Source organism: Populus alba, chromosome 7 (genome assembly GCF_005239225.2).
Source record: "Populus alba chromosome 7, ASM523922v2, whole genome shotgun sequence".
Taxonomy (NCBI): domain Eukaryota; kingdom Viridiplantae; phylum Streptophyta; class Magnoliopsida; order Malpighiales; family Salicaceae; genus Populus; species Populus alba.
Genome location: NC_133290.1, coordinates 8,212,087 through 8,284,175, shown reverse-complemented (window position 1 = coordinate 8,284,175; position 72,089 = coordinate 8,212,087). Strand labels below are relative to the sequence as shown.

Genomic DNA, 72,089 nt, shown 5'->3' with positions numbered 1-72,089 from the left:
ACGTTAAAACTAAAAAATCCAGAAGTAATAATAATCAAAGCTGTCGAAATTTTGGTTACATGAGTTTAAATAGTTCTTGAAAAATTAACCCTAATGGACCCCTTATGTGGACTTATATGAGGTCTACTCAAAACTAAACCAAGTCTCTAATTTGAAAAGCCCATAACTTAATCCAAACAAGCCTTGGATCTTAACTGAAAATAAAGTATTAATTAAGCCCAAATAAGCCTTGGGCTGTAGCTAACAAAATAAAATAAAGCCCCTAATATTAAATCCATGTTCTATCATGAGAAGAAGAGAATGAAGTAAAATATTACAAAATTGATTCAAGGCTTATTTATAGCCTTCCATGCAGCCCCTTAATCCTAGAAACAAAAGGAAAATGGAGCCACCCATGTTGTTTCCAAATTGTAGTAGGATTCTTTTGTTTCCTTAGTTGTCCTCACTTCATGGCCCAAATAAGGTTGTATTGGACCCTTCTTGCACAATGAATAAGATGTACTAGGGTCTCTTCTTGATAATCTAATGGACCTTTCAATTCTGACTTGGTTGAAACCTTCAAAACCAATGTATTCAATGCCTCTTTCAATGTCTTTGTCTTGGATCGAGTCATTAGACCATTTACAACATGCAACGGATCCTTGCTAGTGTTTATGGGCTGGTTCTAATCATCCCCTCTCTCCTCGAAAGGATTTTACCTAGAATCAAAATACATGTCAAACAATGTAAGATCAACAACATTAAAGGTAGCACTAACACCATACTCACCTGGAAGATCGATTTTGTATGTGTTGCCATTGATTCTCTCTAAAACCTGAAATGGACCATCACCACGAGGCTATAATTTTGATTTCCTTTGGTTAGGAAATCGTTCCTTATGCATGTGCACCCAAACTCAATGACCAGGTTGGAAAACAACCAGTTTACGTCCCTTAATTGCTTTAGAAGCGTAAAGTTTGTTTTTTTTTTTTTTTCTATTTGCAGTCGAATCATGGAATTGTCTCACCATCTTTGCCTTTTTTTCACCATCTAAACTTACCCTTTCTTCAAAATATAAAGGAATTAAGTCCATAGGAGTTAGTGGATTGAAACCATAAACAATTTTAAAAGGAGAAAAACTAGTGGTTGAATGCACAGTTCTATTTATAAGCAAACTCAACAAAAGGCAAACATTCTTCATAAGTGCCCAGGCCACGGAAATTCACAACCTTCTATTCCTATTCGGTCCAGACCTGATTTCTTGGCCAGCAGATGCAAAATCATAGTCATCTTCACCCGCATCTGCGTTTTCATCAACAAACTCTTCAAAATCAGATCTGACAATCTCTACGGCCATACGAACGTATTCCTTGGCGATCAGCCCCACTATTCTGTTGGTTTATCGAATTCACCTCATCTTTTAGATCCTAGTAAATCCTAGACAACAGCTCAAGTTGCTGGTTAGCTCACAATTGGAAAGCTACGTCAGCGTTTTGTGTCGCTGATTTGTTGTTTTTAGAGATTCTTTGAATCTGAAAAATTTGGTTAATAGCACAAAATATATCCTCACACCTTTCGTGTATCCCACAAAAAAAATCAAGGTTTTTCTCTCTAATAAGCTCACTACACTTTGTACCTCACAATTTGCTTTCTTTTGGTTCTTTAGGAACTAAAATCAACAAATCAAAGTCAGGAGCCTTCGCAACGCACTCTAATTATAATTCACAGACTCAAGAATCAATAAATATACTGAAAACAAAGCAAAACAAAACTACGATTACAATTTTGCGAGCAGCAATGCAAATTTGTACGAATTGTGGACGAAACGAAGACACAAAACATAAGTGAATATTAGCGAAAACAGTTACTTGACTCCTAGATAACCAAATATAATAGAAACAAAAAAAGATTTGGACATAACTAAATAGTAAGGATCATGTTGTGAAACTTGACTCAAATCTAACCTGTTACGCAATTTATACGTATCAGAATTGAAACCAAGACCAAACGATCTCAAAATGACCTTAAATTCAATATTTTGTATGATAATACTAACCAAACAATAGAAGTCAATTTATAGGTCGTTCTCTTATGTCTAGGTACCCAAACCCCTTGTATGGTCAGTTTGCAACAAAATTGAATCTCTGATTAAAACCTCCAAAAGTTGATTTCAAAATAAGCCCAAATTTAATATATGGTGCGATATCATCTCCAATACTCAGAATATGAAGTTTCAATTGATTTTAAGGTTGTTTTCTTACGGTTCACTAAGAGTAGTGTTTCTGCGGTAGAATTGAACCTCGAATTAAAACAATATGATGAGATCTCATGCCCAATAGACCACATATGAAGTTTCAATTGATTCCGAGGTGGTTTGCGGCAAAAATTGAATGATCATTCAAATTTCAACTAATCCCTCTCCCTCCCTCCCTCCCTCTCATTCTTTTTTTTTCTTTTTAATATACTGATATGATTAGAGACAATAAAAAGATAAAATATAACCCTTTTTCTTTTTGGTTAGATGACGCAAACACGAAGAACAAGAAGGATGATTAGTACTTAAAAGTGAATTTTTATCAAGGTTTTATATCATCATTTTGCACTTGAAGTATCGACAACTCCTTAACTAAAACATGTTTTATAATAACATATCTAATAATATAAGATACCTTTAATTTATGGTAAATGTTCATCTTAAATGCAGGCCTATCACATAAATGAAATGATTGATTGATGAGTTTAAGTATTGAAATTGAAAGGACAAGGAGAGGGCCAAACTTAGAAAAGAGATGTTGTTGCAGTCCAAACTGGAACATTGTTCAGTAATTGGATCATATCTCGAGTTATAGATGTCCAAATGAAATCAATGTTTTGGACAAATTCGGTAAGACATAGTGCTACAACTTTCATGTGGAGTCCAAGATTTAAAAAGGTTGTTGATGTGAACCTCGTGATCACGTGGTCACGCAACCCACACGCAAAGACACCAATTCCCGGAAAGCCAAGTAAATCAGGTTTGATAGGAGTGTGACACAAGGATAACTTGTACCTAGGCACCAGCACTATTGGAAACATAAACCCCCACCCAACGAATATTGATTCGCGAACGAGAAGTATAAGGATGACGCCACGAAGCCAGTTGTTCTTCGATAAGTCGTTTTCAGTTCTTTAGAGAACCAAGGAAGGAAGATTATCCCACCAACACACAACAAGTGGAGCAAAGAAGTTTATTGATATGAAAATGGCGTAACCTTACATGTTTGGTTATGCCTCTATTTATACTAACTCTAGACTTAAAGAAACCCTAATGGACCCCCCTTAGGTGGACTTATATGAAGCCCACTTACAATTGACCCAAATAAGTAATAATAACCCAAAAACTAAGAAGAAAATAATAAAAATAATAAAAATCCGAAAATTACCATCCTAAATATGCTAGAATCAAATTTGTGTTGCTGCCCCCTTTCCTTTGATGTCCTTGATTAGCTTGGATAAATTTCCTTCTTTGTTGCTGATTTAATTACTTTCCTTCCTATGTTAGGAAAAGCATTAAATAGTCCTCCTCTCTTTAGGAATAAGATATGGCCAACTTCCTTACTTAATTAGGAGAATAAATTGCTGGCTTTTTATCCTTGTAGCATTAGGAAATAAAACAAGCCTAACAAGGCTGGTATTGGGCCGGACATTTCAACCCCTTGTTCCACATGAATTGGGCTCTTCTTGGACATGAACTAGATGAATTAAAGGTTGTTCTTCATGCTCCTTAAATGTCTCAAGCCCTTCTAGGTCCATCTTGCTCCATAAGTTCTGAACAAGCCCATTCAATGCTTCTTTAAGCTTCTTTGCCCTAGCTCTTGTGATTGGCCCAATTGGCATCTCCAATGGATCGTTGGCATGATTACGCTTGGTGTTGGGCTGATCCGCATCATCCCCTCTCTCTTCAAAAGGATTCAACCTCGAATCATCACCTACATCAAACAAAGTAAGATCAGAAACATTAAAGGTAGCACTAACACCATACTCACCTGGCAAATCAACTTTATAAGCATTGTCATTGATCCTCTCAAGGATCTGAAATGGCCCATCTCCTCGTGGTTGTAGCTTTGATTTCCTATGGGCCGGAAATCTCTCCTTGTGCATATGTACCCAAACCCAATCGCCGGGCTGAAAGACAACATGTTTGCGCCCCTTATTAGTTTTGGTCGCATACACAAGATTCCTCCTTTCAATCTGTTGTCGCACACTCTCATGGAGTGTCTTTACCACCTGTGCTTTACGATTACCATCCAAACTAACCCTTTCATCAATAGGCAAAGGAATCAAATCCATTGGAGTTAAAGGGTTAAACCCATACACAATTTCAAATGGTGAAAATTCAGTAGTAGAGTGCACACTACGATTATATGCAAACTCTATAAATGGCAAACAATCTTCCCAATTCTTTAAGTTCTTTTGAATGATAGCACGCAAAAGTTGTGTTAAGGTCCTATTAACTACTTCAGTTTGTCCATCTGTTTGGGGGTGACAAGTAGTTGAAAACAACAGTTTAGTACCCAATTTTCCCAATAACACCTTCCAAAAATAGCTAAGGAACTTAACATCTCTATCAGAAACAATGCTCTTAGGGACCCCGTGAAGTCGTATTATCTCCCTAAAGAACAAATCAGCAATGTTAGTGGCATCATCGGTTTTATGACATGGAATAAAGTGTGCCATCTTTGAAAACCTATCAACAACTACAAAGATTGAATCCCTACCCCGTTTTGACCTAGGTAACCCTAAGACGAAATCCATCGAAATGTCTACCCATGGCTCCTTAGGTACAGGTAAAGGGGTGTACAAGCCATGTGGTTGAGTCCTAGACTTTGCTTTCCTACAAGTTATGCATTTATCACATATGCGTTGCACATCCCTTTTCATTTTAGGCCAATAAAAATGCTCATGCAACACATCCAAAGTCTTAACAACACCAAAATGCCCCATCAAACCGCCCCCATGTGCTTCACGTACAAGCAATTCATGCATAGAACTTAATGGAACACACAATCAACTCTCTTTAAACAAATATCCATCAAGTCTATAAAACTTCCCAAAAGCCGAAGTTTCACAAGCATTGTAAACATTAGCAAAATCACTATCATCCTTGTACAATTCTTTTGTGTGTTCAAATCCTAGAAATCTAGCATCCAAAGTAGATAAAAGAACATACCTGCGCGAAAGTGCATCAGCCACAATGTTTTCTTTTCCTTGCTTATACTTGATCACATACAGAAATGTTTCAATAAATTTCACCCATTTGGCATGTCTCCTACTCAACTTACCTTGCCCTTTCAAGTGCTTCAATGATTCATGATCAGAATGTATCACAAACTCCTTGGGCCACAGGTAATGCTGCCACGTCTCTAGAGTTCTTACCAAGGCATAGAGCTCATTGTCATATGTAGGGTAATTCAAAGCTGCCCCATTAAGTTTTTCGCTGAAATACGCAATGTGCCTTTTATCCTGCATTAACACAGCTCCTATACCAATACCTGATGCATCACATTCAACTTCAAAAGCTCTCGTAAAGTCTGGCAAAGCTAAAACAGGTGCCGAACAAAGTTTATCTTTCAACAAATTAAAAGCCTTATCTTGTTCATCATTCCATTTGAATCCAACAAACTTTTTAACAATTTCAATTAAAGGTGCAGCAATAGTACTAAAATCCTTCACAAACCTTCTATAAAAACTCGCAAGTCCATGAAAACTCCTTACCTCACTTACCGATTTTGGTGTAGGCCAATCCTGGATGGCCTTAACTTTCTTCTTGTCCATCTCGATACCCTGCGCAGTTACGACATAGCCAAGAAACATAATTTTTCCCATACAAAAGGTACACTTCTTAAGATTAGCATATAATTGCTCACTACGCAACACACTAAGTACATTACGCAAATGATCAAGATGCTCATTTAAGTTTTTGTTATAGATCAAAATGTCATCAAAATACACAACAACAAACTTACCTATAAACGCACGCAATACATGATTCATTAAACGCATAAACGTGCTAGGCGCGTTCGTAAGTCCAAACGGCATGACTAACCATTCATACAACCCATGCTTAGTCTTAAATGCAGTTTTCCACTCATCACCCTCTTTCATCCTAATTTGATGGTACCCACTTTTTAGATCAATCTTAGAGAAAATACATGATCCATGTAACTCATCTAGCATGTCATCAAGCCTAGGAATAGGATGTCGATACTTTACCGTTATGTTATTGACGGCACGACAATCAACACACATCCTCCATGTTCCATCCTTTTTAGGCACAAGTAGCACTAGCACAACACAAGGACTCATACTCTCACGAATGTAACCCTTCATCATCAACTCATCTACTTGCCTTTGAAGCTCCTTTGTCTCCTCGGGGTTGCTTCTATAGGCTGGACGGTTAGGAATCGAAGCTCCAGGCACAAGGTCAATTTGATGTTCAATCCCCCTTAATGGTGGTAATCCATTAGGGATGTCTTCAGGAAATACATCATCAAACTCCTGCATCAAAGAAACAGCCACACTAGGAATAGCAGAATCAAGATCGTTAGTGTTAAAATAAGCCTCCTTATACACAAGTAAGATCATTGGCTTATTAGTGAAAAATACAGATCTGATTTGAGATCCTTTTGCATAAAAATTAGGTTGTTTCTTTAATTTTTCCACACTACTATCATCACACAAGCTTACTTTCTTCACTCCTCGGTTTTTACCTCCACTCTCAACCGGTTTTATTAATGATTTAGGTTTAGCCGAATCTGATGGTTTTCTCTCACCATTGTCCTCACGTGAATTTTCACTCTTCCCATCCTCACATTCTTTTTTTAATTTGATTTGATCATCATACACTTGTTTTGGAGAAAGAGGTACAAGAGTGATGGTTTTACCATCCTTTACAATAGTGAACCTATTTCTAAACCCATCATGAATCGCTTTCCGATCAAACTGTCATGGACGCCCCAAAAGTAAGTGACTAGCATGCATTGGGACTACATCACACAAAATCTCATCAGAATACTTCCCAATAGCAAACGCAATCAAAACCTTCTTAGTAACCCTCGCTTCACCACATTCATTCAACCATTGCAATCTATAAGGCCTCGTATGCTTACTACAACTCAGATTCAATTTCTTTGTTGCACGTGTGCGGCGGCGCGACGATCGTCCACCCTCAAGGAAAAAACGGAATATTTATTCCTGGCAAATAAGGAGAGACAAGGAATTCTTGTCTCTACAAGTGAAAACATGGACTGGGAGTCGCCACCTAGTATTCTGGTTACTAGGAACCTTAACTGGTCTTTAAAGATCGGGTACGGAGACTGGTTGCGTAAAGGGAAGGTATTAGCACCCCAACTACGCCCTACCTAAGGTAAGCTGCATTGTTTTGTCTGATAAAATCTAAAGTCGTGTTATGGTTTGTAATTGTTTGGAATACGCATTACATGTAAAGAGATACCCCAGGTTCGAGTGTTCGGAAAATAAGAAATTAAATATCCGGAATATGCATTACGTGTAATGTCATACCCCGGATACTAAGAGACCAACAAAATAAAATTTTTGTTGTTTTTGAAATTTTGGCCAATATTCTCTTGACTTTAATAAACTGGTTATTAAAGCCAAAATGCATGCTAAAACATTGTTTTTTTTGGTGTATGAAAAATACAATATGATTTTTTAGCTTTAAGACACTTGGTCGTATGCACAAAAACATTTTTTTCTCCTTTTTTTTAATTTTTTTGTATTTTTGGAAGTTTTTGATGAAAAACCGGGTAGTTTAATACCAGATTTGTATTTTTACGACATAAAAATACTACCCGATATTAATAAAAATAACATAAATCAAAAGTGGGAACATCATAAATATTTTTTTTTAAAACAATATATATTTTTCTTCTTTTTTTTAAATGGGCCGGATCAGGCCCAATTGCATGGGCTGGGCCAAACCTGGCCCATTTACATGGGCTGGCTGAAGTCCCAGCCCAGGCCCAAATGAGCTGGTTACTGTGCACATAGTAACTGGGTTACTGTGTGCACAGTAACCAGTGAATTAATTAGCCAGTTACTGTGCCCATGCACAGTAACCGGGTAATTAATTCATGGCTTGCAGAACGTGCACAATGCATGTTCTGCATGCAAGAAGATGAACAGTAAAACGAGATAAGGGGTTGAGGGCTGACCTGTGGTGGTTGTCGTCGATGGCGGAGCTGCTGGTGGCGACAGGAAGCGGCGCTGACAGTGGGGTGGCCGGCGGTGGCTCTGCGTTTTCCTTCTCTCTCTCCTTTGTTTTCTTCTCTGCTTCTTCCTTTCTCTTCTCTGCCTTCTCTCCTCTCTTCTCCCTCTTCTCCCTCTTCTCCCTCTCTTTGCTCTCCCTTCTCTTCTCTTCCCCCTCTCTTGGTCTTCTCTTTTTTTTTTTTTCCTCTTGGCCACCCTCCTGTATTTATAGGAAAACAGGGGAGGCCGACGTGGTGGGGCGGCCAACAGTGGTCGCCCCTCCACTATCCTTTAAAAGTATGCAAGTGGCTGAATTGTGGGCGTCTTATTGCGCCAAAGCCGGGAAAGAAATTAGGCAAAAAGTGGGGAAGAAAATCTTCTTCTTCCCCTGCCTCGTGTGTCCAGGGGAAGAAGAAGACCCACAGTGCTGTCAAAACGGCATTGTTTCGGGTTTTTTTTTTTTGTATTTATTATTTTTTGTGTGGGGGCCCAAAAATGGGTTACAACATTCTTCACAAGGGTATCACTAGCAACATTAGCACAACTACCTCCATCAATTATCATGCTACATACCTTGTTTTGGATATGACATCGAGTGTGAAATATATTTTCCCGTTGCTGATCTATATCATCTTCTTTGATTTGCATGTTCAGCGCACGCCTTATAACCAAGGCCTCTCCCTCAACAGGATATGCAATCTCCTCATCACTACAATCCACCAAAGGTGGCATCTCTTCACTTTCAGATTCAACCTCCCCATTGTCTCTTGTAAGCATAACTCTTCGGTTTGGACACTGAGATGCAATGTGCCCCTTCCCTAAACACTTAAAGCATTTAATATCTCTATCACGAGCAGGTTGATATTCAAATTTACCTTTCCCATCCGTATGAGTATCCTTTTTGGCCTTAGGTGGTTCGGCCCTTGTATAAGGCTTTGGTTGGGCATCCCCCTCTGTCTTAAAATTCGGCTTCCATATTGAGGAAGATGATGCCGAATTGGTCTGAAAACGTGTACTGCCCCTTCTCTTTATTTGCCTCTCCACCTTCGTTGCCATATGGACCATATCCTCCAATTCCACACAATGTTGTAATTCTACAACATTCGCAATGTCTCTATTCAGCCCATTTAGAAATCTAGCCATAGTAGCTTCCCGATCCTCAATCACATTGGCCCGAATCATGACGATCTCCATCTCCTTGAAATACTCATCCACGGACCTAGAACCCTGATTTAAACCCTGTAATTTCAGATACAAATCTCTATAATAGTGGTTAGGCACAAATCGCCTTCTCATCAACACTTTTATCTCCTCCCACGACACTACCGGCCTCTCTCCACTCCTCCTACTAATAACATTCTGATCCCACCAAATCAGTGCATAATCTGTGAATTCGATGACAACCAATTTCTGTTCTTTGCCTCCAAATAGTTATGGCAATCAAAAATCCAATCCACCTTTTTCTCCCACTCTAAATATGCCTCGGGATCGTTTTTACCTTGAAAAGCAGGTATTTTCAGTTTGATAGAATCCAAATCACCATCTAAATCAGCATGTCCCCCAACACTACGAAAATTTTCCCTTTGGCCGAATTGGCCCCTAGTTCTATTCCCAAAATCCCTTCGGTTTCTAGGTTGCCGATGCGAACCTCGTGATCACGTGGTCATGCAACCCACACGCAAAGACACCAATTCCTGGAAAGACAAGTAAATCAGGTTTGATAGGAGTGTGACACAAAGATAACTTGTACCTAGGCACCAGCACTATTGGAAACGAAGACCCCCACCCAACGAATATTGATTCGCGAACGAGAAGTATAAGGATGACGCCACGAAGACAGTTGTTCTTCGATAAGTCGTTTTCAATTCTTTAGAGAACCATGGAAGGGAGATTATCTCACCAACACACACACACAAAGTGCGGCAAATAAGAAGTTTTATTAATATGAATTGTCTTCTTACATGTCTGGTTATGCCCTTATTTATAGTGACTGCAAACTAAAATAAACCCTAATGGACCCCTTATGTGGACTTATATGATGCCCACTTACAATTAAACCCAAATAATATAAATATACCCTAAACTAAGAAGAAAATAAATCCGAATTTAATATCCTAAATATGATAGGATCAGATTTTTAGCCCTTTAGAAGTCCTATATAAGCTAGGAGAATCAAATCTGAAGGTAGAATTAGTTCTGAAATCTTCTTTCCTTTTTGTAGCTAGGATGAATAAGGAATCCTTGCAAGAAAAGGATTCTGAAACATTTATGAATCCTTGCCACACTTGGAAACTATGTTGCAGCCCATTAAAGATCTTTGTAGAATTAGGAGATTCCCAAAATAAGCTGCCGCATCCTTTTAGGAAAAGAATCCTAGCCAAATAGGAAGTCCACAAGTCAAAAGGAAGTAAATAACAAAACCCGTACAACCTTTGTTGACCCGTGTTTGGATTGCCTTGCCGAACTCCGATTGACCCGTGGGATTGAGAATTATGACTATTTTCATAAAACTGGATAGTTGCGCTTTTTACGTCAAAATCCGAATTTGACCTTGGCTGGATTGTATCATTCCCTCTCTCTTCAAGATGATTCGTCCTCGAATCACCAACAAGTTGAATGGACAATTCCTTAGCCTCATTTTGAATCCTTTGGAATTCTTTTCTTGCCAACAATCGTCGCCAACAACTTTGGATGAAAGTAGCACCCATTGTCTTTCGTATTTCATCATTGCAACATTTTTTCTCCTCTCTTTTTGAAGCTTGCTGCGCATTGACTGCTGCCGTTAACACATCAAGTTCTTGCTTCATCTCCCCGAGAATACGAGATAGACTCTTGGATTCTTTTTTTAGAACACCAATCTCTTTATTTATGTCCCTTTGATACCACCTCTCCTTTTGAATCCTCCTTCTCTTTTGCCATAACAACTCATCAAAATACATGAAATCCCTTTGGTTTCTAGGCTGCCGAAAAGCTTCCCGATAGCCTATGGTCTCATCCTTAAAACCACTATCACCATTATCATCAACGTCCTCCTCAAAATCCTCATAATCATCCCACTTTGGCCTTTCAGCCCCACTGCCATGGTTTGATTTCAATTCAGCACCACCCTTCCTCACATCTTGGGTACATGTTCCAGCCATGTTACCATGTATTGCCACCTTCTCAAGTCTGTCACACACGTTCCCCATCATGAAATTCATTCTTTCCATCATCTTCGTCATGGCTTGCATTTGGAATTTAAGCTCTACATCGGAAGGGCGCGGTGTGTTGTTTTGTTCTAACATGATATTTACCTGCAAAAATTGGTTAGTGAAAAAAAAAAATATATCCTCACGTCGCTCGTGTTTCACTCAAACACTCTGAATGTCCTCACACGCTCACACCTCTCGTCTCACCTTCTTACGGTTCTTGTGAAACTGAAACCAACACCAAATAAATCCAACTTGGCAGTGCAATCCAAATATATATATATATTATATATATATATATATATATATATATATATATGACTCAAGAAGCAATAAAAACCAGAAAACAAGCAAAACAAAACTGCGATGATAGTCCCGCGAGTAGCAAGCGAGTCTATCCGAAATATGAACGAAACTGAAGACTCGAATAAAAAACAGAAACAAGATATGAAAAACAATGAAACAACACCCAGATATGTTGGATGTGATGAAAATAAACTGCAAGAAACGAAAACAACAGAAAGAAAGTGAATTTCAAAAGTTGACGCAAAACAGACTCGTTTACGACGAGTTAAGTCCGGATCTGGAACCTAAAGTCAATGATGTCCAACTGAGCTAAAATTTCAGATATAGCGCTCTACCAACCCAAATAGACAGAATATAAAGTTTGAGCAATTTACGATAAGGTTTGATAGACTGACGCAAAAACGTTATGAATCAGACCTAATTAGACCCGAATTTGAAACACAAAGCAAACGATATCCAATTGACCCCAAAATCAATATTTGGTGCGATTAGGGTCCCAGTAACAACAGAATCAAATTTGAGCTCATTCTGAGTTGATTTGATCAAATTTTCCTTTGTTTAGTTTTCTGCAGCAGAAATAAACAAATGACTTTTTCTTTGTTTTTTTTTTCTTCCTTTTTTTTTCTTTTGTTTTAATGCAACTGATATATTTTGGTCAGGAACCAAACGAAATAACTTTTTTTTTTGATATGATATCAAATCAAGAGAAGAAATTGGACACTATGGAATATTTTTTTTTTTTTTTTTGCGGAAACAACAAGAAACGAAAATCTCAGAAGGATATAACCTGATTAATGGAGCCAAGCTCTGATACCAAATGATGCGAACCTCGTGATCACGTGGTCACGCAACCCACACGCAAAGACACCAATTCCCGGAAAGCCAAGTAAATCAGGTTTGATAGGAGTGTGACACAAGGATAACTTGTACTTAGGCACCAGCACTATTGGAAACGTAAACCCCCACCCAACGAATATTGATTCGCGAACGAGAAGTATAAGGATGACGCCACGAAGCCAGTTGTTCTTCGATAAGTCGTTTTCAGTTCTTTAGAGAACCAAGGAAGGGAGATTATCCCACCAACACACAACAAGTGGAGCAAAGAAGTTTATTGATATGAAAATTGCGTAACCTTACATGCTTGGTTATGCCTCTATTTATACTGACTCTAGACTTAAAGAAACCCTAATGGACCCCCCTTAGGTGGACTTATATGAAGCCCACTTACAATTGACCCAAATAAGTAATAATAACCCAAAAACTAAGAAGAAAATAATAAAAATAATAAAAATCCGAAAATTACCATCCTAAATATGCTAGAATCAAATTTGTGTTGCTGCCCCCTTTCCTTTGATGTCCTTGATTAGCTTGGATAAATTTCCTTCTTTGTTACTGATTTAATTACTTTCCTTTCTATGTTAGGAAAAACATTAAATAGTCCTCCCCTCTTTAGGAATAAGATATGGCCAACTTCCTTACTTAATTAGGAGAATAAATTGCTGGCTTTTTATCCTTGTAGCATTAGGAAATAAAACAAGCCTAACAAGGCTGGTATTGGGCCGGGCTTTTCAACCCCTTGTTCCACATGAATTGGGCTCTTCTTGGACATGAACTAGATGAATTAAAGGTTGTTCTTCATGCTCCTTAAATGTCCCAAGCCCTTCTAGGTCCATCTTGCTCCATAAGTTCTGAACAAGCCCATTCAATGCTTCTTTAAGCTTTTTTGCCCTAGCTCTTGTGATTGGCCCAATTGGCACCTCCAATGGATCGTTGGCATGATTACGCTTGGTGTTGGGCTAATCCGCATCAGTTGTTTTCAAGTCCAAAATATAGCAACAACAGAGAAGTCTGAATTTTTTTTTTTTGGTAAGCTGACTTATGTATAAAAAGAAAATGATACAAAGAATATAATGGGCATACCCAAGATTTACAATGTGGACAGAAACAAAAACCAACAAATGGCTACAGGCTAGCCACATAACAAAACAAAAACTTAGACCAACTAGATATGCTAGGGGTACAAAAACAACCAGTTAAACATCAAATTAAGAGTCCATGTTATTGACCCTCCAAAGTCTTTGGATCCTTATGTTTTCATCTGTTTGTTGAACATTCCTCATCAGAACAAGCTTATCGCAAATGATACATTTGATTTGATCAAAAACCAAATTCGAAACTTTAGACACATCTGCAAAGATCCTTGCGTTCCGTTTCTTGCCAGATACAATACACTGTAGCTGCGAAACCCAGTTTACGAGAAAAGTTGACGAAACTTTTGTCATGCCAAGAGACAGTGGCCAATCGAATCCATTCATCCAAGCTTTTTGTCATTCTTGGAATGTCGCATCTGTCACAAACATTCCACCATAACGCTTTCGTAATGGACCTTAATGTATAATATTAACCTATCTTATCCTTTTATCTTATTAATTCTTAATACCTTATTTGTTAAATGGTTAATCTAGATTTGTGTTGTATAACACTTGGTACAACAAATGCTTGGCACTCTCATAGCGCAACCCGTATGGTATTACCAACACCTGTGCTATGAAAGGAACTTGATTTGTTGTTAATATAAGTTAGCATCATGAATTCCTGACAATATTTAAAAGTTTGGTGTTACTTAAATAAGATAATTAATATGAGTTAATAATTTATAATGAGCTATTAATGACAAATCATCTTATTGTAACCTCTTTTGTGTGTGGTTTCCAGTTGAATAATAAAAGTTTATGATGCGAACCTCGTGATCACGTGGCCACACAACCCACAATCAAGATTGAGATCTGATCCTGGAAAGCCGAAAGAGGTCTGATAGGAGTGTGACACGATGGAAACCTACCCCAAGGAACCAACACTATTGGAATGAGTAGAATGACACCACGAAGCCAGTTAATCTTCGATAAGTCAGATTCGGTTCGTTCAAGAACTAAAGAATGCAAGAATCACTCTCACACGTTAAAACTGAAAAATTCAGAATAATAATCATCAAAAGCTGCCGAAATTGTGGCTTACATGAGTTTAAATAGTTCTTGAAAAATTAACCCTAATGGACCTCTTATGTGGACTTATATGAGGTCCACTCAAAACTAGCCCAAAACCCTAAACTGAAAAGCCCATAACCTGATCCAAACAAGCCTTGGACCCTAGCTCAAAACAAAGTTTTAATTAAGCCCAAACATGAAAGAAAATAATAAAAATAACTAATCTGTCATTAAATACCACCAGCCCTTTTTTCCTTGTTTAGCTGGGATGAATAAGGAATCCTTATAAGAAAAGGATTCCGAAACATTAATGAATCACTGCCACACTTGTAGATTATATTGCAGCTCATTAAAGATCCTTGTGGAACTAGGAAATTCCCAAAACCAGCTGTCACATCCTTGTAGGAAAAGAATCATAACCAAATAGGAAGTCCACAAGTCAAATGGAAGTAAATAACAAAATCCGTACAGCCTCCGTTGACCAGTATTGCAGTTCCTTCCCGAACTCTGATTGAACTGAAATTTTAACCCAACGTAGTAAGATATGTCTGGAGAGTCCACATAAAATATTAGCCCGATCCAAGGGCCGGATTGAGAATTATGATTGTTGCCGTAAACCTGGATTGTTGCGCTTTTTACACCAAAATCCGAATCTAACCTTACTTGGGTCGTATCACAGGGCTTAACCGTATCATTCCCTCCCTTTTCAAGAAGATTCGCCCTCAAATCTTGAATAAGATTAATAGCGACTTCAGTAGCCTCTTGTTTAAGCCTTCAGAATCCCCTTATTGCTAACACCTTTCTCCAACAACACTGTATAGAAGTAGTGACTAATAAGAATTTCAAATAAGCACGTCGTACCAACCACTTAGGTACATACTTTTGAATGATAACCACATCAACTCTCCTTCGTCTTTCATCCTTTTGGCGTTGTACCTCTTTTTCCCATGAAGCTTCAAGATCATAGAATAATCTTCTACACTTATCAACTTCTCGTTCTAGAACCCCCAAACCATGGCTTAGGATTTTGCATCGTTGATCTACAATCCTCCTCTGTTCCCTCTCCCTTAGTGAATACATGACACATATAGGAAAAAAAAACAAGAAGAAGACGAAAAGAATAGAGTTTATAACAGGAAGAACACTGATTTAGATTCGAGATTACGAATCTAACTTTTGTTTGGACCAGAACTTATCGGGAAAAAACAAACAAATGTGAAAAGTGATAAAACTTACTCAAACAACAGCCAAATATCAAAATATAATGATAGTATAATGGCAGGAATAAAATAAACAAAAACAAAACAAGTTTTGAAAGATAACACCAAACAGACCCGTTACGACAAAACAAGACCCAGTTCAGGAACCTAAAGAAACCGATATCCAAATGACCTCGAATTTAATATGTAGTATTACAATACTATTAAATCACAAAAAATGAATTTATAGGTCGTTATCTTATTTCTAGGTACCCAAACTCCTTGTATGATTAGTTTGTGGCAGAATTGAACCCCCAATTAAAACCTCCAAAAGCCGGTATCAAAATATGCCCAAAATATAACATATGGTGCGATCTCATCCCCAATACACATAATATTAAGTTTCAATTCATTCTAAGGTGTTTTGCTTATGGTTCACTAATAGTAGTGTTTCTGTGGCAGAATTGAACCTCGAATTAAAACATCAAGAAAACAATATCAGAATAAGCCCAAAATTTACATATGATGCAATATCACCCCCAATAGACTGAATATGAAGTTTAAATTGATTCTGAGGTGGTTTTCTTACGGTTCACTAAGAGTAGGGTTTCTGCGGCAGAATTGAATCTCGAATTAAAACCTCAAGCAAATAATATCAGAATAAGCTCAACTTTGATATATGATGCTATCCCACCCCCAATAGAATGAATATGAAGTTTAAATTTATTCGAAGGTGGTTTGCTTCTGGTTCACCAAGATTTGTGTTTCTACGGCAAAAATTGAATGATACTTCAAATTTCAACTAATCACTCTTTTCTCTATTTCTTTTTTTTTTCTTTTTAATAAACTGATATGTTTAGAGACAGTAACCAAATGAAATATATAAAAAAAATTCTTCTGTTTTTTTTTCTTTGCTCAGATGACGCAGACTCGAAGAACAAGAAGATTGATGCAAACACTGAATAACTTAAGGGAACAATAAAGAGGAAAAAAAACAAAAATAATAGAAAGATATGACCTTGTTTCAGAACCTAGCTCTGATACCAACTGATGCGAACCTCGTGATCACGTGGTCACGCAACTCACAATCAAGATTGAGATCTGATCCTAGAAAGCCGAATGAGGTCTGATAGGAGTGTGACACGATGGAAACCTGCCCCAAGGCACCAACACTATTGGAATGAGTAAAATGACGCCACGAAGCCAGTTAATCTTCGATAAGTCAGATTCAGTTCGTTCAAGAACTGAAGAATGTAAGAATCACTCTCACACGTTAAAACTGAAAAATTCAGAATAATATTTATCAAAGCTGCCGAAATTTTGGCCTACATGAGTTTAAATAGTTCTTGAAAATTTAACCCTAATAGACCCTTTATGTGGACTTATATGAGGTCCACTCAAAACTAGCCCAAAACCCTAAAATGAAAAGCACATAACTTAATCCAAACAAGCCTTGGATCCTAGCTTAAAACAAAGTATGAATTAAGCCCAAACAAGCCTTGGGCTGTAGCTAACAAAATAAAATATAGCCCTCATCTCATGGCCCAAATAAGGTTGTATTGGACCCCTCTTGCACATGGATAAGATGTACTAGGATCTCCTCTTGATACTCCAATGGACCTTCCAATTCTGACTTGGTGGAAACCTTCAAAACCAATGCATTCAATGCGTCTTTCAATGTCTTTGTCTTGGATCGAGTCATTGGTCCATTTGGAACATGTAATGGGTCCTTGTTGGTGTTTCCGGGCTGGTCCGCATCATCCCCTCTCTCCTCAAAAGGATTCGACCTCGAATCAAAATCTGTGTCAAACAACGTAAGATCAGCAACATTAAAGGTAGCACTAACACTATACTCACCTAGAAGGTCAATTTTATATGTGTTGTCATTGATTCTCTCTAAAACCTGAAATGGACCATCACCACGAGGCTGTAATTGATTATGTATGAGTTGCTTATGCGTGGAGCTCATGATGGTGGTTTAATGAGATATTTTGGTGTTAGGAAGATTTTAGAAGTTTTGTATGAGCATTTTCTTTCCTAAAATAAAATGTGATGTACAAAAAATGTGTGAAAGATGTTTCTTGTGTAGGTAAGCCAAATCTAAGTTCTTACCTCATAAGGTATATATACTCCTTGCACATACATAAAGAACCTTGGGTTATTTACATGAACTTTATTTTAGGTTTACCTAGGTTAAAAAGAGGCAGGGATTCAATTTTTATAGAGATAGGTTTTCTAAGATGACAACTTTTATATCATGTTATAATATTGATAATGCGACTAATGTTGTTGATTTATTCTTTTGAGAGATAGCATGACTTCATGGTGTTCTTAACATTATTGTTTTTTATCGTAATGTTAAGTTTCTTAGTTGTTTTTGGAAGGTTTTCTAAGAAAATTTAGGAATGAAACTATTGTTTTTAACTACTTTTCATCCATAAATGAATGGTAAAACAAAAGTAGTAAGAAAAGTTGTCATTTAAAAGAACTTGAAGAATCATGAGGAGTGTTTATTGTTAGAAGTGTGCATTATGCAACTAATCATTCACCATTTGACATTATTTATGGTTTTAATCCATTAACTTGTTTGGATTTGATTCCTTTAGCTGTTGATGAAATGGTTGGTCTTGATGGAATTAGAAAAGCAAATATGGTGAATAAATATCATAAGATTGTTTGGTAGCATCTAAAGCTAACAAAGGTCGCAGGTGTGTTATCTTTGAACTAGGTGATTAGGGTTTTATGCATATGAGAAAGGAAATATTTCCAATTCATTGGAGATCTAAATTGCAACTAAGTGGAGATGGTCCATTTTAAGTTCTTAAAAAGGTCAACGACAATGCATATAAGTTAGATATAGTAAGTGAGTATAATGTTAATGTGACATTCAATATTTCTGATCTTTCTTTTTCTTATGTAGGTGATGATTCAAGGTTGATTTTTTTGAGAAAATGAGACACAATGAGAATCATCCAGCAACACCATGAGATCCATTACATGTTTCAATTGAGCCAATTACAAGGACAAGAGTCAAAAGGATTAAAAGAAAAGTTTAATGGGCTGCTTTATGACATTTGAGCTAAGCAAGCTTCAAGAATTCATTCTAAGGTGGCATCAATTATGAAGTTGAGTTTGAAGGAGGATCAAGTCTTGATCAATGTGATCTAAGTAAAAGATGAAGTTGTTTAACATATACTAGAACTTGGCTACACAACTTTATATTAATAGTCATAACTTTTTAATTTACTATTGCATCAAGTTGAAATTTTACCTGAGATTTTAAATGCTCCATTTCTCCTATAGGTTTAAAATTTTGTTGCAATCATACGTAAAACAAATGTCTTCCAATAAGGCCTGGAAGTTTCTATATGGATTAGACTTTATTCGGCTTTATTCATTTATTTTAAAGTAATCTTAAACTAGTTTATATTTTGATTTTAATTTCAACTTAATATTTCAATAAGGTTTATTTTGTTGAACTATAAATATATATTTTTTTATTTTTAAGTTAGGGAAACTCATTGGTTTTTTTAAAAAATAATATTGGAGAAGATTTCTCTTGCTCTTAGTTTTTCATTAAACTATTTATAACTTATTAAAAATTTCTTTTTGTGTTGTTCAACCTTTATAATTTCGGTTCTCGATTCATCATAATCAACGAGTCAGGGTTTTCATCCAATAACTATGGTTTTTTAGCTCAAGTAATTATTAAGTCAGGTTTTTTTCAACTCGATTTTAGATTTCTTGAGTTATGTTCAATCTTGATTATGCGTTTTAAGATTCTTAACCTCTGAGTTCACATTATCCCCTTTCATTTATTGTGGTTGCATACATGGCAAAGGTAAGTGAAGATTCCCTCCTCCCTTTCCCATCATTTATGCATGCAAGAACAAAACAACCCACCAATTTTTTTAAAAAAAAATTCTTGTTTTGAAAAAAATAACGAATATAAATTAATACTGTTGGGTAGAAGAAATAAAAAAACAAAGCTCCAAAAAATGATCCCAACTACAAGATTCAATCTTCATTCTCCCATCATCCAATATTGACACGACCAAAAGATTGATGTCTTTTTCCAAGTGCAGGAGTGTCAAAGTAATAAAAAACCCGGCAAGACCGGGGTCGAACCAAAGGGAGGTTAACTATATAAATTAGAAATAACAACAACACAACAACAACAACAACAACAACAACAACAACAATAACAATAACAATACTAATAATAATTAGTAGTAGTAATAATAGTAGTAATAGTAATAATAATGATAGTAATAATAGTAATAGTAATAATAAAAATGACTTTGAGATGTAAGATTAATGTAAGGATATTAAACAATGATAAAAACAAATATCAAGGTTAGAAGATCCACTAATGATACTTCAAACAAGTGTAGTATAAACTCTTATTACTCAACTAGAAACCACACACAAAGGAGGTTCCAATCAGATTATAAATTGTTAACATGATTACATTAATTATCTTATTCGAGTAATGCCAATACTTGTAAATATTATCAGGTATTCATGGTGATAGCTTATGTTAACAACAAATTAAGTTCCTTTCATAGCACAAGTGTAGGTTATACCATACGGTTAGGCTATAAAAGTGCCAAGCATTTGTTGTACCAATGGTTGTTCAACACAAATCTAGATTAACCATTTAACAAGCAAGGTATTAAAAGTGAACAAGGTAATAAATATAAAACATGTTAGTACCAAGCATTAAAGTCCATGTTGAGTTTATACTAAACTTATTCTTACACCATTAGTGTAACCTTTTCACCTTGACATAATAGATTTAGCTAAACATAATGAAAGAAAAAAACATAAATAAACAAGATAAGAACATAACTATATAAGTAAAGGAAAGGAAATGAAAAGCACAAACAAAAAATTAATATAACATAAAATAAAACTTAAACATTATAAAATACAAAAAAGAGACCAAAGCTTGATCTTGATCTGAACACCAAGATGTCTAAATGCATGACAAATGCCTCCTTTTATAGGCTAAAATTTGGAACTATTGATTTGATGAATAATTGTTGAGTGGGTAGCCACATCTTGACTTGGTAACAATCCTTATCTTCTTGTCTGAACAAAACATCATTGCTAACGTTAGAATTGGAACCACCTTTACTCATGAAAGTTCTAGGAAATTGTCTCAGCTTTCCAGGAAAAAAAAATTAAGATCATTTGGACTTCTAGAACTCGAGATTTGGGCTGAATACTGAACAGTGTCTGAGCTGTAGGACAGATTCGAACTTCTCCGTTATTGCTATAATTTGGACTTGAAAATAGCCTTTTTAAATCTTGGATTCCACATGAAAGTTGTAGGCCTATGTCTTACTGAATCTATCCAAACAATTGAGGTCATTTGGACATCTAGAAGTCAAGATATGACCCAATTACCGAACAGTGTTCCAATTTGGACTGCACCGACATCTCTTTTCTAAGCTTCACTGATTAGTACTTAAAAGTGCATGTTTATCAAGGTTTTATATCATCATTTTGCACTTGAAGTATCAATAACTCCTTAACGAAAGCATGTTTTATAATAACAAGTTTGATAGTATAAGATACCTTAATTTATGGTAAATGCTCATTTTAAATGCAGGAATATCACATAAATAAAAGGATTGATTGATGAGTTTAAGCATTGAAAGTTAAAGGACAAAGAGATGGCCAAACTTAGAAAAGAGATGTCGGTGCAGTCCAAACCAGAACATTGCTTGGTAATTGGATCATATCTGGAGCTCTAGATCTCGGATTTAGGTCCATTTTATATGGATGGAAAGGTAAGACAAAGGCCTACAACTTTCATGAGGAGCCCAAGATCTAAAAAGGTCGTTTTGAAGTCCAAATTGAAGGAACAACGAAGAAGTCCGAAGCTGTCCAGACACTATTTAGTGTTCAGCCCATATCTTGAGTTCTAGAAGTCCAAATGACCTCATCTTTTTTTTGTTGGAAAGCTGAGACAATTTCCTAGAACATTCCTGAGGATTCTGGGCAAATTATGATGTTAGCAATGACGTCTTGTTCAGACAAGAAGATAAGGATTGTTATCAAGTCAAGATGTGGCCACCCACTCATCAATTAGTCAACAAATCAATAGTTCCAAATTTTGGCCTATAAAAGGAGGCACTTACCATGTATTGAGGCATCTTGGTTTCCAGATCAAGATCATGCTCTTGCTTTCTCTCTTTGTATTGCTTATGTTTTGCTTTCATTAATATCAAGTTTATGCACTTCTTTTCCTTTCCTTTACTTAGTTAACTTCTTTCTCATTTATGTTCTTATCTTGTTCATTTATGTTTCTTTCTTTCATTATGTTTAGCTAAGTTAATTATGTCAAGGTGAAAAGGGTACACTAATGGTGTAAGAATAAGTATAATATAAACTTAACATGGACCTTAACATTGGATACTAACATGTTTTATATTTATTATCTTGTTCACTTTTAATACTTTGCTTGTTAAATGGTTAATCTAGATTTATGTTGTATAACACTTGGTACAACAAATACTTGGTACTTTCATAGCCCATACTGTATGGTATAACCGACACCTGAGCTATGAAAGGGACTTGATTTGTTGTTAACATAAGTTATAATCATGAATGCCTGCCAACATTTACAAGTATTAGCTTTATTCGAATAAGATAACTAATGTAATCATGTTAACAATTTATAATCTGATTGGAACCTCCTTTATGTGTGGTTTCCAATTGAGTAATAAGAGTTTATACTATACTTGTTTGAAGTACCATTAGTGGATCCTCTAACCTTGACATTTATTTTTATCGTTGTTTAATCCTTACATTAATCTTTCAACTCAAAGTTCTCATTAATTTCTTCCTTCTCTTCTTTATTATTGTTGTTGTTGTTGTTGTTATTATTATTATTATTATATGTTCATAAACTCAGTATAAAGGCTGGAAACCTGTGACCTGATATTTTAGATCATTCTCAGGTATAACAACGCCACGTACTGAGTATTATTATTATTGTTACTAGTACTAGTACTATTATTGTTATTATTATTGTTATTGTTGTTATTATTGTGTTGTTATTTATAATTTATACAATTAACCTCTTTGTGGTTCGACCCCGGTCTTGCTGGGTTATTTATTACTTTTGTTTAACTTTTGTTTCTTTTGTGTTCTTTTGTTTCGTTTTCTTCTCTTTTCTTTTCTTCCTTTTATTCTCTTCTTACACGTGCATGCGAGTTTGGTCACGTACATTAAGTGGTCGACTTTGTAGGGTATACTCATCATTTTCAGAAAATATGGCCGAAAAAGATAATCAATCACTTCATAATGAGAATAATGAGAATAACCGTATGAGAACACTTAGAGACCACATGAATCCCACAAGAACAAGTGCACCCTCATGCATAGTTTTCCCTCCTGATGCATCTCATTTTAATTTTAAGCCAGGCATTATTCAACTTTTACCTTCTTTTCATGGTTTAGACCTAGAAAATCCATACTTGCATTTAAGGGAATTTGAGGAGGTCTGTAATACCTATAATGACTCAAATTGTAGCATGAACACCATTCGATTAAAGCTTTTTCCTTTTTCATTAAAAGATAAAGCTAAAACATGGCTACAAAATTTGAGACCAGGATCTATTCGTGCTTGGGATGAAATGCAACAACAATTTTTAAAGAAGTTTTTTCCGTCTCACAGAACAAACTCTTTCAAAAGACAAATCATCACTTTCACTCAAAAGCCAGGAGAAACATTTTACCAATGTTGGGATAGGTATCGAGATTTGCTTAATACTTGCCCACATCATGGTTTTGAAACATGGAGATTGGTTTCATATTTTTATGAAGGTTTAACACCTAGAGATAGGCAAATGGTTGAATTGATGTGCAATGGAACCTTTGAAGATAAAGACCCTAATGAAGCAATGGAGTACCTAGACTTGCTAGCCGAAAATGCTCAAAATTGGGATACCACAGGTACTTATGAGGCACCAAATAAAACTCAACCTCATACATCTAGTGGAGGTATGCACAACCTTAGGGAAGATCATGACCTCCAAGCCAAGTTTGCATCTTTAGCTAGAAAAGTCGAGGCACTAGAATTGAAAAAGAGTGGTCAATTAAAATCTGTTCAAGACATTGTGTGTCAAATCTGTGAAACAAATGAGCATGCAACCAATGTGATACGGTTCAGCCCTGTGATACGACCCAAGTAAGGTCAGATTCGGATTTTGGCGTAAAACGCGCAACAATCCAGGTTTACGGCAACAGTCATAATTCTCAATCCGACCGTTGGATCGGGCTAATATTTTATGTGGACTCTCCAGACATATCTTACTACCTTGGGTTAAAATTGCAGGTCAATCGGAGTTCGGTAAGGCACCCCAATACTGGTCAACAGGGGCTGTACGGATTTTGTTATTTACTTCCATTTGACTTGTGGACTTCCTATTTGATTAGGATTCTTTTCCTCCAAGGATGTGGGAGCTGGTTTTGGGAATTTCCTAGTTCCACAAGGATCTTTAATGAGTTGCAATATAATCTCCTAGTGTGGCAAGGATTCATTAATGTTTCAGAATCCTTTTCTTATAAGGATTCCTTATTCATCCTAGCTACACAAGGAAAGAAGGGCTGGTGGTATTTAATGACAAGTTACTTATTTTTATTATTTTCTTTAATGTTTGGGCTTAATTAAAACTTTGTTTTGAGCTAGGGTCCAAGGCTTGTTTGGATCAGGTTATGGGCTTTTCAGTTTAGGGTTTTGGGCCAGTTTTGAGTGGACCTCATATAAGTCCACATAAGGGGTCCATTAGGGTTAACTTTTCAAGAACTATTTAAACTCATGTAAGCCACAATTTCGGGAGCTTTGATGATTATTATTCTGAAATTTTCAGTTTTAACATGTGAGAGTGATTCTTGCATTCTTCAGTTCTTGAACGAACTGAATCTGACTTATCGAAGATTAACTGGCTTCGTGGCGTCATTCTACTCATTCCAATAGTGTTGGTGCCTTGGGGCAGGTTTCCATTGTGTCGCACTCATATCAGACCTATTTCGGCTTTTCGGGATCAGATCTCAATCTTGATTGTGGGTTGCGTGACCACGTGATCACGAGGTTCGCATCAGTTGGTATCAGAGCTAGGCTCCGAAACAAGGTCATATCATTCTGTTATTTTCGTTTTTTTTAGTGTCCCTTAAGTTTTTCAGTGTTTGCATCCATCTTCTTGTTCTTCGTGTCTGTGTCATCTAAGCAAAAAAAAAAAAAATTATATTTCATCTTGTTACTGTCTCTAATCATATCAGTTTGTTAAAAAGAAAACAAAATCAGAAAGAAATAGAGAAAAGAGTGATTAGTTGAAATTTGAAAGATCATTCAATTTTTGCCGCAGAAACACAAATCTTGGTGAACCATAAGCAAACCACCTCGGAATCAATTTAAACTTTATATTCAGTCTATTGGGGGTGGGATCGCATGATATATCAAAGTTGGGCTTATTCTGATATTATTTGCTTGAGGTTTTAATTCGAGTTTCAATTCTGCCGCAAAAACACTACTCTTAGTGAACCCTAGGTAAAACACCTTGGAATCAATTTAAACTTCATATTCAGTCTATTTGGGGTGAGATCGCAACATATATCAAATTTGGACATATTTCGATATTGTTTGCTTCAGGTTTTAATTCGAGGTTCAATTCTGCCGCAGAAACACTACTATTAGTGAGCCGTAAGAAAAACACCTTAGAATAAGTTGAAACTTTATATTATGTGTATTGGGGATGAGATCGCACCATATATTAAATTTGGGCATATTTTGATTCCGGCTTCTGGAGGTTTTAATTGGAGGATCAATTCTGCCGCAAACTGATCATACAAGGAGTTTGGGTACCTAGAAATAAGAGAACGACCTATAAATTGATTTTTAGTGATTTCATAGTATTTTAATAATACAAATTAAATTCGAGATCATTTGGATATCGGTTTCTTTAGGTTTCCCGAAATAGGTCTTGTTTTGTCGTAACGGGTCTGTTTGGTGTTATCTTTCAAAACTTGTTTTGTTTCTGTTGATTTCGTTCCTGCCATTATACTATCATCATATTTTGATATTTGGCTGTTGTTTGAGTCATTTTCATCACCCTCGCATTAGTTTGTTTTTCGATAAGTTCTGGTCCAAACAAAAGTCAGATTTGTATTCTCGAGTCTAAAATCAATGTTCTTCATGCTATAAACTCTATTCTTGTCGTCGTCTTCTTGTTTTTTTCCCCTATCTGTGTCATGTATTCACTAAGGGAGAGGGAACAGAGGAGGATTGTAGATCAACGATGCGAAATACTAAGCCATGGTTTGGGGGTTCTAGAACGAGAAGTTGATAAGTGTAGAAGATTATTCTATGATCTTGAAGCTTCATTGGAAAACGAGGTACAACGCCAAAAGGATGAAAGACGAAGGAGAGTCGCTGTGGTTATCATTCAAAAGTATGTACGCAAGTGGTCAGTACGGCGTGCTTATTTGAAATTCTTGTCAGTCACTACTTCTATACAGTGTTGTTGGAGAAAGGTGTTAGCAATAAGGGGATTCCGAAGGCTTAAACAAGAGGCTACTGAAGTCACCATTAATGCTATTTAAGATTCGAGGGCGAATCTTCTTGAAGAGGGAGGGAATGATACGGTTCAGCCCTGTGATACGACCCAAGTAAGGTCAGATTCGGATTTTGGCGTAAAAAGCGCAACAATCCAGGTTTACGGCAACAATCATAATTCTCAATCCGACCGTTGGATCGGGCTAATATTTTATGTGGACTCTCCAGACATATCTTACTACCTTGGGTTAAAATTGAAGGTCAATCGGAGTTCGGTAAGGCACCCCAATACTGGTCAACAGGGGCTGTACGGATTTTGTTATTTACTTCCATTTGACTTGTGGACTTCCTATTTGATTAGGATTCTTTTCCTCCAAGGATGTGGGAGCTGGTTTTGGGAATTTCCTAGTTCCACAAGGATCTTTAATGAGTTGCAATATAATCTCCTAGTGTGGCAAGGATTCATTAATGTTTCAGAATCCTTTTCTTATAAGGATTCCTTATTCATCCTAGCTACACAAGGAAAGAAGGGTGGTGGTATTTAATGACAAGTTACATATTTTTATTATTTTCTTTAATGTTTGGGCTTAATTAAAACTTTGTTTTGAGCTAGGGTCCAAGGCTTGTTTGGATCAGGTTATGGGCTTTTCAGTTTAGGGTTTTGGGCCAGTTTTGAGTGGACCTCATATAAGTCCACATAAGGGGTCCATTAGGGTTAACTTTTCAAGAACTATTTAAACTCATGTAAGCCACAATTTCGGGAGCTTTGATGATTATTATTCTGAAATTTTCAGTTTTAACGTGTGAGAGTGATTCTTGCATTCTTCAGTTCTTGAACGAACTGAATCTGACTTATCGAAGATTAACTGGCTTCGTGGCGTCATTCTACTCATTCCAATAGTGTTGGTGCCTTGGGGCAGGTTTCCATTGTGTCGCACTCATATCAGACCTATTTCGGCTTTCCGGGATCAGATCTCAATCTTGATTGTGGGTTGCGTGACCACGTGATCACGAGGTTCGCATCATCCAACTGATACAACGGTCGGATTGAGAATTATGACTGTTGCCGTAAACCTGGATTGTTGCGCTTTTTACGCCAAAATCCGAATCTGACCTTACTTGGGTCGTATCACATGGCTGAACCGTATCACAATGATTGTCCAACTTTGCCTTCTTTTAAGGAATGCCTCCATGAACAAGCCCATGCTTTAAATAATTTCCAAAGGCCCAACCATAACCCATACTCGCAAACATACAATCCTGGTTGGAGAAATCACCCAAATTTCAGTTGGAAGAGTGACAATAATAATGCACAAACTTCACAGCCACCGTTTCAAGCACACTATAATTTTCAAAATTCTCATGGATATGCACCTCCTTATGCTCCATCTCCTAGAAGAAATCTTGAGGAAACATTGCATGCATTCATTGAAAAGCAGGAGACAATCAACACTCAACTTGCTCAAAGCATGACAGATTTTAAAGATGCTCTTGCAAAATTAACAACTGCTCTCAGTTTCCAAGAGAAAGGTAAGTTTCCTTCTCAACCACAGCAAAATCCAAAGGGGCAATACAATGCAAATGCAAGTGGTTCTGGAAGCCAACACATGGATCAAGTCAAATCAATCATCACTCTTCGTAGTGGTAAGGTTATTGAAAAACCTATTCTTGAACCTTGTGAGAAAGATGATGAGTCTATCTCTAAGGGTAAGGAAGGGGTTGAACCTGAACATTGCAAAGAGAAGCCTGATTCCCCGCTAGCACTTCCATTTCCTCATGTCATGACCAAACAAAGAAAAGTCAATCACAACTCTGAAATCTTTGAAATTTTCAAACAGGTAAGGATCAATATACCTTTGTTGGATGCTATTAAATAGGTTCCTTCCTATGCTAAATTTTTGAAACATCTGTGCACTGTGAAGAGAAAAATGAATGTGAAAAAGAAAGCCTTTTTAGCCGAACAAGTAAGTGCCATTCTTCAGAACAATAATGCTTTGAAATATAAAGACCCTGGTTGTCCTACAATTTCTTGCTTTATTGGAGAACATAAAATTGAAAGAGCCTTACTTGATTTTGGAGCTAGTGTGAATTTACTTCCATATTCAGTTTTTCAGAGTCTCAATCTAGGTGAGTTAAAACCAACCTCTGTAACTCTTTTACTTGCTGATAGATCTATAAAAGTTCCTAGAGGAATAGTTGAGGATGTGTTAGTACAAGTTGATAAATTCATTTACCCTGTAGATTTTGTTGTCTTGGATACACAACCTGTTGAAGCATGTAATTCAATTCCTGTCATTTTAGGACGTCCATTTCTTGCCACTTCTAATGCATTGATTAATTGTAGGAATGGACTGATGAAGCTATCATTTGGAAACATGACATTGGAGATTAATATTTTCAACATTTACAAGCAACCTGGAGATGATAATGATTTACAGGAAGTGGATTTTATTGAAAAATTAGTTCATTATCAATTTCAAACCACTTCTATTGAAACTGAGATTGATGAATCTGATGATTTGCAAATGGTCTACTTTCAGGAATCAAAGGCATGCAATTGGAGGCCACAAATTGAAGAATTGCCACCACGATCAATTGAGCCCATACCTTCAAGTGTTCAACCACCAAAACCTGAATTGAAGCTGTTACCATTTAATCTCAAATACTCATTTTTGGGAGAAAATGAAACTTTTCCGGTAATAATCTCTTCCAAACTTAATGAGCATCAAGAAGGTAAGTTATTACAGACTCTAAAAATGCACAAAAATGCATTAGGATGGACCATAGCTGACATAAAAGGAATTAGCCCTTTGATTTGCACACACAGGATTTATTTGGAGGAAAATGTTAAACCTTCTAGAGAAATGCAACGAAGGCTTAATCCTAATATGAAAGAAGTAGTGAAAAATGAAGTCATTAAGCTTCTAGATAATGGAATCATTTATCCTATTTCTGACAGCAAATGGGTAAGTCCTACCCAAGTTGTACCCAAAAAGTCTGGAGTCACTGTGATAACGAATGAGAAAAATGAGTTAATTCCAACTAGGACTGTTACGGGTTGACGCATGTGCATTGACTATAGGAAACTTAATTCAATGACTAGAAAAGATCATTTCCCTTTACTTTTCATGGACCAAATCCTAGAAAGAGTTGCAGGTCATGAATTTTATTGTTTCCTAGATGGCTATTCAGGTTACAATCAAATTGAAATTGCATTGGAAGATCAAGAGAAGACTACTTTCACATGTCCATTTGGTACTTTTGCATATCGAAGGATGCCTTTTGGATTATGTAATGCACCAGCCACGTTTCAAAGATGCATGCTTAGCATATTCAGTGATATGGTTGAACGTTTTCTTGAAATTTTTATGGATGATTTTTCTGTTTTTGGTGATTCACTTGATGATTGTTTGACTAACTTAGAAAAGGTTTTGAGTAGGTGTGAAGAGAAGAATCTTGTACTGAATTGGGAAAAAAGTCACTTTATGGTAACAAACGGCATTGTACTTGGTCACATTGTTTCATCGAAAGGAATTGAGGTTGACAAATCTAAAATCGAGTTAATTGCCAACTTACCAACACCAAAATCTGTTAAAGATGTTAGATCATTCTTAGGACATTCTGGTTTTTACAGAAGGTTCATCAAAGATTTTAGTGTAATATCTAAGCCCTTGAGTAACCTTCTAACAAAGGATAATATTTTTGAATGGACTGAACGTTGTGAAGAAGCCTTTGTTAAACTTAAAAACTTGCTTACTTCTGCTCCTGTCATTCAACCTCCTGATTGGTCATTACCTTTTGAAATAATGTGTGACGCTAGTGATTATGTCGTAGGTGCTGTCTTGGGACAAAGAAAGGATAAGAAACCTTATGTGATTTACTATGCAAGTAAAACTTTAAATAGTGCTCAAATGAATTACACTACCACTGAAAAAGAATTACTTGCAGTAGTATTTGCATGTGACAAGTTCAGATCTTATCTTGTTGGCTCACCTGTTGTTGTTTTTAGTGATCATGCAGCATTAAAATATCTTCTTTCTAAGAAAGATTCTAAGGCTAGATTGGTGCGGTGGATTTTGTTACTTCAAGAATTTGATATCACAATCAAAGATAAGAAAGGCACCGAAAATGTTGTTGCAGATCATTTGTCAAGATTGACAACAGATTCGAAATCTGACATCACACCAATCGATGACTACTTTCCCGATGAATCTTTATTTTCCGTTTCTACGATGCCTTGGTTTGCTAATATTGTTAATTTTCTTGTTTCAGGACAATTGCCAGCTCATTGGAGTACCCAAGACAAAAGAAAGTTCTTGAACGAAGTGAAGAACTTTTATTGGGATGACCCTTATTTATTCAAATATTGTCCTGATCAAATATTTCGAAGATGCATTCCTGACAATGAGGTAAGTAGTGTCATTAAATTTTGTTATTCTGAGGCATGTGGGGGTCATTTCTCATCAAGAAAGACAACTGCAAAAATCTTACAAAGTGGATTTTATTGGCCCACCATGTTCAAAGACTCACATGCATTCTGCAAGACTTGTGAAAATTGTCAAAAGTTGGGATCTATTTCAAAACGTCACATGATGCCTTTAAATCCTATTCTTGTCATTGAGATCTTTGATTGTTGGGGTATAGATTTCATGGGTCCATTTCCTCCATCAATTGGTTTCGTGTACATATTGGTCGCAGTATATTATGTTTCAAAATGGATAGAGGCAATTCCAAGTCGAAACAATGATCACAAAACAGTGATAAAGTTTTTGAAAGACAATATTTTGAGTCGATTTGGAATTCCTCGAGCCATAATAAGTGACGGTGGAACACATTTCTGCAACAAGCCATTTGCTTCTTTAATGAAGAAATATGGAATCACACACAAAGTTGCCACCCCTTATCACCCTCAGACAAGTGGACAAGTAGAGCTTGCTAATAGGGAGATCAAACAGATCTTGGAGAAAACGGTGAACCCTAATCGGAAAGACTGGTCTTTAAGACTTAATGATGCACTTTGGGCTTATCGAATTGCATATAAAACATCATTAGGTATGTCACCTTATAGACTAGTCTATGGAAAACCTTGTCATTTGCCTGTGGAAATTGAACATAAAGCTTATTGGGCTATTAAAGCTTTCAATTCAAACATTGATGATGCTAGTCAGCTGCGAAAATTGCAAATAAATGAGCTTAAGGAAATTAGAAATGATGCATATGACAATTCAAGAATTCATAAAGCAAGAATCAAAGAGTTTCATGACAAGAAAATACTGAGAAAAACATTCAATATTGGTCAAAAAGTCTTGCTTTATAATTCTCGACTCCATTTATTTCCTGGAAAACTAAGATCAAGATGGAGCGGTCCTTTTATTGTGAAACATGTGTATCCATATGGGGCCTGTGATATCGAGAATCCAAAGAATGGCAATGTTTTCAAGGTAAATGGGCATCGATTGAAAGTTTATTTTGACAATTTTTCAGTTGAAAATGACTCTATTGAATTGAGTGATCCTGTATATAAAGATTGATTCTTTTTCTCACATTGTTTTGTGTTTGTTTAGGTGTATCTTTTGTTTTGCTAGTTTCTCTCACCCCGGTCAAATGGCGGATAACGGTACTCCGTGACTCTTAAGTCGGTTCTTTCAGTTTCCCATGATAACTGATATCTGTGTATATAATTGTGCAATTCTCTGCTCTTTCTTCTTTCTTTGAATCTCGCATCCAATTCTCATTTGAAAATGGACACCACTCTTGAAAAATTGAAAAAGTATTTTCCCGCTCTGCCTCAGAATGCGATTACAAAAATTTACCGTGCTAGGTGTGAAAGATTGAGTTTGTTAATGAATCATGGAATTCCTGAAGATATTCGCTGGCTAATTGAAGCAAAGGTCCGATTATCAGGTGAGTCCTCTAATTCTTTCATTTCACACATGCCTGGAACAGGTAAAAGCACTTTTGCAAAGAAACGTCGTGCAAAACGACTGAAAGTCTGTCACAGATGTGCCAGATGGACTTGTAATGCGACATGTCGTTCTTTAGGAATGGTATCTGTAAACCGTGAAGATAAAATACAATTCATTAAGGATGGCCTGAGTAAGGGGTCTTTAGATAATCTTTTGTTGACCCTTGAGACGCATCCTAGTGGAGATGTGCATCGTGTAATTCATGATTTATGGCCACAATTCCATAAAGAACATGATCGACTTAGTCTTGGGAATCTGACTAAAAAAGACCCTGTTTGCTAGTTTTTAAGAAAACTGGATGGGAAGCCTATCCCTGACCCATAAAGGGCGTTTAAGCCGTTCTTGGACGTAAAACTAAGGGAAGATGTGAGCCACAATCACAACTACCTGTACATACAGGCTTTGTCAAAATAAATAAATAAAGAGAGAGAGTGTGAGACTACAGCTGGCCTACATGTAGGTGGTATGATTGCATTTTCACTTTTTCATTTATAAATTCTTCTCTTCCTTCCCTTCATTTCTACTCATCCCATACATTCATCAAATATAGAAGTGTGTAGAAATGGCAGGTTCCTCAAGTCATCACATAAAAAATATTTGTGTTTTCGGTGGATCTAGTCCTGGGAAAGAAAAAGAGTTTTTAGAATCAGCAAATCATCTTGGTCGGGTACTAGCTGAGAGAAAGATTCATTTAGTATATGGGGGAGGTAGCCTTGGGTTAATGGGAGGAGTATCAATGGCTGCATTTTTGGGAGGTAGTCAAGTTTTGGGGGTTGTCCCCAAAGCTTTAGCAAATGGGGACATCATTGGAAAAACAATTGGAGAGGAACTACAGGTCCCAACAATGTCTGACCGACTGAATACCATGTTTAACCATGCTGATGCCTTCATTGCCTTACTTGTAATGCGACATTGGAAGATATCTTTCATATTTCATCTTGGGCCCAACTGCACATTCACCATAAACCTATAGGTTTGTTAAATGTTAATGGTTTTTATGATAAGTTGCTATCTTTCCTTGATCAAGCTGTGGAACAGGAATTTCTAACATCTTCGGCACGACAAATCATAATCTCTGCTACTACTGCTGAACAATTGATTGACCAACTACAATCTTTCATCCCTGTCATTGATCCTTGCATGAGTCGCCTAGATTGGTCAGCTAAGGAAAGCCGTAAAAAGCTTAGATTAGATTTGAGTCTTCATTTGTGAAACCTTGTGTCTTTTGTGTTATTAATAGCATATTATTTTTTTTGTTACTTCTTATATTTGTTTAAGTGTGTTTCAGGTTTGTCATTGTTCGCTGTTTCAGGTGATGTCTTCTATACTCTATCTTTCTACCTTTGAACATTGAGGACAATGTCTCGTTTTGGTTGGGGGGAGAGGGTAGTAGTTAAAAAAAGAAAAAAAAAAAACTAACCAACTAATTGTGTTTGTTTTTAAAAAAACCATTTGGCAAAACTGTTATTACTAGGATGACAGAGTAAAGAGGAATTATTCTTGAGACGCATCTTAGTAAAAACTTTCTAATGGTTATTTGCAATATTCATAACAAGACCTATTAGAATACTTCTTGAAATATTCAGGTTTACAAACTCTCGCATTGTTATCACTTGATTCTGCTCCTATACTCATTTAACAAGTAGTATTAAACCTTCATTTTCACACACACACACTTTAACATATGATTGTGGGTTGCACATTGGATTATTACATTAATTATGTTCTTTTGTTGAAGGTAACAACTAAGGGAAAAGGATAGTATATAATTTTCAAAAAAAAAAAAAGAAAAAAAAAAGATAGTATTGATGATAATAAAACGTGGATAAGTTTGGTTTCGTAGCCTCCCTAACCTAAGCAATTAAGCCCGAAGGGGTGTTTTAACACCTAATACCCTAAAGTCAACTGACTTGGGAGTTATTGGCCCAAAGCTTGTTACATGGGTTAAGGAGAAAAGCTTAAGGGAATCAAACATTGCACTATCTACGTATCAGTATCTGCAACCCGAGTTGTTAAGCTCGTAGGGGTGTCTCAACACCTAATGCCCTAAGACCAACTGGTCTGGGAGTCATTAGCCTAAAACTCGTTACATGGGTTAAAGATACATTATGTTTTAAGTTGTATGTGTATATAAATAAAATTAAAAAAAAAAAGAGAAAAAAAAGTAATAATAATAATAATCCCAACCCAAGGAAGTTCACCTTAAACATTTGAACATAATATTGTTTTCTTCCAACAAAAGCCCCATCATCTATGTTTTCATATATTGAGCACATAAAAAGAAGGTTTATTAATATCTTGTTTAAGAAGTATGAAGCAGTAATATAAATTTAATGAGAGTTTGTTTATCTGGATAGAGTAATAGAAGTTGAATGATGAATGCCTTGCTTTGTGATACTTGCAAATTGTTTTAACGCTTTAGATTACTAGGGACTAGTAATAAGCTGGTTGGGGGGTGTGATTAGTACTTAAAAGTGCATGTTTATCAAGGTTTTATATCATCATTTTGCACTTGAAGTATCAATAACTCCTTAACGAAAGCATGTTTTATAATAACAAGTTTGATAGTATAAGATACCTTAATTTATGGTAAATGCTCATTTTAAATGCAGGACTATCACATAAATAAAAGGATTGATTGATGAGTTTAAGCATTAAAAGTTAAAGGACAAAGAGATGGCCAAACTTAGAAAAGAGATGTCGGTGCAGTCCAAACCAGAACATTGCTCGGTAATTGGATCATATCTGGAGCTCTAGATCTCGGATTTAGGTCCATTTTATATGGATGGAAAGGTAAGACAAAGGCCTACAACTTTCATGAGGAGCCCAAGATCTAAAAAGGTCGTTTTGAAGTCCAAATTGAAGGAACAACGAAGAAGTCCGAAGCTGTCCTGCAGCCCAGACACTATTTAGTGTTCAGCCCATATCTTGAGTTCTAGAAGTCCAAATGACCTCATCTTTTTTTTGTTGGAAAGCTGAGACAATTTCCTAGAACATTCCTGAGGATTCTGGGCAAATTATGATGTTAGCAATGACGTCTTGTTCAGACAAGAAGATAAGGATTGTTATCAAGTCAAGATGTGGCCACCCACTCATCAATTAGTCAACAAATCAATAGTTCCAAATTTTGGCCTATAAAAGGAGGCACTTACCATGTATTGAGGCATCTTGGTTTCCAGATCAAGATCATGCTCTTGCTTTCTCTCTTTGTATTGCTTATGTTTTGCTTTCATTAATATCAAGTTTATGCACTTCTTTTCCTTTCTTTTACTTAGTTAACTTCTTTCTCATTTATGTTCTTATCTTGTTCATTTATGTTTCTTTCTTTCATTATGTTTAGCTAAGTTAATTATGTCAAGGTGAAAAGGGTACACTAATGGTGTAAGAATAAGTATAATATAAACTTAACATGGACCTTAACGTTGGATACTAACATGTTTTATATTTGTTATCTTGTTCACTTTTAATACTTTGCTTGTTAAATGGTTAATCTAGATTTATGTTGTATAACACTTGGTACAACAAATACTTGGTACTTTCATAGCCCATACTGTATGGTATAACCGACACCTGAGCTATGAAAGGGACTTGATTTGTTGTTAACATAAGTTATAATCATGAATGCCTGCCAACATTTACAAGTATTAGCTTTATTCGAATAAGATAACTAATGTAATCATGTTAACAATTTATAATCTGATTGGAACCTCCTTTATGTGTGGTTTCCAATTGAGTAATAAGAGTTTATACTATACTTGTTTGAAGTACCATTAGTGGATCCTCTAACCTTGACATTTATTTTTATCGTTGTTTAATCCTTACATTAATCTTTCAACTCAAAGTTCTCATTAATTTCTTCCTTCTCTTCTTTATTATTGTTGTTGTTGTTGTTGTTATTATTATTATTATTATTATTATTATTATTATTATCTGTTCATAAACTCAGTATATAGGCTGGAAACCTGTGACCTGATCTTTTAGATCATTCTCAGGTATAACAACGCCACGTACTGAGTATTATTATTATTATTACTATTACTAGTACTATTATTGTTATTATTATTGTTATTGTTGTTATTATTGTGTTGTTATTTATAATTTATACAATTAACCTCTCTGTGGTTCGACCCCGGTCTTGCTGGGTTATTTATTACTTTGACACTCCTGCACTTGGGAAAAGACATCAAGCTTTTGGTCGTGTCATTCACCCTCTCTTTATCTTCATAATTTCAGTAGTTGAATTCATCAATTAATCCTTTGATTTATGTGATAGGTCTGCATTTAAGATGAACATTTACCATATATTAAGGTATTTTATAGTATCAGACTTGTTATTATAAAATATGCTTTAGTTAAGGAATTATTGATACTTTAAGTGCAAAATGATGATATAAAATCTTGATAAACATGCACTTTTAAGTACTAATCAAATATATTTCACCATTTTATTTTAGAGTGATATTTCAACAATCAATATATATATAGCTTTGGGTATATTATAATAACTATCTAAAGACTTGAATGAATTACAAGTTCTTTTATATCCAAAATGATTTTAATTTTTAATTTTTTATTATTAAAGGCGGTGATTTTAAAAATATTAAGGATATTATGAATAAAAATATATTTTTTTCAATTGCATGTAAATATAAAAAACTTTTTTATTATTTAAATAGTTCATGTAGTTTTATAATATATTAGAGAGAGTTTTTGAAATTTATCCAATAAAGTTTTATGGAAAATATTTCTATTAGTTGTACTCATTATTTTAAAATTTCGGTTCGTTGGATCAACTTGAAACTCAATTCATCTTAAGTTTGGACTAATCCGAGTTAAAAAAAAAACAAAAAAAAACTTGATTAATATAATAAAAAATCCGAGTTAACTTTTTATTTATTCTTATTTTTTTTTATCAAAATAATGTTGTTTTGTTTTTTTAAAAAAAATATTTTTGAGGTGAATCTATAGCTATGCATTTTTTTTCTCTCTTAGAAATAGATGTCCTGAACATTACTTCTTTTTTGAGAGATGGACCACATTTTATATCTCGGCAAACACTTAAGATAAGTAAAGAAATATAATTAATTGAACATAGTTAATGAATACTTTACATAAGAACCAAAAAATTGTTGAATTTAATTTAGAGTGATATGATATAACAAGTAAAGTTGTGATGTACAAATCTATTTGTTTCCCAAGTACCGAACAGGTGTTCGAGGAGGAGGATAGGTGGAGAGTCCGCAATCCAACACAACCCATGCTCCGTTTTTTATTGCCTATTTCTCTAAAATAAGAAAGTAAAACACAAGAGAATCGGAGAGAGTGGAGGAGAGGTTTGTTTTGTTTTAGTGTTTGTTGACTTGGCGAAGATTTTGGTTATCTATCCATTCCTACTCACTTTCTCAACAAACGAACGCTTCAACTGCATAATTTCACGGCCAGCTAAACATTCCTACTCTTATCACTCTTTTCCCCCCCTCCTCTTTCTCCCCTTCTCTTTTGGTAATCTGTCATCAAAACTTTAACAAAATAGAGCAAAAAAAAAAAAAAAAAGCTCTTTTGGTCTCTTAATTTCTTCTTCTTCTTCTTGTACGTTTCTTGATTATTTTTCTTTTGTTTTTGGGCTTCTTTTTGTTTTTTTTAATGAACAGATGATGATGGCGTGGAGTTGTTGGGATTTATGTGTGTGATCAGGAGGAGGAGGGTGTTTTGTCCTCAGGAGGTGAAGATCTGAGGCTTTTGTTTCTCTTTTAAAGATATTTTAAAGTTTTTGCGTAATCAATCGAAAAGAAAGAGAAATGAGTGCATCAAGGTTTATAAAGTGTGTGACAGTAGGAGATGGAGCTGTTGGTAAAACTTGTCTCTTGATCTCTTACACCAGCAACACCTTCCCTACGGTAATTCAATCTCAATTTCCTGACTCTTTTGTACTTTCGCTTTTCAGTTTTTCTGGGAAATTGGGATATGGGTTCTTGAGTTTTGGTGGAAATGATAATGGGTTTCCTTTTGTTTATATTTTCATTATAAATGTTTTTTAATTTGGGATGTGGTTTTCTGAATTTTGGTGGAACTTGAGTTGGGCTCTATTTAATTTCCATTTTGAGATTCTATGTCGAGTATGTATGTCATTTTATTTATGATTTGGTAGGGTGGTAATTCAAGGGTAGGTCCTTTCTGGACATGTTTGCATGATTTGGTAATGTTTCGATTCATTTTGCTGATAAATAATCAAGGGAGGTTAAGATTGTTGTCGAGTTTCTGTTTTGCTCCCAATTATGGATTGATCAAAGCTGAATTTTGCTTCTATTTATTAGTTTGGCCTGGCTTGACATTATTATAATGGAAGTTTTAGTTTTTCAATAAGAAATGCCGTTACTTATCCAAATTATTGTTTTCTTTTTTTCCTTTACATTTCACGCAGCAAAAAATTCTTTTATTTTGTTCATATTTTCATGGGATTTAATCAAATCCTTTACAAGAGAGTGTAATACCATTGCCTTATTTTATTGCATTGTTGTGATAAACAGGATTATGTGCCTACAGTTTTTGACAATTTCAGCGCAAATGTGGTCGTGAATGGTGCTACTGTCAATCTGGGGTTGTGGGATACAGCTGGTAATTCTACATAGAACTTTATATATTTTTTTTTTGTGTGTTATTTACTTCTATATTTTATTTTGGATGTGTGATTCTGCATGGATCTGACTTTATTTTTTATTGAAACAGGGCAAGAGGATTATAATAGATTAAGACCATTGAGTTACCGTGGGGCAGATGTTTTCATACTGGCATTCTCTCTCATTAGCAAGGCCAGTTATGAAAATGTTTCTAAAAAGGTTGGAAATTAGATTGCATGAAATGCTGTCTTTTGTTTCAATCCTAGACAAACTATTCCTATATTAAAAAATAGAACATGCTGATGAGTTATCACTTGACTTCTTTTCCAGTGGATTCCAGAGCTGAAGCATTATGCACCTGGTGTCCCAATAGTTCTCGTCGGCACAAAACTTGGTAAATTTTCGTTTATACATGGAATTAGATAGATGTGTTTGTAAGCATTTTTAGTGTTTGATGATTATGCATATGAGCTTGTTTGCTCAACTGCTTTTTGTGCTCAATTTTAATTTGCCCGAGAATTTTTTACATTAAAGTTGCTCGAGTATTGTTAATAGAAGTCTTTATTTTCTATTGTGCATGGTTGCATGTAATACTTTTTTCAGTTGCTGTTCAGCAAGTTCATTAGTCGATATGTAACTAGTGTTGTCTGCAGCAACATGTGATTAGTAATTTGTTATGGAAAAGGATTTTCTTTTGACCTGCTCTTTTATAATTTATCCTTTTTCTTTTTGTGGGATGAGTGATACTTAAAGTTCTGCTTTATGCAATTTTCTTCATGATCAATGTTTGCAGCTTGATTTTGTGAAAAACTTTCGATGAGTATTTAATGGGCATAATGTGAATAAATTGATGGGTGTTACTCTTCTAAGGAAACAAAAAAAAAAGTTGTCAAGAGGTATATTCTTTTTGTCTGAACAAAGCTAGATATAGCCCATAGTTTTAGTACTTTCTTGGTGGCTTTCATTCTTTCATTATGCGCCTGTATTTCCTTTCACATGTGTATCATTAATTTGTGACTCATCATAAGGTATTCTAACTTCAATTTGTGATTTTCATTTTCATGGGACATTCTCCAAAATATACATCAGTTGGTTTTTTTTTTTTTAAAAATTAAAATTAGTCTTACTTTTTTTATGGTTTTCAATGAGCTAGATCTTCGGGATGATAAGCAGTTCTTCATAGACCACCCTGGTGCTGTTCCTATTACTACAGCTCAGGTAAAACTCGTGACTGATTGTGTGTTTTCTCTCATTTTGAGCATTTACATGAATTGTTGTTTTTCCATTTTTTTAAGCAAATCCTTCCTATCACCCAATTATTGATGTTGTTGTCTTTGAATATTTAAAAGGGAGAGGAGCTGAGGAAGCTGATTGGTGCACCTGCCTACATTGAATGCAGTTCGAAAACACAGCAGGTATGAATATTTTACAAAGACATTCTCTTCTGCATTGAAAGCTTTTTGGGCTTATAAATTCAGTTGTTAGCTTGTTCATGCAGAATGTGAAGGCAGTTTTCGATGCAGCCATCAGAGTCGTCCTTCAACCACCCAAGCAAAAGAAAAAGAAGAGCAAAGCACAAAAGGCCTGTTCTGTATTGTGATTGTAACAGGTGTGAGGAGCCTTTGTGTTACCCATGTTCCTTTCCTCTCTTCCATTGCTCTCTAAGAAGCTTAATTTAATGTCTTTCCAGACAGTAATGAGGATCTACGAAGCGTGAGGTGGTTTGATATTGGTTTTTTGAATTATTATGGATCTCTAATAGTTGAATTGCATTGCATGATTGCCCACCTCCTATTCATTCCTCTTGGTTTTGATATGTTTTATGTATTAATAGACTGGAACATCCCATTAGGAACACAACGTAGCCGTGCATGAATTCTATCAAAAACTTGTATCAGTTTCAAGAGTTTGGTTATGTTGTGCCACTAATCTTGCTTTGGTTTATTTTTACTTTCTTGTTTCTGAGAACTCTTTCACTTTCATCCCACATCAGCAATGTTCCTAAACTCCCATAATTTTTTGCCTTGATGTTGAATGATAATTAGAAATATCCTAGAGTAACAGTGAAAGGAAGAAAATAAGTAGGGCCACCGAGGTAATAGCATTGAATGATTTGGTTGTTAGTTCATGGTGGCTGGTGATAGCAGCGAGCCGTTTCAGATTTGTTATAGAGGTATGAAATGGGTTGGGACTCCAGTTTATTAGCCCCGCTACCTTGAGTGCTAATAGCTTTCCAATTTCATCTGTTCCGTAAGTTGTTGCAGGTCACAAGATGCTGCTTTTTCATTCTTTGTTTTCCCCTTTCTGAGATGCCGAATTTTTTTGGATTTCAACATTGTGCCGAGCTTAAATTGCATGATGCGGTCCTCTTTGAGCAAGGCGATGAAGTGATGGGACAATCCTTTAGGACCGTGTCTCTGGGAACTAAAACATGCACCGCTGTTAACATGCTATCCACAGGCAGGTGAAGGGAGAGAGAAAGGAAGCCAATCCGGCAAGAAGGGTACTTCCTTGGGTGGGTTAGCATCCATTGTGCCAAACAGAAATTTATAAAATTCATCCCCTTTCACCCATTCCTCGTCACAAACAGACTCTAGGCCGTGTTTGATTGCAGGAAAGTGAATTCCTGGAATTCACTTTCCTGCTTTTTCTATGTTTGGCGACGATAAAGGAAAATAATGAAAGGAAACTGAATTCCATCCACCTAGAATTAATAACGTGCTCGAAGGAAAGTGTTTTCCTTCTGTTAGAAAAGGAAAACACTTTCCTTTCGGCGTGCGTAGCGCACGCCTTCACTTGCTACAGTGGCAAGCGATATAATTCACTTGCAACAGTAGGCAATGATATAATTCAAGTGAATTATAATTCGCTTGCACTGTAGCAAGTGATATAATTCACTTGCCACTGTATCAAGTGAATTATAATTCGCTTGCACTGTAGCAAGTGAATTATAATTTGATTGCACTGTAGCAGTTAATTAAAATGCAAAGCGGTGGGTTTTTGATTAAATCAAAGTTTAATTAATTCCTTAAACTCATTAATTCTTCAATTAAACTCTTGATTTCATTAATTAAAATAATCTAAATTTTAATTAAATCAATTTTCCAATTAAACCCTTGATTTAATTAATTAAACTAGTCAAGAGTTTAATTAAATCTTTAAATTTCCAATCATGTTGCCCTTAACCCAAATTTTAATTAATCCTTCATTTATTTTATTTTTATTTTTCATCATCTTTTTTTTTTAAATAATAAAATAAAAAGGTCAAAAATTGGGTTATGACAATTGTAAGTGATTAAATATTTTATATATATTAGATAAACTTGAAAAAATATTTAATTCATTAATAAATTATTTTCCAGTTCATTTTCCATAACACAACCAAACACTGGAAAGTATTTTCCAGTTCATTTTCCATAACACTACCAAATATCGGAAAATACTTTTCTGGAATTCACTTTCCAGGAATTTACTTTCCCCGGAATTCACTTTCCAAAAGGAAACTACTTTCCTGCAAACAAATGGAGCCTAAATGCCATTTTCAGAAAAAGCATTGATGGATGTTAGTTCCTTTCGGAATCTCATCCATCAAGGTCCCCTTCAAGGGCTAAGATTCCGGGGTTATTAGGTGCATGTTTGTAGCCAGAAATGGTGTGCTATTCTAGAGAGGAAACTCAAAGGTGAACCAATAGCAAGAAATCAAGGATGCCACTGTGGAACCAAGAACATTTGCTTAGATTCTTGCATTGCGCAAATAGAAAGAGCAACCAGGATTGAAATTCCATCTAGGCAACCACGACTTGCTTGATTATAATAAACCATTAGTTTAAGAAAACAAGCAAGCATAGCGTAGTCGGGTTCCCACAACACCACCACCCACCCCAATTCCTTAAACTCATTAATTCTTCAATTAAACTCTTGATTTCATTAATTAAAATAATCTAAATTTTAATTAAATCAATTTTCCAATTAAACCCTTGATTTAATTAATTAAACTAGTCAAGAGTTTAATTAAATCTTTAAATTTCCAATCATGTTGCCCTTAACCCAAATTTTAATTAATCCTTCATTTATTTTATTTTTATTTTTCATCATCTTTTTTTTTTAAATAATAAAATAAAAAGGTCAAAAATTGGGTTATGACAATTGTAAGTGATTAAATATTTTATATATATTAGATAAACTTGAAAAAATATTTAATTCATTAATAAATTATTTTCCAGTTCATTTTCCATAACACAACCAAACACTGGAAAGTATTTTCCAGTTCATTTTCCATAACACTACCAAACATCGGAAAATACTTTTCTGGAATTCACTTTCCCCGGAATTCACTTTTCAAAAGGAAACTACTTTCCTGCAAACAAACAGAGCCTAAATGCCATTTTCAGAAAAAGCATTGATGGATGTTAGTTCCTTTCGGAATCTCATCCATCAAGGTCCCCTTCAAGGGCTAAGATTCCGGGGTTATTAGGTGCATGTTTGTAGCCAGAAATGGTGTGCTATTCTAGAGAGGAAACTCAAAGGTGAACCAATAGCAAGAAATCAAGGATGCCACTGTGGAACCAAGAACATTTTCTTAGATTCTTGCATTGCGCAAATAGAAAGAGCAACCAGGATTGAAATTCCATCTAGGCAACCACGACTTGCTTGATTATAATAAACCATTAGTTTAAGAAAACAAGCAAGCATAGCGTAGTCGGGTTCCCACAACACCACCACCCACCCCAACCCCCCCCCCCCCCCAACTATCTACTATACTTGTTTCCTTTCAAGGGAAAAAAAGGGTCTATAGCAAGCATCCCTTTCCATTCTCACTCTCAATGAGAAACAATATCCATCCAAGTCATACAAGGATGTTTCACACTCTGTGATCTTTCACGAATAGCATAATATTTTACCCATTCTAACTAGAGTTGAGAACATTGCAATAGCCCAGTCAAAGGCGGAAAACTTTGACATGGAATGCTTTAACTGAACAGTCATGTCATACAGCTCTGTAAAGATAACCGTGGTGTCATCACCAAAACCTAAAAAAATTGACACGGTTGTCTGTGCTAAAGGGTCAATTTAATTGACCATGAATAAAATACCAGTAGATTACAAGACAGCAACCTGATAAGCACACGGTTTCAAAATTGCACTGGAGTTAAACGTGTGAAGCTCCTCAGACCAGTATGTATGCAAGAAGATATACACCTTACTCCATGAATAAGTCAACAGTAGTCATGTTCGAACCAATAACATGAAAGTTGTTCTTGACATCCAGTTATCATGTCACACCTTGATGGGATCATATTTCTCACCATTTGCACCACCTTTCTGTTTCTGGAACTGAATGTATCCAAGTGTTCTGGATAAGAAAGCATCAGCAGCAGGATCTGGTGTACTGTTGTCACTTTGCATCTCGGGTGTAATCAATTCAATCAGGCTCTGGATTGCAGTCCCAGTGATCTGTGGGTTTCCCTTCTCGAAGAAGTAAAGATACCTACATGCAAAAAAAAAAAAAGGGTTGTCATTTACATTTTCGAAGATCAAAAGACAAAATTATAGAGATTGAATGAAATAAGGTTAATGGAATAGAACAATTACTTGCTCAGAATCTCAACAAAGAATGACACTGATCCAGTGTTATCCCATGCCGCGTTGGACATTTTTTGAGCAGCATTTGCAATTTCATAAAGCACTCTTCAGGCAAATCAGAACCCTGGTTCAAAAGCAGAAAGAGAGAAAATTTATCATAAACCATTGGGAAGCAAATCTCAAATGAACTCGTAAGCAGTCCACTCCTCTCACAACTCATCAAAGTTAATTACAGCCGTAACACTTCCTTTCCTACTGTAGGCTACAATAGCATGCCACCGAGGCTGTCCAAGATGACATCGTGACAAGGTGCCCTAATATGCATATTGCTGTCCCCTTAATAATGCTAAGTTCTGGTTTGACCATGTTAATCACCACAAGGCTTTATTAACATTAAAAGCTTGACTCACCTCTCTCCATCTTTCATGTTATCCTTGATCATCAACCCAGAATAGATGTGCACACCCAGAAACCGCTCTGCAATGATCAGGCTTTCCTTAAAATAGCTTAGCTGAATACTGCTTGAGCAAGGTTTCATATCAGGGCCTTCACATAAATACACTTCAAATTATGATTTGGAAATTTTTAATTATAGCACAATGATGCTATAGGATTACCCCCGTGGCTTTGGGCGTTAAAGTATCCCTGTTCTCTACACCATTATCAAATGCAGTGTGGTCACCTGTGCTTTTGAATCCTGTTGCAGCAAGCATGCATGAGAGAAAAAATAACTGAATTTGCAACTATGAGGAAATCAATATAAAGTTGATTAAAGATTTGAATCAGATCAACTCATTTAGACTTCTTCATTTAGAATATAAGCTTGAGTGAAAAATTCATATGCAACAGGCTCTAGATCAGTCATCATGCGGACCAGCCCAGAAACACCAGCAAGGACCCATTACATGTTTCAAATGGACCAATGACTCGGTCCAAGACAAAGACATTGAAAGACGCATTGAATGCATTGGTTTTGAAGGTTTCCACCAAGTCAGAATTGGAAGGTCCATTGGAGTATCAAGAGGAGATTCTAGTACATCTTATCCATGTGCAAGAGGGGTCCAAGACAACCTTATTTGGGCCATGAGATGAGGGCTTTATTTTATTTTGTTAGCTACAGCCCAAGGCTTGTTTGGGCTTAATTCATACTTTGTTTTAAGCTAGGATCCAAGGCTTGTTTGGATTAAGTTATGAGCTTTTCATTTTAGGGTTTTGGGTCAGTTTTGAGTGGACCTCATATAAGTCCATATAAAGGGTCCATTAGGGTTAACTTTTCAAGAACTATTTAAACTCATGTAGGCCAAAATTTTGGCAGCTTTGATGATTATTATTCTGAATTTTTCAGTTTTAACATGTGAGAGTGATTCTTGCATTCTTCAGTTCTTGAACGAACTGAATCTGACTTATCAAAGATTAACTGGCTTCGTGGCATCATTCTACTCATTCCAATAGTGCTGGTGCCTTGGGGCAGGTTTCCATTGTGTCGCACTCTTATCAGACCTATTTCGGCTTTCCGGGATCAGATCTCAATCTTGATTGTGGGTTGCGTGACCACGTGATCACAAGGTTTGCATCAGTTGGTATCAGAGCTAGGCTCCGAAACAAGGTCATATCATTCTGTTATTTTCATTTTTTTTTTAGTGTTCCCTTAAGTTTTTCAATGTTTGCGTCCATCTTTTTGTTCTTCGTGTTTGTGTCATCTAAGCAAAAAAAAAAAAGTTTATATTTCATCTTGTTACTGTCTCTAATCATATCAATTTGTTAAAAAGAAAAAAAACAGAAAGAAATAGAGAAAAGAGTGATTAATTGAAATTTGAAGGATCATTCAATTTTTGCTGCAAAAACACAAATATTGGTGAACCATAAGCGAACCACCTCGGAATCAATTTAAAGTTCATATTCAGTCTATTGGGGGTGGGATCGCATCATATATCAAAGTTGGGCTTATTCTGATATTATTTGCTTGAGGTTTTAATTCGAGTTTCAATTCTGCCGTAGAAACACTACTTTTAGTGAACCCCAGGTAAAACACCTTGGAATCTATTGAAACTTCATATTCTGAGTATTGGGTATGCGATTGCACCAAATATTAAATTTGGGATTATTTTGATATCGGTTTCTGGAGGTTTTAATTGGAGGTTCAATTCTGCCGCAAACTAATCATACAAGGGGTTTGGGTACCTAGACATAAGAGAACGACCTATAAATTGAGTATTAGTGTTTTCATAGTATTCTATTACTAAATATTGAATTTGAGGTCATTTCGAGATCGTTTGCTCTGGGTTTCAATTATGTTACGTAAAAATTGCGTAATTTGCATCAAGTTTGAGAACATGATCTATACTTGATACGGTTCAGCCCTGTGATACGACCCAAGTAAGGTTAGATTCGGATTTTGGCATAAAAAGCGCAACAGTCCAGGTTTACGGCAACAATCATAATTCTCAATCCGACCGTTGGATCGGGCTAATATTTTATGTGGACTCTCCAGACATATCTTACTACCTTGGGTTAAAAATTCAGGTCAATCGGAGCTCGAGAAGGAACCGCAATACTGGTCAACGGAGGATGTATGGATTTTGTTATTTACTTCCATTTGACTTGTGGACTTCCTATTTGGTTAGGATTCTTTTCCTACAAGGATGTGGCAGTTGGTTTTGGAAATTTCCTAGTTCCATAAGGATCTTTAATGAGCTGCAATATAATCTACAAGTGTGGCAGTGATTTATTAATGTTTCAGAATCCTTTTCTTATAAGGATTCCTTATTCATCATAGCTACACAAGGAAACAAGGGCTGGTGGTATTTAATGACAGATTAGTTATTTTTATTATTTTCTTTCATGTTTGGGCTTAATTAAAACTTTGTTTTGAGCTAGGGTCCAAGGCTTGTTTGGATCAAGTTATGGGCTTTTCAGTTTAGGGTTTTGGGCCAGTTTTGAGTGGACCTCATATAAGTCCACATAAAGATCCATTAGGGCAGGTTTCCATTGTGTCACACTCCTATCAGACCTATTTCGGCTTTCCGGGATCAGATCTCAATCTTGATTGTGGGTTGCGTGACCACGTGATCACGAGGTTCACATCAATACTGTTTAGATTTGTCTGAATCTTTTAATTTCTCTTATATTTGGGTTATCTAGGATTCAAGTAATTGTTTTCGCTAATATTCTCTTTTGTTTTATTTCATGTCTTTGTTTCGTCCACAATTCGCACGAATTTGCATTGCTACTCGCAAAATCGTAATCGTAGTTTCGTTTTGCTTTGTTTTCAGTATATTTTTTTGATTCTTGAGTCTGAAAATTATAATTAGAGTGCGCCGCGAAAGCTATTGACTTTGATTTGTTGGTTTCAGTTCCTAAAGAACCAAAAGAAAGCAAGTTGTGAGGTAAAAGGCGTAGAGAGATTAATAGAGTGAAAAGCCTTGATTTTTGTTTTGTGTGATACATGAGAGGTGTGAGGATATATTTGTGCTACTGACCAAATTTTGCAGATTCAAAGAATGTCTCAAAACAACGAATCAGCGACACAAAACATTGACGCAGCTTTCCAATTGCGATCCATAGGCCAACAACTTGAGCTGTTGTCTAGGACGTACAAAGATCTGAAAGATGAGGTGAATTCGATAAAGCAACAGAATAGTGGGGCTGATCGATGGGGAAATACGGTCCGTATGGCGGCACGGAATGTCAGATATGATTTTGAAGAGTTTGTTGATGAAAACGCAGATGGGGTGAAGATGACTATGATTTTGCATCAGTTGGCCAAGGAATCAGGTCTGGACTGAACAGGGCTAGGAGGAATGTGAATTTCCGTGGCATGAGCACTTATGAAGATATGGATGGGGACTTGGACACCATTAAACTGAAAATTCCTAGCTTTCAAGGTAAAAACGATCCCGAGGGTTATTTGGAGTGGGAGAAAAAGGTAGATTGGATTTTTGATTGCCATAGTTATTCTGAACAAAAAAAGGTGAAATTGGTTATAATTGAGTTTACAGAGTATGCACTGATTTGGTGGGATCAGATTGTGATCAGTAGGAGGAGGAATGGCGAGCGACCCGTTCAAACTTGGGGGGAGATGAAAGTCTTAATGAGGAGACGATTTGTGCCAAACCACTATTACAGAGACTTATATCTGAAGCTCCAAGGTCTGAATCAAGGTTATAAGACAATAGATGATTATCACAAAGAGATGGAGATAGCAATGATTCGGGCTAATGTTGTTGAGGATAGAGAAGCCACCATGGCTAGATTTCTTAATGGGTTGAATCGGGAAATTACTAATGTGGTTGAGCTACAACACTATGTGGAGCTAGAGGACATGGTTCATATGGCGACGAAGGTGGAGAGACAACTTAGGAAGGGGCATGCTCGACCAACGTTTAATTCGGGTTCGTCATCATCTTGGAAGCCGAATCTAAAGAGAGAGGGTACTATTCGCCCAAGATCCTTTGGTCCTTCTAGAACTGAACCACCAAAGGCTAAAGTTGATGACCCTACTGATGCCAAAGGTAAATCTGAAACTCAACCTAAACGTACTCGTGATGTTAAATGTTTCAGGTGTCAAGGACATGGACATTATGCTTCAGAGTGTCCAAACAAGAGAATCATGATGATTAGAGATAATGGTGATGTGGAATCTGAAAGTGAAAATTCTGATTGTGAAGGCATGCCACCATTGGAGGATAGTGATGGGGATGAGTTAGCATTACCGGTTGAGGAGTCCTTGGTTATAAGGCGAACACTTCAGGTTCAGGTCAAGGAAGATGATACTAATGAACAAAGTGAGAACATCTTCCATACGCGTTGTTATGTACAAAGAAAGGTGTGTGGTTTAATTATAGATAATGGAAGTTGTGTTAATGTTTGTAGTGCCACCCTTGTTAGTAAACTAAATTTATGTACTGCTAAGCATGCTAAACCATATAGATTGCAATGGCTGAATGATAGTGGTGAAGTGAAAGTGACTAAACAGGTTGTGGTTCCATTTTTTATTGGGAAATATGTTGATGAAGTTCTGTGTGACGTGGTACCAATGCAAGCAAGTCACATCTTGTTGGGGAGACCATGGCAATATGATAGGAAGGCAATTCATGATGGGGTTAAAAATAGGTATACCATTGTAAAAGATGGTAAAACCATCACTCTTGTACCTCTTACACCTAAACAGGTGTATGATGATCAAATAAAGCTAAAAAGTGAGCATGAGGCGATGGGGAGAGAAAATCAAGGTGAGGAACAAGGGGAGAGAAGACCATCAGATTCGGCTAGAACTCAAACCACCACAACCCATTCGACCACCCATCCAAACACAGGCAAATACTCGGCCAACACTCCAAACAAATCAAACCATTCGACCACAACTCAAAAACACCCAAATCTGGCCGAGAGTGGAGGTAAGACAAGAGGAGTGAAGAAAGTCAGTAAGTGTGATGAGGATTGTGTGGAAAAACTAAAGAAACAACCCAATTTTTATGCTAGAGAGGGTGAGGTCAGATCTGTATTTTTTACAAACAAGCCAATGATTTTACTTGTGTACAAAGAGGCTTACTTTAATACTAATGATCTTGATCATATTGTGCCTAGTGTTGCTATTTCTTTGTTGTAGGAGTTTGATGATGTGTTTCCCGACGATACTCCTAGCGGATTACCACCATTGAGGGGGATAAAGCATCAAATTGATTTCGTACCCGGAGCTTCAATTCCTAACCGACCAGCTTATAGAAGCAATCCCGAGGAGACGAAGGAGCTTCAAAGGCAAGTTGATGAGCTGATGGCAAAGGGCTACATTCGTGAGAGTATGAGCCCGTGTGTTGTACCCGTGCTACTTGTGCCAAAGAAGGATGGAACATGGAGGATGTGTGTTGATTGTCGAGCCATCAACAACATAACGGTAAAGTATAGACATCCCATTCCTAGGCTTGATGACATGTTAGATGAGTTACATGGATCTTGTATTTTCTCTAAAATTGACTTGAAAAGCGGGTACCATCAAATTAGGATGAAAGAAGGTGATGAGTGGAAAACAACATTTAAGACTAAGCATGGTTTGTATGAATGGTTAGTAATGCCGTTTGGACTTACAAATGCACCTAGTACGTTTATGCGTTTAATGAATCATGTGTTGCGTGCATTCATAGGTAAGTTTGTGGTTGTGTATTTTGATGACATTTTGATATATAGCAAGAACTTAACTGAGCATCTTGATCATTTACGGAATGTACTTAGTGTGTTGCGTAGTGAGAAATTATATGCTAATCTTAAAAAGTGTGCCTTTTGCATGGAGAAAATTGTGTTTCTTGGCTATGTTGTAACTGCACAGGGTATCGAGATGGATGAGGAGAAAGTTAAGGCCATCCGGGATTGGCCTCCACCCAAATCGGTAAGTGAGGTAAGGTGTTTTCATGGGTTAGCTAGTTTTTACAGGCGTTTTATGAAAGATTTCAGCACAATAGCTGCGCCCTTGAATGAAGTTGTTAAAAAGTCAGTTGGGGTTAGATGGGGGGAGGAACAAGAGTTGGCTTTTGTTCTTTTGAAAGACAAATTATGTTCTGCACTTGTTTTGGCTTTACCTGACTTTACGAAAGCATTTGAAATAGAATGTGATGCGTCTAGAATAGGAATAAGTGCTATTTTGATGTAGGATCGGAGACCTATTGCGTATTTCAATGAGAAGTTAAGTGGAGCGACCTTGAACTATCCCACTTACGATAAAGAACTCTATGCCTTGGTAAGAGCACTTGAGATATGACAGCATTACTTGTGGCCAAAAGAGTTTGTAGTCCATTCGGATCATGAGTCCTTGAAACATCTGAAAGGACAAGGTAAGTTGAATAGGAGGCATGCAAAATGGGTTGAATTCATTCAAACTTTTCCTTACGTAATCAAGTATAAGCAAGGGTAGCCTAAATTCCCCCGTGCACTTCTTGTAGGGCCTTGTTGGCTTCTAGATCACCTAGACACCTCAGCAAAGTTCCATCAAATGACCTTTTATACAAAATCTCCCCATCTATGTAGTATTCCATAGACATTCTTTTTATGGTCCTTTTATCTATCTTTGAGGCTCCTGATGGATACTCTTGATGCTAGATGAATCTTTTTATATTTGTGTACCATAGGTTACTGTCCGTTTCTTCTTTTATTAAACACCAATGTTACGATATCATGGTTGCACAAATTAATTACCCTAGCTTAAAACACAACACACAAGATAGTATAGAGCAAGCAAGGGGTCGATCCCACGAGGAAGATTTAGTTTGGATTTTTATGCTATAAGTAATGCAATTTTGGGGGGTTTTGATTTGTGATAATCTAAAATATAGAAGAAATTAAACTAGCAAACAAAATTTAATAAAATCAGAAATTTATCAAGAAAACAAACCTTAGTCGCAAGCACACATCCACCAACGGAAATTAGAACCGATCCTTGAAACGAAAATTGCAGTTTATGTTCTGAAATTTTATCTTTTCTTAACGTTGATTAATTAACGGATCCGCCGTATAACTTAGAGTCCGCTCTAGCAATCATCAACAACAATCATAGGAAATATGCATAGGAAAACAATCATAATCATTCATAACATAAACTAAAAATAAAAGAAAGAATAAATCTCACGGTTCTTGAAATCCGAAGGTTTGTTGTGTTCTTGCAACCAAGAAAAGAGCTTAGCCTAGCATAACTATTGAACAACTACTCTTAAAGAATGAAGAGAGCATGATTTTTGGGTTTGTAGAGGAGAGAATTTGTGTTTATTCTCTGCTGGCTGCTGCCTCCTTCTGCTCTCCCTCTTTTTTTTGCTGGCTGCTAGCCCCTTCTCTTTTTCTTTTTATATGCTAAGAAACCCCAGTCTCTATTTTACAAAATAGTCCTCCCTTAAGTTGGTAGTTTACATTTAAGTACTTCAATAACTATTTTTCCTACAAAGGAGAAATAACTATGCATGAAATCTTCAAGCTCTGACTTAGAGGAGTTAAATTGCTGATATAAAAACTTAGAGGAGTTAAATAGCTATGCATGAAATCTTCAAGCTCTGAGTTAGATGCTTCGAAACGTAATTTGGACTTGTTTCTTCACAAAACCTGTTTGCTGGCAGAATTCAGTTGCCATCTTTGAAAATTTATATATCCCTCATATGACATCATTTTTTGCTGACATTTGGACCATTTATAGAGCTTTGCGTAAGGAATCCAACAAAATTGAGTTTGCATCAATTGGACTTCTGAAGCTCCAGATATTGAATTTTTAATGGGCAAAGGTCAACATTGGCAGACTGCGAGATTTGACTGTGAAGGATGTGATTGCCATGATCTTTCTCTTTTTATTTTTCTTGCATTACATTTCCAGAAAGGTATGGATGTTATCTTTTTAATGCAACTGGAATCACTTCATTTCGATCTCTGGAACTCATGCTCTGCATAAAATATCGGCTGAACGCTAAATCTGTCAATTACCTCCAATTTACTCCTTTTTACATCTTTCATCCAAAAGTGCCTTCAAAACATAAAACAAAGAATATCAAGGCATTTTACATATAAAACATGGACAAAAGATTAGGTAGATGTGGGTGAAACTATCAAATAATATGGTTACATCAACCAATGAGAGGGAGAATTTCTGATCTCAACGCTTACAAGCTGAATTTTGGCACCATAATCAATTATAGACATAGAAGTTAAGGTAGCTAACGCATCGACAAACTGATTTTTATCTCTCCCCAAATGAGTAAATTCTATTTCATCAAAGCTTTCAGCCAATTTAGAGAGGTATTCCTGGTATGGTTTCAATTTTTCATCCCTTGTTTGCCATTCACCTTTTACCTAACAGATTATTAGCATTGAGTCTCCATATACTTCTAATTTCCCTACCTTCATCTCTAATGCGACTTCCAATCCATGGATCCAAGCCTCATACTTAATTGTGTTGTTTGTACAACTAAAGTGTAGTTTTACTGAGATAGGATATTGCTTTCCTTCTAGGGAAATTATCACAGCACCTGCCCTGTTGCCCGATACATTTACTGTGCCCTCAAAATACATGGCCCACCAACCACTCTTCTCTTCTTTTTTTGTTAGTAGCACATCTTTATCAGGAAAGTCAAAGTTTAATGGCTCGTAATCCTCAATAGCATTATCAGCTAAATGATCAGCAATTATGCTTCATTTTACTGATTTTCTTGTCATGTAGATCATATCATACTCAGCCAGCAGTACTTGCCATCTGGCTATTCTACTCGACATGTATGGCATTTCAAAGATATACTTTAGTGGGTCCATTCTTAAGATTAATCAGGTAGTGTAGTATAACATATATTGCCGCAACTGCTTCGCACTCCACACTAGACTACAACATAACTTCTCTACCATACTGTAATGGGATTCACACTCGGTGAACTTCTTACTCAAATAGTAGATGGCTTGCTCCTTTCTTCCTGGCTCATTTTGTTGCCCTAACACACAACCCATGGCTGATTTGGTCACAGTTAAATACAAGATGAGTGGCCTTCTGTGCACGGGCGGTACCAACAATGATGGTTTTTGTAAGTACTGCTTGATCTTATCAAAAGCTTTCTGGCAATTTTCATCTTATGTTCTAGTTTTATTTTAGCTTGATATGCAGGGATTCAAGTAGTAGCATCTAGTGATAAAATTACAGAGGTTAATGAAGCTACAAAGACTAAAGGACTGAGAGGAAAATTGAACAAGGTTGTTTTAGCCTATAGTGGTGGCTTAGACGATAGCCAAATGAATTTTTATTTGAAACATGAATTTTTTTTAATGTATTTTAAAATTCCTTATGATTTTTTTACGATTTTACGATCCGTTTTTACGATCCGAGTTTGTGAACGGCTTTTCGTATCGTGTTAAAATCGTGATTTTAACAACCTTGATTGGGACTTCTTGAATTTCCCAATTGTTCAACTCTTCCTCTTCAGCTAATCTTCTCACAAACTCGGGTAGACCATCCACTAAAGCACTCACAGTCAGTTGAGGTAGTGCTTCATAGGGGCTCTCTTCGTCTTCAAACCTCCTTGGGGTTCTTGTTTGTTGATCTTTTCCAGATAGTGGATGATAGCGCCACCAAATTCTTTGCTCATCCTCTCAATTTCACCCCCAGCATTGATCACTTATGTGGTTCGTGGGAATGTTACGTGGATTGGAGGGACCAGGATCCGTCCTTCATTAGGCTCCCTTCCTTTGATTCGAGCTAACCTCCTTTCTCTTTTAAATTCGGCTGCTCTCTTAAAATTTGTCTTTCTAGGTTTAAAACCTAAACCGAACCTCTGATCGGTGCATTTCATCTTTATTACATTGATCCTCTCGGGCATTCCTGTGATAGGGTCATACTGGAATGGCAACCCGTGCTTCAGAAAATATTTAGCAGCCATCCTTACAACCTTAGAAACCTCTAGTTTCCTTTGCATTGTATTCTTAGGTACCCGTTCAACATTTACTACCTCAAATGCATGTAGATTTCTGTCCTTACTCTCTTCAACCTCTATATAAGGAATCGACACATTTCTCACCATAGTTAAAGCCTTTTCAGCCCTTACTGTCACCAAGTTCCCATTGATGATAAACTTAACCCGTTGGTGTAATGAGGATGCAACGACTTGGGCTGCATGGATCCAAGGTCTTTGACACGACCAAAAGATTGATGTCTTCTTCCAAGTGTACGAGTGTCAAAGTAATAAATAACCCGGCAAGACGGAGGTCAAACCACAGGGAGGTTAATTGTATAAATTATAAATAACAATACAAAAACAACAGTAATAACAACAGTAATAACAACAATATTAACAATAATAGTAGTAGTAGTAATAATAATAATAATAATAATAATAATAATAATAATAATAATAATAATAATAGTAGTAGTAGTAGTAGTAGTAGTAGTAGGAAGTTGATGAAAATTTTGAGACGGAAGATCAATGTGATAATTAAACAATGATAAAAACAAGTGTCAAGGTTAGAGGATCCACTAATGGTTTTTCAAACAAGTATAGTATAAACTCTTATTACTCAACTGGAAACCACACACAAAGGAGGTTCCAATCGGATGATTTGTCATTAATAGCTCATTATAAATTGTTAACATGATCATATTAATTATCTTATTTAAGTAACACCAAACTTTTAAATATAGTCAGGAATTCATGATGCTAACTTATGCTAACAACAAATCAAGTTCCTTTCATAGCACAAGTGTAGCGGTTGGGCTATGAGAGTGCCAAGCATTTATTGTACTAAGTGTTATATAACAAAAATCTAGATTAACCATTTAACAAGCAAGGTATTAAGAATTAGTAAGATAAAAAGATAAGACATGTTAATATTAAACATTAAGGTCCATGTTGAGTTTACAATATACTTATTCTTACACTATTAGTGTAGCCTTTTCACCTTGACATAATGAACTTGGCTAAACATAATGAAGAAGAGAAATATAAATAAACAAAACAAGAACATAAATAAGATACAAGTTAACTAAGTAAAGGAAAGGAAATGAAAAGCATAAACAAGATATTAATGAAAACAAAATTTAAGAATTACAAAAAATATAAAGAGAGAGAGCAAGAGCAAGTTCTTGATCTGAACAACCAAGCCCCTAAATGCATGGCAAATGCCTCTTTTTATAGGCCAAAATTTAAAATTATTGATTTGATGACTAATTGTTGAGGGTGGCCAACTCTTAACTTGGTGAAAATCCTTATCTTCTTGTCTGAATAAAACGTCATTGCTAGCATCAGAACTGGATCCACTTGTACTATTAAAGTTATAGGAAATTGTCTTAGCTTTCCAAGCAAAACAATTGAGGTCATTTGGACTTCTAGAACTCGAGATATGGGCTGAACACTGAACAGTGTCTGTGCTGCAGGATAGATTCGAACTTCTCCGTTGTTGCTATAATTTGGACTTGAAAACGGTCTTTTTAGATCTTGGACTCCACATGAAACTTGTAGGCCTATGTCTTACCAAATCTGTTCTAAAATTTAAGGTCATTTGGACATTTAAAACTTGAGATATGACCCAGTTACCAAATAGTGTTTCAGTTTGGACTGCACCAACATTTCTTTTATAAGTTTGACCCTCTTTTTGTCCTTTCAATTTCAATACTTAAACTCATCAATCAATCCTTTCATTTATGTGATAGGCCTACATTTAAGATGAACATTTACCATAAATTAAAGGTATCTTATATTATTAGGTATATTATTATAAAACATGCTTTACTTAAGGAGTTATTGATACTTCATGTTGTATTGTTATTTATAATTTATACAATTAACCTCTATGTGGTTCGACCCCGGTTTTGCCGGGTTATTTATTACTTCAACACTCCTGCACTTGGGAGAAGACATCAATCTTTTGGTCGTGTCAAGTTTTTGGCGCCGTTGCCGGGGAGGTAAATTCTTGTATAAATTATAATATTTATTTTATTTTTTCTTTTCACTTTTCTTGTATCTAACTTTGTTTCTTTTGTTTTGTTTCTTTTTCTTTTCTTTTCTTCTTCCTTTTCTTCTCTTTCTATACGTGCATGAGAGTTTGGTCACGTACATTAAATGATAAACTTTGTAAGGTATCCTCATCTTCTTTAGAAAACATGGCCGAAGAGAATAATCAATCGCTTTATAATGAGAATAATAAGAATAATCAGGTTAGAACACTTAGAGACTATATGAATCCAACAAGAACAATTGCGCAATCATGTATATTTTTTCCTCCTGATGCATCTCATTTTAATTTTAAGCCAGGCATTATTCAACTTTTACCTTCTTTTCATGGCTTAGATCTAGAAAATCCATACTTGCATTTGAGAGAATTTGAGGAAGTTTGTAACACTTATAATGACTCAAATTGTAGCATGAACACCATTAGATTAAAGCTTTTTCCTTTTTCTTTAAAAGATAAAGCTAAAACATGGCTACAGAATTTGAGACCAGAATCCATTTGTGCTTGGGATGAAATGCAACAATAATTTTTAAAGAAGTTTTTTTCCATCTCATAGAACCAACTCTTTCAAAAGACAAATCACCATTTTCACTCAAAAACCAAGTGAAACATTTTACCAATGTTGGGATAGGTATCGAGACTTGCTTAATACTTGTCCTTATCATGGTTTTGAAACATGAAGATTGGTTTCACAATTTTATGAAGGATTAACACCTAAAGATAGGCAAATGGTTGAATTGATGTGCAATGGAACTTTTGAAGATAAAGACCCTAATGAAGCAATGAAGTACCTAGACTTGCTAGCTGAAAATGCACAAAATTGGGACACCGCAGGTACTTATGAGGCACCAGGTAAAACTCAACCTCATACATCTAATGGAGGTATGTATAACCTTAGGGAAGATCATGACCTCCAATCCAAGTTTGCATCTTTAGCTAGAAAAGTCGAGGCACTAGAATTGAAAAGGAGTGGTCAATTAAAATATGTTCAAGACATTATGTGTCAAATCTGTGAAACAAATAAACATGCAACTAATGATTGTCCAACTTTGCCTTCTTTCAAGGAATGCCTCCATGAACAAGCCCATGCTTTAAACAGTTTCCAAAGGCCCAATTATAACCGATACTCGCAAACATACAATCCTAGTTGGAGAAATCACCTAAATTTTAGTTGGAAGAGTGATAACAATAATGCACAAACTTCACAGCCACCGTTTCAAGCACACCATAATTTCCAAAATTCTCATGGATATGCACCTTCTTATGCTCCACATCCTAGAAGAAATCTTGAGGAAACATTGCATTCATTCATTGAAAAGCAAGAGATAATCAACACTCAACTTGCTCAAAGCATGACAGGTTTTAAAGATACTCTTGCAAAGTTAACATCTGCTCTCAATTTTCAAGAGAACGGTAAGTTTCCATCTCAACCACAGCAAAATCCAAAGGAGAAATACAATGTAAATGCAAGTAGTTCCAGAAGTCAACACATCGATCAAGTCAAATCAGACATCACTCTTCACAGTGGTAAGGTTATTGAAAAACTCACTCTTGAACCTTGTGAGAAAGATGATGAATCAATCTCTGAGGGTAAGGAAGGGGTTGAATCTGAACATTGCAAAGAAAAGACTGATTTCTCACCAGCACTTCCATTTCCTCATGCCATGACCAAACAGGAAGCAATCGATGATGAATAAGGCACCGAAAATGTTGTCGCGGATCATTTGTCAAAGTTGACAATAGATTCGACATCTGACATCACACCAATCAATGATTACTTTTCTAATGAATCTTTACTTTCTCTTAGTTCAATGCCTTGGTTTGCTAAAAATAACAATTTTCTTGCTTCAGGATTTTTGCCAGCTCATTTGGATAACCAAGATAAAAGAAAGTTTTTGAGCGACGTGCAAAACCTTTATTGGGATGACCCTTACTTATTCAAATATTGTCCTGATCAAATATTTCAAAGATGCATTCCCGACAATGAGGTAAGTAGTGTCATTAAATTTTGTCACTCTGAAGCATGTGAGGATCATTTCTCGTCAAAAAAGACGACTGCAAAAATCTTACAAAGTGGATTTTACTGGCCCGCCATGTTCAAGGACTCATATGCATTCTGCAAAACCTATGAAAATTGTCAAAAGGTAGGATTTATTTCAAAACATAGAGAGTCTTTAGATAATCTTCTATTGACTCTTAAGTCTCATCATAGTGGAGATGTGCATCGGGCAATTCATGATTTATGACCCCATTTTCATAAAGAACAAGCTCATCATAGTCTTAGGAATTTGACTATATAAAAAAAGACCTTGTTTGCCAGTTTTTAAGAAAACTGGATGGGAAGCCTATCCCTGACCCATAGAGGGCGTTTAAGCCGTTCTTGGACGTAAAACCAAGGAAAGATATGAGCCGGAATCACAACTACCTGTACATACACATGCTTTTTCAAAATAAATAAATAAATAAATAAAGAGAGAGAGAGAGTGTGTGTGAGACTACAGCTGGCCTACATATAGGTGGTATGATTGCATTTTCAATTTCTCATCTATAAATACTTCTCTTCCTTCCCTTCATTTCTACTAACCCATACATTCATCAAATACAAACGTGTGTAGAAATGGCAGGTTCCTCAAGTAATCACATAAAAAATATTTGTGTTTTCGGTGGATCTAGTCCTGGGAAAGAAAAAGAGTTTTTAGAATCAACAAATCATCTTGGTCAAGTACTAGCTGAGCGAAAGATTCATTTAGTGTATGGAGGAGGCAGCCTTGGGTTAATGGGGGGAGTGTCAAAAGCTGCATTTTTAGGAGGTGGTCAAGTTTTGGGGGTTGTCCCCAACGCTTTAGCACAAGGGGACATCATTGGAAAAATAATTGGAGAGGAACTACAGGTCCCCACAATATCTGATCGACTAAATGCAATGTTTAACAATGCTGATGCCTTCATTGCCTTACCAGGTGGTCTGGGCACATTGGAAGAGATCTTTCATATTTCCTCTTGGGCCCAACTGCACATTCACCATAAACCCATAGGTTTGTTAAATGTTAATGGTTTTTATGATAAGTTGTTGTCCTTTCTTGATCATGCTGTGGAACAGGAATTTTTAACATCTTCAGCACGACAAATCATAATCTTTGCTGCTACTGCTGAACAATTGATTGACCAATTACAATCTTTCATCCTTGTAATTAATCCCTCCATGAGTCGCATAAAGTGGTCAACTAAGGAAAACCGTAAAAAGCTTAGATTAGATTTGAGCCTTTGTTTGTAAAAACTTTGTGTCTTTTGGTTTTATTATTGTGTTTTGTTGTTTCTTATATTTGTTTAAGTGTATTTCAGGTTTGTCAATATTCGTTATTTCAGGTGATGTCTTCTATACTTTATCTTTCTACCTTAAGAAATTGAGGACAATGTCTCATTTTTTTTTTTGATCAAATGTAAGTATTGTATAGATCAAAAAGTAGCAAGCGAAGCTTGCGAAACAAGCTGGAAACCAGCAGAACAAATGAACATACATAACCCGGCAAAGGGAACAAACTCTCTTAAACAGTGAAGAGAAAAAACTCTAAAGCACAGCCTAAATGCAAAAAGCAAAAAGGAAAACGACAATGCTAGAATCAGCATACTTAAAAGCAAGCTCCCAAGGCAAAAGTGGGAAACATGTTCCTTGATAAAGGGGACCAAGCAAGGTCGTGCACGTCGATACCAACAAACAACCACTAGCAAAGTGAAACTCTAGCCAATCAAAGCCATGCAGATGACTAGCTTAATCACGCCAAGAGAGAACTGTCGGCCAGCTATCCCAGCATCAACAAATTGGATTGCCACCTCGATGCCAGCAAAAGCAAACAACCAGCACACCGCAAGCCGACATGGAGATGAAGCTGGAACAGCAACAACCACGCAAGCCAACAACAACAGCTGACAGTGACTCATCCATGCAGGAATTCCATGCAGCAGGGGAAGAGCAACTACCAGCCATCCAAACAGAAACAAAACAAGATGAGGAACCGCAAGCGAACAAGGAGAAACAGCTACAATAGCATTCACTAGCAGCCGAGGAGACATATACTCAAACCGCTCCTCCAAAGCCGCGAAGAAAATAACCAAGCCATCCATGCAAAATAATTTGCTACCAGCCAACCTGAAATTAATTCACTAGCAGACAATCCAGCCGCAACCATCAATGCAATTTAATTCACTGCGATACAGCCATGCAAAATAATTCACAAGCAGCCAAAAAACTAATGGCTATTCATGCAGAGACAAAAGACCCGGCATTAAAAGCAGCACGTAAAAAATGCATGACCAAGGCTTCCCCATGCAGTAATGTATCAGGGTGAAAACGGTTTGCATGGAAGACCAAGGAAAACTGAAATTGTAAATTTGCAGGAGACAGGATCAACATGCTCAGACATGAAGACTGTGGGCTTAAACTTTCTGAAATCAGAAACTGAGCAGAAGAAACTACAAACCCAGTTGTAGCAATCAACGAGACTAGCTTCTTTGTCAAGCAGCAACATGGTAAAGAGAGTGGTCTTTTTCATGGAAAAGCAAAACTGTGTAAAATAGAATTTGGAATCTTCGTAGTGTGGCATATACAGAGGATGACTTATGTGCAAAGATGCGGCCGTTTTTTTCATCCCAAATCAAATACACAAGTAGGGCAAGGGATACACGTCTCATTCTTAGTTTCAGCTCTTTACTCCTCCCATTCAGACCTCTGATGGCACTGGAAAGTGTAGACATAGGCTGATAGATTCTAAGCCAGCTCTTAGCTTGATTCCAGAGTAAAGAAGTCCAGCTGCAATTGAAAAATAGGTGGGCGTGTGTCTTGTCTTCTATGCTGTATAAGGAACAAATAGTTTCTGTGGGAAGGTAGCTGAGCTGGTCCCTTGTGCGGAGTCTACCTAGGGTAGCGAGCCATAGAATAAATCTGGTTCGAGGCAGGGACCATTCCTCCCAAACCACCCTAGCCCACTGGACACTCTCACCTTTAATCCTAAAGAAATCATGAGCATGAACCAGAAATCTCCCCGAACCACTATGCCAATTTTCAAGAGTAGTGATAGCAGCAGGTATGCCTCCACATTGTTCCACCAGCTGGTTTTTGAGAGTGCAAATGGACTTCCATAGAGGCGATGAAACACTCCTTACACCCACAGTCCAGATTGTTGTATGAGGAAGGTAATAATGTGCCACCCAACGAATCCACAAAGAGTCAGATTTAAGATGAAAATTCCATAGCTGTTTTGCTAAAAAGCTTTTGTTTCTTGCCCTGATATCTAGGAGAGCCAGGCCTCCTTCCTGCTTGGGAAGACATACCTTTTCCCAGGAGACAAGAGCAGATTGAGGTGAACAAGAGTTACCCGACCAGAGGAAACTTCGACAGATGCTATTGATCTTGGTAATAACTATACCTGGTATCAGAAAGATACTGAGCCAGAATTGGACCATGCCATGCAGAACTGATCTGATGAGCTCAAGGCGACCCGCATAGGAGAGGTGTTTCCCCATCCAACTCTGAATAGAAGATTCCAATTTCTGCAGGAGAGGGGAGAATTGACTAGCCAATAATCTATGAGGGCTTAGAGGGACCCCTGGATAACGGAAAGGAAAACTCCCTTCTATAAAACCAGTAAGGTGCAAGATGGCAAGCTTAACACTTTCCCCCACACCACCAAAATATATAGAGGACTTCGCAGCATTAATATCAAGGCCTGATATTCGACCAAAAGCAAGAAGCTGCTGGTTTAATATGCTAACTGACTGCGTATCACACCGGCAGAGTAATAAGACATAATCAGCAAAAGCTAAGTGGCTGACCCCTAGAGCACAACACTTGGGGTGGAAATTGAAATCAATGTGCTGCGTACTCTGCATAATCATCCTGGAAAAGTATTCCATACAAGCAATAAAAAGGTATGGAGAAAGAGGATCTCCTTGACGAACACCACACTGCCCCTTGAAGAAACCATATAGATTCCCATTAACAGAAACAGAGAAAGATGCAGTCTCAACACATTGCATAAGGAGCCGGACAAACCGAGGAGGGAAGCCCAAAGACAGCAATACATGACGCAGAAAAGACCACTGAACAGAGTCAAAAGCTTTCCTGAAGTCAATTTTAATAATACATCTAGGGGATGCCCTCTTCCTCCCATAATGACGCAAAAGCTCCTGCATGAGGTGAATATTGTCAGCCATATTTCTTCCTCCCAGAAAAGCATTCTGGACAGGGCTGATGATATCCTGAAGAGCATGCACCATTCTCCCCGCTAGAATCTTGGAAATAACCTTGTAGATGACGTTGCAACAAGATATCGGTTGAAAGTCAACAGCCAAGTTAACATTGGATGATTTTGGGACAAGGGCAATGACAGAATGGTTGACTTGTTTGAGCAAAAGTCCCAATGTGAAGAAATCCTTGACTGCAGCACAAAAATCACCGCCCACTATACTCCATGCTTTCTTGAAGAACAGGGAAGAGAAACCGTCTGGCCCAGGGGCCTTCTCATTTCCAATGCTGAAGAGAGTTTGCTGGATAAGGTCATTTGTTACTGGTCCCAAAAGAAGATCATGGGAGGCTGTATCAATACAGGGGCCACAATGGATGACATCCTCATTAATGGGATCGATTTGTTTTGTAGAGCCAAGGAGATTTGTAAAGTATCGGACAAACTCATCCCCCACCTCATCAGCCGAGGGGACCTGGATTGCTGGAATATGATTTCTCCTATGCTTTTGGCTCAGCAGAGCATGGAAGAAACGGGTGCCTTTGTCCGCTTCCTTTAAGAAAGTGAATTTGAGTTTCTGCCCATAGTAACTCTACTCCGCCGACTTGAGGTACACAAGCTGTGATCTAAGATGCTTGACCTGGGACTGAAGATGAATATTATCACAGTTTTGATGCAAAAGATATTGAAGGCTATCCAGTTCTTCCTCAGCCCTGGTAACACGGTGAGAGATGTGACTATAATGAAGCTTGTTGAGCTCCTTCAGAGGCCTTTTCAGTAGTTTAAGCTTTCGGCACAGAGTGAACATATAGGAACCATAAACAGGCGTATTCTAGCATTGCTCAATCAACTCAAGGAATTGTGGGTGATCAGCCCACATGTTAAAAAATTTGAAGTTCTTGTTCCTGCAAGGCTGCCGATAACCTATTTGAATAGAGGATGGGGAATGGTCCGAGAAAGCCCCAGGATTGTCAAAATGCACTTGAGCCTGCTGCTGCAAAGTGGACCAATGAGTGTTGACCATAACTCTATCAATTTTGCTCCAGACATGTCCATTTGACCAGGTGTAAAGGCAGCCAGTTGAGTTAAGGTCAGCAAGACCCAAATCTGAGCAACATTCCCTGAAGTCTGTAACTTCATAGCTGGTCACAAGAGCTCCACCCGCCGCACACGTGCGATAGAATGGCTATTAAGCCCTCTGATATTCCAGCAATAGATTAACATCATTTGGCAGGAGTGGCAGGCGGAGCCCTACCACGTCCTTGGCCTTTGTTTGCATGCTTACGACCTCCACTTCTAGTAGAGACTCCGACAGATAAACCTGCATGTAACTCCACAGCTTGTACGTTGTTGCCTCTAGGGCTTAGAAGTTTCTTTGTGTGCTTTCCTCTCATAGTCTCCCATTCATCAGCTTCCATATGCATGGGATCCAAACAAGTGTCCCCAACAACTGTCTTTCCTTTATCATGCCCCATATTGTTGCGTATAACCTCTGGTTGCCCCTTGTCATTCCCTTTCTTGGTGTGTGCAGCCTCTGCATGTTCTTTGTCATGCTCCTTATTAGTTTGCAAAACCTTCCCCAAACGCTGAAGAGCGCTAACTCTCCTATCCTGAGAAGGACCAGTAGGAAGGCCTGCCTTATCTGAGAGGCCCTCTTTATCAACATCAACAGGAATAGAGAATTTAGTGCATGCTCCAGTAGAGTGTCCAAGGACCCGGCAGTGCTTGCAAAATTTCGACAACGTTTCATAGACAACAGATTGATTTAGAGTAGTGTCGTTAGGGAGACAAATAGGGATAGAGCTAGACAAATAGGGACAGAGGGCAGGTCCAGCTTCCCTATAGCAGGGATTAGAGTAGGGGAGCGAAAGAATTTAGAACTTCCTCCGGATGCATACTCAGAAATAGAGTAGTCAACCTCATCTTCTTCAAAGGCATCACAGTCGGAGCAGTCCTCAACCAGAACATGGTCAGCAGTGGAAGGAGAGATGGCCTTCTCCGCAACAATGACCTCATTCTTCTCAAGACAGATAAGATACTTGTCAGGACTAGACCCACCTGCAAGTGTTTTTAGAGGAGAAGAACGGGTTGGGGAGCTAGGATGTAAAGGTACAGCTGCTAGCGCAAGAGCAGACTTGTCGGGGATATCCGCTTGAATATGCTGCCGAGTACGCACAGGAGATCGGCGCGAAGATGTAGTTTTCTTCTTGTTTTTAGCCATAAGAAAAGAGGGGTCGAAGAAATCAAGATTCAAATTGCTACAGTAACCGAGGGCAAGTTGCAGTCATCGCCATACGCAAGGAGAAACTGATCCCGTGAGGGGAGAGAGCTTCTCTCTCTAGTTTCTCTCTCTAGTTTCTTGAAAGCTCTAAATTTATTGAGAACTCTTTCTTGACGATGTCTCATTTTGGTTGGGGGGAAAGGGTAGTAGTTGATATTTTAAAAATAAAAAAAACCCTTGTTTTCTATTTCATAAACTATTTGCAAAAACTGTTGTTACTAGGATGGCAAAGTAAAAGGAGTTATTTTGTTAAAGTGACTCTTGAGACACATCTTAGTAAACATTCTTAACAAGGTCTATCAGAATACTTCTTGAAATATTCAGGTTTATAAACTCTCATAATGGTAGCACTTGATTCTGCTCATATGCTCATTTAACAAGTAATTTTAAATCTTCATTTTCACACACACACTTTAACATATGATTGTGCGTTGCACATCGGATCATTACATTATTTATGTTCTTTTGTTAAAGGTAACAACTAAGGGAAAGGGATAGTACATAATTTGCAAAAACAAAAAAGAAAAGAAAAAATAATAATAATAAAAAAGGTAGATAAGTTTGGTTTCGTAGCCTCCCTAACCTAAGCAATTAAGCTCGAAGGTGTGTTTTAACACTTAATACCCTAAAGTCAACTGACTTGGGAGCTATTGGCCCAACGCTTGTTACATGGGTTGAGGAGAAAAGCTTAAGGGAATCAAACATTGATCTACGTATTAGTATCTGCAACCCGAGTTGCTAAGCTCGTAGGGGTGTCTCAACACCTAATGCCCTAAGACCAACTGGTCTGGGAGTCATTAGCCTAAAACTCGTTACATAGGTTAAAGATGCATTGTGTTTCAAGTTGTATGTGTATATAAATAAATAAAAGAAAAGGAAAAATAATAATAATAATCCTAACCCAAGGAAGTTAACCTTAAACATTAGAGCAAAATTATTTTTTCTTCTGAGTAAAGCCCCATAACTATATGTTGATATTTTGAGCACAAAAGAAAGGTTTAGTAATATCTTGTTTAAGAGGTATTGAGCAGATATATGAATTTAATGAGAGTTTTGTGTATCTGGATAGATTAAAGTAAGTTGAATGATGAATGCCTTGCTTTGTGGAACTTGCAAATTGTTTTTCTAGTTTAACACTTTAATTACTAGGGACTAGTAATAAGCTAGTTGGGGGGTGTGATTAGTACTTAAAAGTGCATATTTATCAAGGTTTTATATTATCATTTTACACTTAAAGTATCAATAACTCCTTAACTAAAGCATGTTTTATAATAACAAGTCTAATATTATAAGATACCTTAATATATGGTAAATGTTCATCTTAAATGCAGGCATATCACATAAATCAAAGGATTGATTGATGAACTCAACTACTAAAATTTATGAAGATAAAGAGAGGGTGAAGATTAGAAAAAAGATGTTGGTGCAGTCCAAACTGGAACACTGTTCGGTATTTGGGTCATATCTCGAGTTCTAGATGTCCAAATGATCTCAAATGTTTACACAGATTTGTTAAGACATAGGCCTACAACTTTCATTTGGACATTAAGATCTAAGAAGGCCGTTTTCAAGTCCAAATTATAGCAACAATGGAGAAGTCCGAATCTGTCCTGCAGCCCGAACACTGTTCAGTGTTTGGCCCATATCTGGAGTTCTAGAAGTCCAAATGACCTCCATTTGTTTTCCTGGAAACTGAGTCAATTTCCTACAACTTTCATGTTTTCTAGAGGACCTAGTTCAGATGGTAGCATTTTTGTTTTATTTAGACAAGAAGATAAGTATTTTCACCAAGTCAAAAGTTGGCCACCCACTCAACAATTAGTCATCAAATCAATAATTCCGAATTTTGGCCTATAAAAGGAGGCATTTGCCATGCATTTGGTTGGCTTGGTTGTTCAGATCAAGCTCATGCTCTTTATTTCTCTCTTTATATTTTTTTTTGTAATTTTTAAGTTTTGCTTTCATTAATATCTTGTTTATGCTTTTCATTTCCTTTCCTTTACTTAGTTAACTTGTATTTTCTTTATGTTCTTATTTTGTTTCTTTCTGTTTCTCTTCTTCATTATGTTTAGCTAAGTTTATTATGTCAAGGTGAAAAGGTTACACTAATGGTGTAAGAATAAGTATATTGTAAACTCAACATGGACCTTAATGTTTAATATTAACATGTCTTATCTTTTTTATCTTACTAATTCTTAATACCTTGCTTGTTAAATGGTTAATCTAAATTTTTGTTGTATAACACTTGGTACAATAAATGCTTGGCACTCTCATAGCCCAACAATATGGTATTACCCACACCTGGCCTATGAAAGGAACTTGATTTGTTGTTAACATCAGTTAACATCATAAATTCCTGACAATATTTAAAAGTTTGGTGTTATGTAAATAAGATAATTAATATGATCATGTTAACAATTTATAATGAGCTATTAATGACAAATCATCCGATTAGAACCTCCTTTGTGTGTGGTTTCCAGTTGAGTAATAAGAGTTTATACTATACTTGTTTGAAATATCATTGGTGGATCATCTAACCTTGACATTTATTTTTTATCATTGTTTAATCCTTACATTAATCTTTCATCTCAAAGTTCTCATTAACTTCTTCCTCTTTTATTATTATTATTATTATTATTATTATTATTATTATTTACATTCTGTTTATATTATATAATATATCTCTTTGATCTTTTCAACTACTACTACTACTACTACTACTAGTACTATTATTATTATTATTATTATTTACATTCTGTTTATATTATATAATATATCTTTTTTATCTTTTCATAAAATCAGTATATAGGCTGGAAACCTGTGACCCGATCTTTTAGATCATTCTCAAGTATAACAACGCTACGTACTGATTATTATTATTATTATTATTATTATTATTATTATTATTATTATTATTATTGTTATTGTTGTTGTTGTATTGTTATTTATAATTTATACAATTAACCTCTTTGTGGTTCGACTCCGGTCTTGCCGGGTTATTTATTACTTCGACACTCCTGCACTTGGGAGAAGACATCAATCTTTTGGTCGTGTCAATAATATAAACAGATTTCTGATGCGAATTAACAAGGCAAGACCAACAATGTCAGGATCCTTAATCAAACACAGAGCATACTTAATGTACATAAAATATAATAAGAATGTAAATAATAATAATAATAATAATAATAATAATAATAAAAGAGGAAGAAGTTAATGAGAACTTTGAGATGGAAGATTAATGTAAGGATTAAACAATGATAAAAACAAATGTCAAGGTTATAGGATCCACTAATGGTATTTCAAACAAGTATAGTATAAACTCTTATTACTCAACTTGGAAACCACACACGAAGGAGGTTCCAATCAGATTATAAATTATTAACATGATTACATTAGTTATCTTATTCGAATGATGCTAATACTTGTAAATGTTGTCAGGCATTCATGATTATAACTTAAATTAACAACAAATCAAGTTCCTTTTGATAGCTCAGGTGTCAGTTCTACCATACAGTATGGACTATGAAAGTACCAAGTATTTGTTGTACCAAGTGTTATACAACATAAATCTAGATTAATCATTTAACAAGCAAAGTATTAAAAGTGAACAAGGTAACAAATATAAAACATGTTAATATCAAGCATTAAAGTCCATGTTGAGTTTATACTATACTTATTCTTATACCATTAGTGTACCCTTTTCACCTTGACATAATAGATTTAGCTAAACATAATGAAAGAAAGAAACATAAATAAACAAGATAAAAACATAATTATACAAATAAAGGAAAGGAAATGAAGAGCATAAACAAAAGATTAGTATAGCATCAAATGGAACTTAAACATTACAAAATACAAAGAACGAGAGCAAGAGCATGATCTTGATCTGAACACCAAGATGCCTAAATACATGGCAAATGCCTTCTTTTATAGGCCAAAATTTGGAACTATTGATTTGATAAATAATTGTTGAGTGGGTGGCCACATCTTGACTTGGTGAAAATCCTTATCTTCTTGTCTGAATAAAACATCATTGCTAACATCAGAACTGGAACCATATGAAATCATGAAGGTTCTAGGAAATTCTCTTAGCTTTCTAGGAAAAAAAAAATGAGGTCATTTGGACTTTAGAACTCAAAATATGGGTTAAACACTGAACAATGTCTGGGCTACAGGACAGCTTCGAACTTCTCCGTTGTTGATATAATTTGGACTTGAAAACGGCCTTCTTAGATCTTGGTGTCCACATGAAAGTTGTAGGCCTATGTCTTACCAAATCTGTGTAAAAATTTGAGATCATTTGGAGGGTTGCAGGACAGCTTTGTACTTCTCTGTTGTTGCTATAATTTGGACTTCAAAACGGCCTTCTTAGATCTTGGTGTCCACATGAAAGTTGTAGGACTATGTCTTACCAAATCTGTGTAAAAATTTGAGATCATTTGGACATCTAGAACTCGAGATATGACCCAATTACCGAACAGTGTTCTAGTTTGGACTGCACCAACATCTTTTTTCTAAGCTTCACCCTCTCTTTATCTTCACAAATTTCAGTAGTTGAGTTCATCAATCAATCCTTTGATTTATGTGATATGCCTGCATTTAAGATGAACATTTACCATATATTAAGGTATCTTATAGTATTAGACTTGTTATTATAAAACATGCTTTAGTTAAGGAGTTATTGATACTTCAAGTGCAAAATAATGATATAAATCCTTGATAAACATGCACTTTTAAGTACTAATCAAACATCAAAGAGCAACAATATTATATACTAAAGAGGAAAAATAGGGTATTGTAAAAGGAGTTGGGATTCAAATAGCCAAGCACGATGAATTAGTTAACAAATATGTGAAAATAGAAAAACAAAGGGTTAAAATCAAGAAAACAGTTAAAAGCATGATGAGTGTGGATAAAGAAATGATAGATTCCTTAAAGAAGAAAAAGGACAACCTTAGAAAAAAAATATTAGACGATGACAAAAAGAAGAATTGATTAATTAAAATTGATATTAAAGAAGAAAGAAGAATACGAGCCCAACGTATAACACAATCAGAAGAAGAAGGGAGTGCAAGGAAAGCAGTAGAATCTGACATGAGAGACTACAAGAAAAGGGCAGAGTATTCAAAAGAATAACTTATGGTATTGTAATTCGAGCTAGAAGTTTGAGAGGAAGATCTAAGGGAGCTAAAAGGCCAATATTTCCAAATAGAAAAGGAACTAAACAGGTCATAGCAAGAGTGTCATGAATGTTAAGTTTACATTGATAGTTAAGCTTGAAATTAAAAGAGAAGAGTTGCGATGAGAAATGGCTGAAGTAACTTATCTGGAAAACACATTACAAATGCTTGAAAGAAACAATGGGATTTGGACTTCTAGTAATGGCTTTTTAATCGCTTACAACACTTTATTCCATGACAAGATAAGATAAATGACAAGGTAGTTTGAGCAACCAACATGTCAAGTTGAGAGATTACAATAGCAGGCTACTCAGGTATGAAATAATACTATATGAATTACCGAAAGCACTTGGATGCAACCACCGCTCTTATTAGGAATATAGATAATAGAGGCAATGCTTTTTGTGAGCAGTTATATATAGGTGTTTTTGGTTTTTATAATGAAAAAGATGCGACTCAATTTCTTTCTTATAAAATGCATTTGAAATTCAATCATGATAAAAACTTGGCAAAATACTCCTTGCAACAATCAATTAAAATTAGAAATCTTGCCTAAAATCAACAAAACAAAAGTCATGAATCAAGTTCAAAGAAGCCAATCCATGTCCAAGTGGTCCATGATGAGAAATTACTTATCCATTTTTTTCAAAATAGCCTCAACGATGCTACACTAGCTTAGTACATGAGGCTTAACAATACTAATATCTGAGGGTGGAAAGACTTGGTAGGAGCATTTATGAAACAACACAAATTCAAAATGGACATGGCTCTAAACATATCTAGTCTTTTAATAATGGAGAAGGGAAATTAAAAAAAAAAAAACCATTCAGAGTACACCCAAAAATGGAGAGAGAAGTTCACTCAGATCGATCTCCTTTTATTGAAAAAAAAAATGATCAATTTGTTTTCCAATATGTTCGAAGAACCTTTCTTTGAACATCTAGTAGGTGCCATTACCCAACATTTTACAGATATTATGATAAAGGCAGAACAAATCGAGCAAGCCATTAGAGCTGGGAAAATAGTGAATCTAACTAAAAATAAAGGATTCATTAGGAAGAAGAATGACACAAATTTAAACAATCTTGAAAAAGGAAGCTATGACAATTCCTACCAAGAACCCATCTCTATATCCAATGTAAACTTTTTCAACCCTTTCCCAAAAAATCAGATTAACACCCTAAATAACCAACAAAATACTCCAACTGAAAGAACCTTTCACCCCAAAAATAATTTTTATAGAAATAATGAACAACTTCCCCCATTTCCTATATTACTTGGAGAAATGTATTAGCATTGGCTA

General features: G+C 36.3%; 2 protein-coding genes and 1 pseudogene across 3 annotated transcripts; 2 read left to right on the top strand and 1 right to left on the bottom strand.

Annotated features, from left to right (window-relative positions):
- Nucleotides 1-23,189: 23,189 nt before the first annotated feature.
- Nucleotides 23,190-38,170, top strand: LOC140955817 (uncharacterized). Its single transcript, XM_073410540.1, has 9 exons — nt 23,190-23,283; nt 23,758-23,981; nt 27,652-28,308; nt 28,348-28,597; nt 28,772-29,203; nt 29,651-29,909; nt 30,480-30,534; nt 30,913-31,522; nt 38,088-38,170. Exons 1-9 carry the CDS (start codon nt 23,190-23,192, stop codon nt 38,168-38,170), a joined length of 2,664 nt encoding a protein of 887 aa, XP_073266641.1.
- Nucleotides 37,589-41,003, top strand: LOC118030554 (rac-like GTP-binding protein RHO1). Of its 2 annotated transcripts, none has more exons than XM_035034705.2 (8): nt 37,589-37,938; nt 38,088-38,333; nt 38,964-39,051; nt 39,163-39,272; nt 39,384-39,447; nt 40,207-40,271; nt 40,403-40,468; nt 40,539-41,003. In XM_035034705.2, the coding sequence occupies exons 2-8, from the start codon at nt 38,235-38,237 to the stop codon at nt 40,716-40,718; spliced, it is 672 nt and encodes a 223-aa protein (XP_034890596.1). In that variant the 5' UTR covers nt 37,589-37,938; nt 38,088-38,234; the 3' UTR covers nt 40,719-41,003. The 2 variants fall into 2 exon arrangements, with proteins under 2 accessions (XP_034890596.1, XP_034890598.1); XM_035034707.2 differs by having other exon boundaries at nt 37,603-37,938; nt 40,552-41,003.
- Nucleotides 41,004-44,330: 3,327 nt separating this feature from the next.
- On the bottom strand, nt 44,331-45,501 carry LOC118030562 (vacuolar protein sorting-associated protein 35B-like; annotated as a pseudogene).
- Between the last annotated feature and the right edge of the window lie 26,588 nt (nt 45,502-72,089).

Coding starts and splice junctions, on each gene's coding strand:
- LOC140955817 (XM_073410540.1), top strand. CDS start 23,190: ATGGCCGAAAAAGATAATCAATCACTTCATAATGAGAATAATGAGAAT. Junction 23,982..27,651: donor TTGCATCTTTAGCTAGAAAA/GTCGAGGCACTA, acceptor CCTTCTTTTAAG/GAATGCCTCCATGAACAAGC. Junction 29,204..29,650: donor ACTTAATGAGCATCAAGAAG/GTAAGTTATTAC, acceptor ATTGTTTCCTAG/ATGGCTATTCAGGTTACAAT.
- LOC118030554 (XM_035034705.2), top strand. CDS start 38,235: ATGAGTGCATCAAGGTTTATAAAGTGTGTGACAGTAGGAGATGGAGCT. Junction 39,052..39,162: donor GGGGTTGTGGGATACAGCTG/GTAATTCTACAT, acceptor TTATTGAAACAG/GGCAAGAGGATTATAATAGA. Junction 40,469..40,538: donor GCAGTTCGAAAACACAGCAG/GTATGAATATTT, acceptor TTCAGTTGTTAG/CTTGTTCATGCAGAATGTGA.